Consider the following 59119-nt stretch of genomic DNA (forward strand, 5'->3'; position numbering starts at 1 on the left):
AAATCACAAACAAAAACAAACAAACTATACTTCGTTATGATGGCAATTCCTAATTATTAAAAGGTGAATCCCAAAACTTGTTCAACTCCCCCTCCCCCTCCCCCTCCCCCTCCAAGGCCCCTACATGACTCAAGACTGCAAGTGACACTAGCTGTCACGAGCAACATTCCAAACTATTCAATTAATAGTCATGTGACCTACGGTATATGTCATGTCCGTGCAACTTCCTGATCTTGAGATATTCAAAATCTGTAGTTTTGGTCGATGCAATTTGACTGATTTTGTACAACTCTATCAGGAATAACAGCTAACAAGTTTGATCAAACTGCACTGTTGGGTTTACAGACGAGGAAAATATGAACATAAACATGAACAAATAAAAAATCAGTTGTAAATAACATAAAAAACGTGATTGCCTATATGCTCTAACAGAATGTAAATCACCACTTAGGCCCACTGTGTAGGGCCACTGTGATATCTACCATATGTGTTTTTTGTTTTTGTTTTATTTATTTTCCGTATAAAAAACAACAGCAAAACAATAATCGTACAGTCAACAGAATGATTTTTAAAATACGGCTGGATTGCCCTACTCAGCTGTGCCTACACGACACAGCTGTTCTACCGAGGGGTCCAGGAACAGAGTAAATTATAAATGCAATAGAAAACATCGAATGCGAAAAACAAAAACCCCAAAACAAAAAACAAACATTACTATAACTTTAAAACAATATCTAAAAAGAAATGAGCAAGAATTTAGTAACACCCCACCCACCCACCATATTTTATAGACTTGATATTTACACGTGTATCTTAATATAAACATTATAAAAGAAGAATACAAATAACAAATACAATTCATTTTATGCCACATTTAAAGGGGAAGGCTAGTAACTGATCAGTGGGAATCAGTGGAAATGCTGGGAGATGATTGTTCCAATCCTTGATGGGATTCATTCAAGAGTTCATTGTATGTCTATTGTTGTGTGAAAATGATTTGCTTCAGAACGGTCTCATATTCAAGTAATGTGCAGATTAATGCTCCGTCACTGACCAGGGACGCTAACCTGGAAGCATTAAACTGCACATTACTTGAATATGAGACCATTCTGAAGCTAATCATTTTCACACAACAATAGATATACAATGAACTCTTGAATGAATCCCATAAGGATTGGAACAATCATCTCCCAGCATTTCCACTGATTCCCACTGATCAGTTACTAGCCTTCCCCTTTAAATCAAAGGTATTTCAAAATAACATCATTAATCATTTTATTAAAACTGGTTACACTTGAACAGCACTTGGGCTCTGAAGGTAATTCATTATAACTGGAAGCACCTCTGTACGAAAACATTCTTCGACAATATTCGGTCTTGGGTTTTGGCAGTGAAAGGGTACCATTTGAGCGGAGAGAGTAATTTCAGGACATGAAATTAAATGATTCTTTAAGATATGGGGCACTGTAGTCATGGAGACATTTGAAAACCATGGAATTGAAATGCTTTTTGCGCCTTACATTTAAAGAATCCCAGTTTAGAATTTGATGAATTTCATGATTTGATGTGTCCGTGCAATTGTATCAATGCAATGGATCCAAGAATCCACTTATCAAGTACACATGTGTTATACAATGTGTATCATATATATATATATATATATATATATATATATATATATATATATATATATATATATATATATATATATATATATATATTTATTATTATTATTTTTTTTATGGTGCTCTTGGGAAGATATCCACCAATATACTTTAATAATTATGCATACCCATTACCGGAATACTTTTGTAGTATACATTATACAGGTGGATCATACACATCCATTCAATTGTTTACAATCCATTTAATCATTTATGGATTAAATTGATTGAAAACTCAGGCCCCTTTTGATTCCATCAATCATTAATATATACCGTACACCGTCATGTGCACGTACACGGTCATGCACACACACACACAACTTTATAATTCCCAGTCATTTATCCATGTTCAGTGTTACCGGAAGGTTCGATGTATCCAGACCCTTCTATCATGTTCATGTATATCTATACATGTACTTGATCATTAAAACCTATGGGTTTCAGGTAGAAGTCCACAGGCAGTCTATACCAGGCTATCATGGTGTAAAGGTGTGTTCTGTCCTGCCAGCCTCTTTAACATGTAAATGTACCTCGCCTTACAGAGTCACCCTACAAATGTAAAGTTTATGACAATATTATGTACGGCAAAAATATGTATGACAATAATAAGTATGGCAAAAATATGTATGACGACAGTGGAGGAATCAGGCAACCATAAATAACATTCACACAACAAATTTATGTAAGCAAGCCAAGTGGAGGGATTTTTGGATATCAAATAAAATTATGCATTTTTCTTGTTGTTTATGCATCCAGCTCATGATTGTAGGACACAAGAGTCATAGATAACAAGAAAAGACCAGTGGAGCCATTGCTGAGATATAAAGTGCAGCTTTATTGATTTTTATGTACATCATTTATAAGCTATGGTCAAATCTGAATTACTTGCAGTTGCATAATTTACATTTCTGCCTAAGTCAAAGTAACTTATCAGACCCAAATATAAAAAATGTTCTGTGTTCTTTATGTCATGTAAGTCGAAGCTCATTCAATTCTCAATGCCAGTAGATTCAAGTAATGCAGAGTTGGCAATGCATTAATTAAATGCATTTGCATTGCATGTGTACATTTTATTTTCTCAGTTGACACAGGGGCACACACACTGCTTTTACCACAAACGACAGGTGCAAGTAAAAGGTCATTCATTAACCAGGGCTGCCAACATGGGATGATAGTTCAGAGTGAGAGATGTAATCGAGCATATGACCGAGATGGAAGAGGGTGCGCCCCCCCCCCCCCCCCCCCTCCTCAGGATAGAGAGTTATGGTGCAATCTGGTGCATACTGTATCAAGAATTTCATTCATACTTGGAAGCAGCTTTCATGTGTCATCAGGGCTGTGCAATTTTTCAGTTCTGTGCAACTGAAGTTTCAGTTTCTCGCGGTCACACTGGCAAAAGATCGAGAAGTTTGGAGGGGGTGGGGGAAAAATCCCTAGTTGATGTGGGAAGATTCCCGAGAAGTTTTGCTGGAAGTTTTGCGGTCACACTGGCAAACCTTCGAGATCTTAAAGATCGCGATCTTAAACTTCTTGATCTTTTGCCAGTCTGACTGCGCCTATTGTGAAATGGGTACCCATTACGCATCTTAAATGTCTACAGTACTGCTGGAAGACATACTAGGGCATGATTTTTGTGGGAAAAATAGCACATCTTGTAAAGCATACCAGGTCCTACTATACACAGAGTAGAGACAGCTCTGAAAATCATGACAGGTATGCACAAAATGATGGTGGAAGAACATGAAAAGTATCACAAAAGACCACACATAGACATGAGTAGACATATATTTGCAGGCACTTTCACACATTTTGGTCTCATGGCATGTCAAACTCTTGACCGAGAAGATCCATGTTTACACTTAATTTCTGATTGGAAGAACCAGTCAGATCAGGAAGACCACATCTTTAGCTTTTATTTACAAAAGGCAAGCAAAAGGTTGAGATCAATGTCAGCCTAGCGGTACTTAGGATGGTACGGTGTAACATCACCATTCAATTACCAGGACTGCTGGTACCATATATGTGAACTCTCACCTAATCAAGAACTATAAATAATTATGTACTTATCCAAATTGACAATGCCCCCGCAAAAATAAAAAAGACAATAATGAAGTTTTAATGATAGCGACGATGTTACAGCTTTACTTTTTAATAATCATTGCACATGCTTAAACTCTTGTTCACATGAATTAATCTACATTAAACCTCATGCTTGTCATATCACGGGACAAACCTCCAATCCCAACAAACTCCCATGAACCATTTACATCACACTGCCAACATCTCAAGTAAATTAGCATTAAAAAAAAAAAAATGTAAACATTCACAGGAATATAATTTTCTTGCTGATGTAAATACAGTGCACTCCCATTATAACTAAACACAGTTATAACAAAATACTCGGTACAACAAAGTAAAAATCCGCGTCGCAAAATCCATCATCTACACATCTGTATGTACTTTTCTGTTCAAATATAATGAAATTTCGATAGAACGAAAGAAAAGTGTCGGTCCCCAGGATTTTGCTATACTGGGAGTCGCACCAAAAGTCAGAACTAGAGTATACCAGTGTACGTTTAGATAGACGCATAGTCTTATTAAGAGAGGACTTCTATGCAGGAAATGATGAACGGTACAATATTGTGCGACTATACAACTGATGATGAATGCAACAGAGACTGAAGAAACTATTTCATTTCTATGAAAAGAAAAAAGAAATAGAAGCATATAAAACAAGCAGCATGGTTCATTCCTGCTGAACTCTAAAATGTCGATGCCAATCTACCTCCTTTCTGTCAGAGAGCTACAAAATGTATGCCAATGGTCTGAGGAGAGAATATATACGACATTTGAGGAAAGTCTTGACTGCAGAGAAATATTGAGCACAAGCCTTGTGCTCTGTCAGAGAATGATAGAAGTAATCTCCAGGAGGGCTGGTTCCCGGCAAGGAGTGACAGCGACAATCTCACTCCTCCAGGCGCTGCTCCAGCCGCTGTATTCTCATCGACGTCTCGTGGTTTGAGAGGGAGGACGTAGCAGCCACCAATTCTTGGCATCTAGTAGAGACAGACAGACAGACAGACAAAGGGAGAAAGAGAAAGGGAGATGGAAAGAATATGTTGGAGAATCGTAATCACGAGCAATAATGGTCAACTCTTATTTCACAAGGCTGGAGTCAGTGACCTATTGAATTGAGTGAGTGAAGGCCAATAATATCTGCTCTGATAATCATTATAACACATCCAGGAGTCAATGAATGTGGGTCATAGGTCATTTCCTTCATCGTTGATAAGGAAATGACCTCTGACCCGTGGGCTAAATGTTGCATCATATCCCCCCCCCCTTTTTTTGTTTGCATTTTCCATCAAGATCTAGGGCTCATTTACAGGAAAATCATACCATAACAATTTTTGACATTCAAAACAAGCAGAATTCATCTTCTAAGCTCAACATGGGAACTAGGTTGCCTGGAAATCTTCAATTTTATAGTAAAAGCCAAGTATTAGGTTTAAATAACAGGACAACATGCGAAACTAATTAGATGAGAATGCCAGTTAACAAAATACTGAATGAAAATTTTAAAAAAAGATATGGTTGGCTTCAATTCTGACACCATGCTTTGACAAGCCAGCAAACTTAAACTGGGAGAAACTCATCTCATTCAGTACAATGTTGCAAAACTTATTCCTCAAAAAATTTCATTTTTGACAGTAATAATAAAGTGAGTGAGAGAGTAGAAAAAAAAACCAAACATACATACATGTCTTGACCTGCTGTAAATTGCAAAACAAATGAAATTCAACTTTCTAGGACAATTGCCAAAAATCAAAGCAAAATATTTCCCTCTCTTTCCGTTACACAGTGAGGTATCCTCGTAAGGTTTTCATGGCAAGAGGCATAGCCTCGGTGATTTCTGGTCCACCATGCAGCCAACTCTTTTTGGAGTGAGCTCACAAATGTTGACTGAGTTGGACTTTTTTCAGGGCTATCCCTCACTCCATGAAAGAATTCGGTGCATGGTGGACCGAATATCACTATGGTTAAGGTGAGGTACGTGATGTATTAAAGCTTCCTGGATTACTGCACTCCCAAACAACCAACCTGAGGAGCGCTGCACTCTCTTGGGCCACACTTGTCTCCAGCATGCTGATGGCCCGGGACAGGGCCTCCACTTTGGGCTGCTTGGTCCTCGTCACGGCCGCTATCTCACCCAGCAGGGCCTCACTCTCCGCCAGCTCCCTCTCCAGACGATCTGTGTGATACAAAATACACAGACCAGAATCCACAGAGGTGGTGTTATTCAAGTCGATGGTCTCTGTTTGATCCATGGGCTAATGCAGTCACAAAATAGGTGCATCTTTACACATGCCCATGTCCGTTTGTGTTCATTACTGGATGTCTGCTGATGTATGTGATGTGTCAAATGCATTTCCCATCTTCTCAGGACATTAAAAGATATCTCAGTTTTCAGACATCCTCCCGCTGCATCAGAAGATTTGATAGCTCAAACGTGCAAATGGCATTTTACCAGTAATTTGCATGCTGCAACCTCCAGACTTTCAGATTAATATTGTGGACACAGGTGCGATGTGAGCGGTGCTCAGAAGCACATCTACCAAGCAGTTTGCAACGACTGCTACTCGCTTGTCTTAATTAGATTCAAAAATATATCTTGAAGATGATTGTCACACATTATCTCTGCTTTTCACAGCCATACGCCTCCTTGTCTCATCTAGTTTGCATATATGTGACTCTTACCAATATATCTGTTTACTATCAGTGGAAACCCATGAAACTTTCGAAATTCATACCCCCCCTTTTTTTGTTAAATCTTAATGAATGTTTCAACATCTCGTGTTATTTTACACTTTAGAAAATCAGCTCAATCAACTTTGACATAATCTGGAGTTTTTCTTCCTTGATGATGGCACTCACCATTGAATTCATCCTGGTCGTCTGGGACCAGGATGTCAGTCAACTCCACCTGGTGTCTGGTGGTGTCCAGGGCGTGTGCCAGGGTGCTGTACTCCTGTTTGAACTGGGCAAGGTGGGACGTCAGTGGCCCAAGACCCTGCTCCTGTATACCACCATATCGATTGAGAGAGAAAAGACTTGTGACCACCCAGAAAGCACAGAGTCTCCACTGCACTCATCATGGCATACTGTAAAAGTGGATATTTCCATGCAACTAATTTTTTTTTTTTTTTTTTTTTTTTTTGTGCTTGGCGAGAAAAGAAGAGTTTCGCATTTTTTAATTCAGCGGAATCAAAACATCAACTACTGGAACACATTGGAAGCAAAAATATTTGCGTGCTTTAATTTTTATGTTAGTTTTTGTTTGCGTGAAATGCGTGAAAATTTCCACTTTTACAGTATTGCATTTTCCCCTGGGTGGTGTTGGTTTATAGCCTCCTTGATAACTTCTTCAAACTGCTCATGAAAATTCCAAGAAAATATTGAGTAACTCTTGGTTTCATTTGGTTTGAATCACGTAACTAGTCTGTCCAATGAGAGATGAATCTGTGCTAGTCTCTTATCAGATTTTTGTCTGAAACTTTATCTGTGGCATCCATTCCTAACTTGAATTTCTGTTGAGTGAATTTCACAAAAAACTTCAAGGCAATGCTATGAAGTTTGGGACTATTCAAAGACTGGATGCATCTGAATCAAAGACATCAGAAATCTAAGACAGACAGATTGCCATGGGTCATTTCAATCTCTGAATCTTGATGAATATATTCATTCATAATTTAATCAATGAGTTACAAAGTCTCAACAAACATACATAAGTAGGAAAAAGCACGAAAATGTATTCACACAAACCACTGAGTTTTAGATTACATTCACTATGAATGCAACATCTCACCACCTCTAAAACTAAGATCCTGATTCCAAATCTCACCAACCCTACAAATCCATCCTGAGAATGAAATCTGATAGGTTGGACTAAAAAACAAACAAACAAACAAACAAACAAACAACAAAAAACAAAAACAAAACAAAGCACAAGATTCAAAGAGAAGAGCAGCATTTTGAGCAATAAAAAGAACAAAAGAAGGATAAGAATAATAAGAAAAACATCAATATTAAACTCTCCACTGAGCAGACGTTTTCTGCATATGTGACCCGCGACAACGGTTTCAGGCAAAAGTCGCAATACCAAATTTCCTCCTAGGCGGGTTACAAAGATCTTTACCATTATTTTTGGTGATTTGGGTTTTTTGCAGAAATCGAATCTTTGATACGTTTTCTACATCTACACTAAATTTCGTAGCATAAGACTACGTTTTTCATATCGAAAATGGAATTTTAAGCACCCTATGTTGGATCGCACTCGTCAGTTTCGAGCTTCTTTCGAACGCCGCGCCAATATCCCCAGCGTTGCTACGGCGCAAGGTCTCGCATGCGATTGGCTGGTGCGTCACACACATTTACATAATTCGGCTTACGGAGACACCAGTTGCAGCGTTTGGGGAATGCTTTGTCCACGCGTGCACGATACGATTACATGCTCCATTGTTCTTGCTATAGTGGTTTATACGCTGTAGTAGTGCGTGCTCTTCGTTTGGCTTTCTATCCAAACTATTCTACCGCAATGTTCGACAACGGAAGTGAAACAAATATCATGTACATAGCACGACATAATCGTGTGAAAAGAAAAAGAAAACAATAGTCTACTTGTACATGTAGTAAAAATTATGACAGCAGATTGACTCAAGGGAGGGTAGATGAGAGGAAAGGAGAGGTGACATGAAACCAGTTATATTCAAATACTACACATCAAGATCGCACCAAACTAACGAGTCGTGTTTTTGTTTGTTTGCTTTAATATTATTAACACCACTGAACAAGGCAACATATGCACGGCTTGTAAAAGCAAAACAAACAGGAAGCGTGACCTTTGCCAGCACTGGCATTTTTCTGCCTTCAAAAGGGTCGGCAATGATAAAGTCAAATCAACAATGAAAACGCGATTTGTAAATGTGTGGATTCGCCACCCGCTCCTGTTTATGCACATGGACATGGCGTGTGGATGTCATTGCGTAATGCGTGCACCATACACATGTACACCATACGTGCAATTATCGTATCCGCCATCTTGAAAGACGTAATGGTAAAACAAACCCGGGCGAACCGCATTGTTTTTCGGCTCCATACGCTGAGCTCCTAGGAAGGGTGCCCGGGAAATTTGACTCTCTCAGTGAGCCAATCAGAAGGCGATGTGGTTGCTAGAGGCGGAGCTTAACATCGATTGGCACCATCGTATGGATGGGTGATTCTCACCTCGTATCGCCGCTCGGATCAAGTCTTAAAGAAAGAGGTGAATCTTCAAAGCCCGTTTTCTCACAATTTTGTCAGGCTAACAACTTAAAAAGTGCATTTTATTTCACTTTCCATGCCCACTTATGGTGCCGAAGAATGCAAGTGTTTTATATCAATGCAAAGCTTAGGAAATGGGCAATGTGATTCAGTGAAAAAATGAATTTTCAAAATGCCCGACTTTTGCCTGAAACCGTTGTCGCCGGTCACATATGGTTAAGACTTACCTGCACCAAGAGCTGCTGATCCAATTCATTGGCGTGCTTCAGTCTGGCTAGCCTCAGCTCCAGCTGTGTCCTCTTTTTTGCCACCTCCTCATTCTCCTTCCACAGCGCAAACATTTGATTCTGTCGGTGTGTGAAGGAAACAGAACATTAAACATTCCTGTTATGCCTACGTCATTCTGTCCACAGTGAAATTTGTGAACTCATTAGTGTTGGTGTTAAAAAGTAATTTACAAACAAGAAATAGCCTGGTAATGCATTTTGGTGCACATGAAGATGAATTTAAGTACTGGCAATAGAATTTCTGCAGAACAAAATCCCTCCCTTGTTATCATCAATCAGGTAAACCTACTGATTCTTAAATGCCCCACTAAAATAGTTATTTTTCAAGTCTTGCTGAATGCACTGAACATTGATGCTACCATAAATCTTCAGCAGAAATGAAAAGGACAAATTTACTTCTTCTTCTTTTTTTTTGTGGAGAAAGTGATACATAGATAAAATCCTAACTTGAATGTGGAGCATTATCTTACTGAAATCAGAAATACCGGTACACACACTCCATCGAGACAGGACAGACGTCTTATGGTGCCTAGGGAATGCCAGGTTAGCAGACTTTCAGGCTTTCAAACTGTTATAATGTGGGTAGTTGCTTTAATGTGCCAATATTTGTAACTGAATCATATGCATTGTGCAAACCACACCCATCGTCTTTGTTCCATAAAAGAGGCAGACTGGGTATACTTACCTTGACCTCCTTTTCTTTGTCAGTAATCACCTTCCTCATCTGTGAACAAAAGGACAAGAATATTGAACATGTCAGCAGGCATGTTCACTACTCAGTAGAATGGACACATGATTTGGACATGCAGAAATTTACACAACATGCCCTCTAACCTATAACAGCAATAATACTGGAAAAGTGGAAATTTTCGCAGCATGGACATTTTTGCAAATTTTGCACAACCAGATGCTAGCACAAAAATATGAGCACACAAATATTTTGCATGCCATAAGTTCCAGTAGTTAATGTCCTGACTCCATGGAATTAGAAACATGCAAAATTCATCTTACCCGGCCAGGCATGAAAAATAACTTGTGAGAAAATATCCACTTTTACAGTATCATCAGGTCTTCCACTTTCCTTTATTTTGTCTTTGTTTTTTGTTTGTTTGGTTTTTTTTTTTGTTGGGGGGGGGGGGGCTGGGTGGAAGGGTCTTTGGTGCATAATTTTTGTATTTACCTTGCAGATATCACACAAACATGAAATAAGTTGCAAGAACATTGTAACAGAGTGATCAGCTAGAGCCAAACTGGTGAGCACCTGACACAAAATTAAGTCGCCTACATTGTACATCGGCAAATCATCAAATGTCATTAAAGCTAATTTGAATGACATGACATCACACTTCACCTTTGTGTCGAGGAACGCAGCCTGAACGTATCTGGCATACATGACACTGAGGTCTTCTTGGGTTGGCTCATTGATAGGCTGCTCGCACAAGAAAGCATAAGACACAACATTAGTCTAGAGTAGCATATCAAAGCGAGGAAAAATTACACAAACTTTCACACCTTGCATTTGGTGTGTTGTACATAGCCAAACAGTAATCTGTAAACAGTTTAAAGAAATCTCAACTTTGACTGGCTTTAGTTGACAAGTACAGCTCTAATCCCTGAACTGCTCAAGGCAGCCCCTCTTCACACACACACACACAAACTAACTGAAGCATCAACTGCTGCCCTTCAGCATGCATGTGAATGGGGTGTTGTGTGTGAAAATAAGTGTAGTTCTGCGCCATGCTTGAATTATCTCCATTTCACTCTTTTCTGCAATTTAGCCTCTATAAATTCATGGATCAATTTGTTTAAAACCCTTACGAAATTGTGTTTTAATGCATCATCAGTGAGTAAAGGCTGACATTGGAAGAATCTTCTGGGAACTATGCAGTCAAAAATCATCCACTAAAGAAGCTCAAATCTACTGAAGATGATGAAGTACCATACATTGTATGGGTCTAAATTAATAACACTTTTTGTAAAGTTAACAGGAAACATCCTAGACTATATGACCCTGCAATGCCTAAATACCACATGAGAATACAGTGAACACACACACACACACATGTATAAAGTACTTCCACAATGGTTAAAAAAAAGCTTTGTATCAGATATTTAGAAATAATGATAAAAAATGAACAACCACAAAGAAACAAGCAAACATTTAAAGTGAATTAAATGATATTTCAAACAACACAACTAGAAGCAATGACAGTATCTTACCTTGTTGCCCAGTGAGCTGTAAGCTGAATCATGAGTGGGTGACAATGACACAGATGAGTGAGGTCCACCTAGCTCAGACACAGCTGAAGAAACACAACAAAGCAACACAAAACAAAGCAAGACATGATGTAGAACATATCCCTAAATCAACAGTATTCACAGAAACTCTGAACTCTCAATCCTGGAAAACAAATTACTGCACATCTATCATGACGAATTCACTGAATGTAATCATGCATAAAATTTCTCTGTTTATCACAAACATGCCAATCTAATTTCTGTCGAATCCATTTTCAGGATTATGACCAGGAAAAATGGTGATCAAAACAAGACTTTTGTTGAAGGTTTCCTTCATGGGTTGTTCTAAGCCAATTTCTGTATCTCATTTGGACACACCTGTATATAGAATATTCTGCTGTTTATTGTGCTAAAAATTCATGATTGTACATGTGTATTATTAGAATATGTAATGATTTTCTGCAACTGACTGCTCTGCATGATATTTGAACCTCTTTGCATTGGAAGCAGAATAGCGCCATCTGTTGTCTGGGCTTGAGTTTAGGAGCACTTCTCAAAACGTAGCCCATGGGGTGCACACTAACTCTGGAAAAGATATGCACATCTTTGGTACAGTGCTTAGCCAGGAGAAACTAGACAAATGTGATGAAGGGGGCATCAGATGTCAAACAAGAAGCACAAAAGCGTTGATTATTTAATAGGAACAAAATCTGACCCTCAAGGTACTCCTGAGAATGTGATTATTATAGATTCAGGTCAACTCACTTCTTGGCTGTGAAAAGCATGAAAGGAACTTCGGTAGGAAGTTATGCAAGCCGGATTGAGTGGGATTTGAGCCCTTAATTGACCACTTTATTGTATATGAACCTAAATCCTTTCATTTTTAACTCTTTCTATGCAAGTGACTGAGTGTTCAATGCTATGAGATTTTCTGTGACAATCGGTACGCAAAGCATACAAAAGGTGCAAGCTCATGTCGTGTCCAAGTTGATATCAAAGAAATTTAGAATAATTTGACAAAGTGAAGTTGGAGAAGTCTCACTGAACTCAGACTTAAGTAGGAAAATTAAGAAATTAAAAGTGCAACACTTTTTCTAACAGACTTGCGATATTGGTCACAGCCCAATGTGATGACATCATCGACTCACAGTTAACGTTGTCCCATTGGTTTGTGCACAAATATTTCATTAAAAAAAAAATCAATGTTTTTAGAAGATAATTCAGCAACTAGAATCCTTTCCTTCATGAAATCATCATTGTATTATTACTGAGTAAAACAAAAGTTTCATGGGAAGAATGACCATCATTATCATTTCTTTCATAACTACAAGGGAAATGCACTGAATATTCATGGTTAGGCCAGTGGGACGCTTGTGAAGTCATGACAACATCTGTTACATCATCAATTTTTGTGATTAATACAAACGTTTTCAAAAAAACATATCAAATTTTTATGTCCCACAATTTCTTAATATTCTATGTCTGATTTTGAAGAAACCTCCATCAACACTGTGCTCGATATCACTCTTTTTATTACAGCTAACTTGAACATGACTGGTGTAGACTTGCTTTGCAATATTTTGCACACACAGTATTAAGAAGAAGACATTCTCAGTGCTGCCAATATTCACATATAAAAAATCAGGGAGTTTTCATGGAAAAATGGGGGAGATCTTTGTGTGTAATATGTAATTCAATAGGCAAAAAGACCAATTCTCAATTCATAGAGACTTTCATGTTTCCTCATCAGAACATGATGATGATGAAACTTTGAAGTTTTTAAGAAGCCCCCTGCAGAACCAGGGAGGCCCGGAAGCTCTGCATTCTGATCCCCATCTCACCTGCCGGAGCTATGGCTGACATATCACCACCGGTCATCATAGAGGTGCTGGCAGCGATGGCCGAGGCGTTGATGCTGGGCGCGTTGGGTAGCACCGAGGTGTTGGCGGCTGGTGTGGAGGCGAAGCGCTTGCCCCTCTTGGCCACTGGAGTGTAGTTGAAGTGGCTGGCACCACTGCCGGTGGCGGTGGCGCTTGCAGGTGGCCGGGAGTGCGAGGATGACCTGGCCTTGGGGTGGGCAGAGCTGGAGGCGATGCTGGCCTGGGAGAAGGATGCTGTGGCTCGTATCGGGGCAGGTTTTGTTGAAGTCTGGGGGCACAGAACACCGGAGAATTAACATGCTCAACATTAAGCACCTCTTGAGAAAATATGCATTCTGCTTGCAGCAACACATTTCTTCTCGAAGTTAAGACAAATTCTGTTTTGCATGAGAGCACAGTGAAAGGTACACAGCTATATTTAATTACCAAACAATTTATCCTTCATGATCATGATGTTATACCAAACGTGAAAAAATCAATGACTAGCAAACATGGTAATTCACTCAAAATCAATGTTTCATACACGGAACATGAGGGAGCATAAGAATCTTAACTGAAGTTGTTTCTTTTATGAAGAAGTGAGTACAAATGATTATCCTTCTTACACTCTAAAATATCCATATGCCATCACTTGAATAAAAACATCACAGGAAACAAAACGACCCTCATTGGATATTAGTTTCCACCTCTTCCCTTCTCACCTTTTCTCCCACTTTGCCTGCCAACATTTGTGTATCTCAAAAAGTGCGGACAAGCAAACCTTTCTCTAGAAAGTAAATAAGTATATTATAAGGCTTCTCAGGCAATTGTGTGGTAAAAGAATAGCTCCCCACCATAATTTCATGAAATGTCCTATCCTGAGGCACACTACAGGGGCTGTGTCTTTTGACGAGAGCCCTGGAACTTTTTCATACCTTTTTCCTGTCTGTCCGTGACACTGCTGTGCTGCTGGTTGGTCTGCTAACGCTCCTGTTGGTGCGGCTGGTGGTGCTGATGTTCGAGGCCTGCGTTGGGGCGGGCTTGGACAGGCTCTGCATGTACCTGGACTGCACAAACTTGCCTGAAGAGTTAAATCAATAATAAAAGCAAAAAAAAAAAATATATATCAGTAAAATTACAAGAGGCAGGTCATGCCATAGAGGCATGCACATGTGGTTGGGGGGGGGGGGGGGGGGGGGGGGGGGGTGTAAGGAAGATGGGATGAACAGTATATAGCGAAAGAAGGCATGTCAAATGTAGAAGGCTTGGCGGCCGGATGTGGAGGGCAATTGGAGGAGGGAAGGTGGGCATAGGAGATTAAAGGAGGTGGACGGAGCAGGATCATGGAATTGGGCAAAAGGGTAGGATAGAAAAAGGCATGTCAAATGAAGGTGGGGGGGGGGAGGAGGAGGAGAAGGTTGGTCGGAGTAGTGGAAGTGGGTATAAGAAAGGAATTAAAGAAGGCGGAGGAGGGGGGCGAGGACAGAGGGATCAAGGTAAATTTAGTAGTAGGTCTGGATGCAGGCAGACCAATCACAAATCTAAAGTGCATTCAACACATTACCTTTCACTTTCTTCTTCTTCTTTGTTGATCCTGGCCTGCTGTCATCTGCCACACTGCAAGATCGATTAACAACAAGAACACTAACATTAACAAAAACAACACCAAAAAATGAATACAAAGCACTGTTAGGCATTCAATGTCCAAGAACTTATTTCTCTTAAAATTCCAAAATAATCAAGTACAGCTTTGTCTAAGGGCAATGTTTGAGGTTGCCCCTAAGCAAATACATTGAAAAGTGCAGCAAACATTCCTGTGTATCTCCAGTAAAATTACATCACTCGGCATAAGATATCCAGACAAAATATGAATTTTGTTTTTCAAAGCAGCTTCCACTCTTTCCCTTTCTACTTGATGTGCATATTAGAAGCTCATCAGCACATAAAATAATGAATATAGTTGCAGGCATGATAACTACTGTGCAAGCCATATATTTAGCGAGTCTAATATTTTGTGAATGGGGACTTCCCCACAACGTTGTGAGTGGTTAGATTTGAAATCGTGGGGTAGAGTAACTAACAGAGAAATGTACATGTGTACGTGGCATCATGTCCGGATCATATTTGATATTTGTGCTGGTTGTTGAATTAGAACAAAGATCTGACTAACAAAATTTGCAAAAAGAGAAACCCCATAAAATATATAGCATATACAGCATACATGTACGGGTAGCCCCGGAGACCGCGCCGCAATGCGCGGTCCTGGCGGCTACCTCGCAGCTGAGCGGGAGCAAAAATCACGAAGCCACATTCACGGCGACTTCACAAATAAAGCACAGCTAAATTTCTATCATAAACACAGTGACAATAAAAAATGAAATATACATTACCTTTTCGATTTGGTTTTTCTCACCCATTTATCTAGAAACTGCAAAATTTTCTACATTTTTTAGGAGTAATAAGCGGCCTGCCCTAGTGCAACAGTGGAGAGACTTGCTGCTATATCCATTAGGGGTTACGCATTACGCATGCTGTCAATGCACTGCACTGCATGCATGCTGTGCGCCTGTGCAAGTGATTGTGAGTTTCAGTGAGCATCGGTGAGCTGAAGATATTCGCGTTATAAGACAACATTTTCTGCATCATAAGCAATGAAATGCATCAAACAGTCGCTGAAATTAATCATTTAGGTTTAATCGACCCATGTAAGTATTCCTAGTAGTTTTTGTTGAAAAATTAAGGATATACAGCCCCGAAACGGCACCGTTTGGTACAACTCCTCGATCTGAATGCGAAAACGGCACAGCCCCAACGCTGCACGTTGGAGCTGGTCGCAGTTAATGTCCGGGATGCATTTTCACATGGATTTAAAGAAAAGAATTCAACTAGTGTGCAAGAGTATGACAAAGATGTCACCACCAGAAATATTTAATGCAGCTGCATCAAATGCTTCCTTCCAGCTACTTGTAGTTGTAGCATAAATGCCCAAACTGTACACAATTTGTAATTGTCACCTATACTGATTGAGACACTGCCCCGAAAATACAGAAACTCATTACAAGCTATCAGTTTTAGAAATAATTGTTTGTGTGTAGGGAGTGGGTTCATGTAGTTTATGTGATTCTATCATGAAACTTTAGTGAATCGCCACTGGCATTCCATGCCTTATGTAGACAAACACTTTCAAGTTTCATCCTTGTGAAATTTCTGATTTTATAGGATACTGTGCCATATAGGTCCTACTGTTTTGGTCAACAGGCCTATTCATATGATGCTAGTAAATGTTTGGTGAGGATTTAGGATCACTTGAAGGTCTGACCTGAGAGAGGAGCTGGGACGCTCTGATTCCAGGCTGGCATTGCCTTCGTGCCCCGCATCACTTGGTCCTTGCTGTGGGGATGTCTCGTTTGCTTTCAGAGTGCCTGTCAGGGTGGATTCAGTGTTTGATGATAATCTAGCTGCAAGAGTTAAACAAGGATGGGGGGGGGGGGGGGGGGAAGAGTGAAAGCAAAGTTGGTTGCAGTTTTCCACCTTGAAGATGATGTATGCATGGCATGTGTTGTGTAAACAGGAGACATCATATTGGCATGTTGCAAATTTATCAAAATCAGTTGACGCACAAACTTCACAGCAAAGGACATGGTGTGTTAAGTATTCAAATCTTGGTGTGACCTTGTGGTTGGCACAAGGAAAAACTCTTTGTTGCTACAGACAATGATGATGAGATCATAAGGGGGGGGAGGGAGGATTGTTGACCAATCACTGGAATCATGCAGTTAAAGGGTGTGTACAGTTCTGGTTGAGGTGAGGATTTAGCTTTTAACGTTTTGCGACATATTCAGAAACCACTCTATGAGATGTCAAAAAGCATGCAATTCTAAGGGGTATCAAAAGTTTATTTGAGGAATATCGGTTTTGAAATGGCTGAGATATCCAAAAACAAGGTGAAACAAAGAGATCCTAATAAAAGGCGTGGCCTGTCGCCTTTTATCATTATCACTTTTTTTTTTTGGATATCTCAGCCATTTGAAAACCAATTTTCATCAAACACAAATAAACATTGAATCCTTCTAAAATTACATGCTCTTTCATATTTCATTACAGGTTTCTCATAATCTCATCTAGGAATGTTCAAAACATGAATCCCCACCTCAACCAGTACTGTACAGTCCCTTTAACAGGCCAAGAGATGGGGAGGTGCAAATTTTAATTCATAGAGAACGTCTGTTGAAAGAGACAGCTCAATGAGAACAGACACGGAAGAGAGATAGAGAATGAAAGAGGGAAGGAGGAAAAGGGAACTAAAGAAACATAAAAGAGTAGGGGGGGGGGGAGAACGACTGCTAGAGAAGGGAAGAGAAGAAAAGATTGGATGGATGCTTTGGGTGTGGATTACCTCTGATCTGGAAGTTCTCCATTAGGTCATGGGAAGAAATTAATGAAACAACCTACACACATCACTGCAGCATGGTGCCATGTCAAGAAAACAGCAACATCCCTCATTACTCTGAAGACTCTCATTAATGAGGGACGGCCCCCGAGCGAGGATTACGCCGCAAATCTTTAGACCCCCACCCCCATCATCATCCTCCTTCCTAGATCTCTGCTAACACAAAACAAACTAAAAATCTGTCCTCATTTACATCTGACACGATAAATCTGTTCATACCAGTCATGGGGGAAAACAACAAGTTAATCGCAAACCCCTCTTTTCTCCCTTATATCTCGGTAACAAGTTAATGGAGACTCATCAGTGCAGGAGGGGCGTGTCTCTGGTGACATAGCCAATGGTTAAGGGGGGGGGGGGGGTTGTCAGGGGGTTGAGATGAGCACCAACGCTGCACTGATGAGGATATTGAGAAGTCTGGCATTGGCGTCAGTGATTGGGGAGATTAGCTACACAGTCACAACGATCAATAATCATTCTGAACACTATCATCAGAAAATGGATGGAAGGGGGAGGAGGGGGACGAGGAAAATTGACCCCATCTTCCTTATCTTGCACAAAAATCTTTTGAGGTAAACTGTTGTTGGTGCATTGATAGCTGATGTCCTAATTCCAGACACTATGACTAGAAAATGGGTGAGGTGTCATAAAAAAGGCCCACTTTCACCACACAAGGGCAACTAGTAGTAGATGCATCATGTAACACTTCAGTCAAGGACATATGACTTGAAAATGTTTTCATTTCATCTTAAGGCATCTGGAAGATTTGCATTTGACAGGGAAGAAAATGATGGTAGAACCACAGAATATTTAAATTCTTATTTCACAGAGTGGGAGGCATTCTACCTTCCATCCATTCCTCTGATGCCCTCCACATTTGTACACATGCACACAAAGCACTATAGATACTGTAAAACACGATATATTCGCGGCATTAAATTTTCGCGAATTGGAGCCGCTGGTCTTTTTCGTGGCATTAAATTTTCGCGAATTGCCAATGGGCGTTCAATGCATACAGTGTAGACAAGAACTTTCGCGTGCATTTTAATTTTGTGAATTTTGGCACTTGCGAAATCCGCGAAATTAAAATGCACGCGAACATCACTTGTTTTACAGTAGACATGATAGGCCACAGTAAGAGCTATTAGTTGTATCTACATGCTCTAAGAAGCAGAGGGCACCATAAAGAAAGAATTTTAAAATGCCCTATACACTATCTAACATTGCTGATGAATTCTCTGTGACAAAGGGGGGGGGGGTGCAAAACTTGATTTTTCTTCACGCTGGTATAAGAATCTGTGCAGAAACGTAGGAATGCAAAACAGTGTCAAGGAAAAAGAAAAGTTTAATTTGACAATTAACCCATTGAAGACTACTCCTGAGTATACTAAGGCAGGTGTCTATGGGAAATGCATGTTACAGCAGAATCAGCTCGTCCTCAACAGAGCAATACAATTTAAGGAATCGGTTTGATAAAATTCTTGAGGTCAACAGCATGAGGAAAATGATTTGTTAGGTGATCCGAGTATCCTCTCGGATCACCTTCTGTATCTGTACGGATTCTTTCGTCTTCTTTCTTTGTTTCTTTCTTTATTTCTCCTCAAAAGTTGTGCAGAGGTTAGCTCAGAAAGTCCTCTTCCTATCAATGTCAAAATTATACCATATATGTATCGTGTCCCAAAGACGACAGATCAAGTAAAATCATTGTGATTAGTCGACCGTGACATCACTATGACGTCATTATATGAAAACACATTCTCAATCATATCTCATTAAAGGACAAGTTCACCTTCATAAAGATAAGGATTGAGAGAATGTAGCAATATTAGTAGAACACATCATTGAAAGTTTGAGGAAAATCAGACAATCCGTTCAAAAGTTATGAATTTTTGAAGTTTTTGTGCAGTACCCGCTGGATGAGAAGACTACTGCAGTGTATGAATAACTTAGATGTCACATGCGTACAACAATAAAGGAAAATATAAAGAGAATTTCACAAAATTCCATCTTTTGAAAAAAGTACACATTCCCCTGACTTGTTACCGACAAATGTTATGGGTAATATTATTCCCCCTGCCTTTAGAAAGAGGCAAGTCAAGTGCTCTTTTATTATGCGAAAAAAGTGAAAATATGTTGAATTTTCTTTTACATTTTCTTTATACTGTTGTACGCATATGACTCACAAGCTGTAGTAGTCTCCTCATCCAGCGGTTCCAACACAAAAATTTTAAAAATTCATAACTTTTGCATCGATTGTCCGATTTTCCTCAAACTTTCACTGATGTGTTCTACTAATATTGTTGCATTTTCTCAATCCTTATGTTTATGAAGGTGAACTTGTCCTTTAATGGAATGGAATTTTTCAATGAAATTTACGTCACATACATTTCAAGTTATGCGCATTCTACTCATGTTCTCAAAATTAATATTTTCTCTTAAAACGTGCGCGTATGCGCGCGTTGAAATATTTGTATGCTCCAATCGAGCTCAAATTTTTTTTTTGCACACGTTTCAGACCATTTGGAGCATTTTTTGAACAAGAGACCCGCGGGTCTAGCGCTCACCTGAGTATCGCAAGTTCACCTTTTACGCAGTCACTAATCTAAATTATTCACAGCTCTACCAAAATTTGACGAGGCATTCTCAAGTGGAAGATGAAAATGTACAATAAGGGCCCAATTTTTTCAAGATTCCTTAATTTGGGGGAATTGGGGCCCCCTGGGGCCCTCTGGGTGGGGCATGGTGCCCAGTTTGATAAATTGAGATCCTGACCACCTAGGGATGCTACCTGCCAAGTTTGACAAAAATCCATCATGAGGTTTTCAGGAAGAAGATGAAAATGTACAATTCAGGCCCCCATTTGGACCCTTCCAACCACCCCCCCCCCCTACCCCCAAGAGGGGCACCCCTGGATCTCCTATGAACAAACTTGAAACTACAGTCATTAATGTACTCACTCATAGTATTATCTCAGCTCTATAACTTCTGATTCTAGAGAAGATTCTTAAAGATTCCTTCATTTGGGGGGTTTGGGCCCCCTGGGGGCCCCCTGGGTGGGGCATGGTGCCCATTTTAACAAATTGAGATCCTAACCCCCTAGGGATGCTACCTGCCAAGTTTGGTGAAAATGGGTCATGGGGTTCTCAAGAAGAAGATAAAAATGTACAATTTAGGCCCCATTAGGACCCCTCCTCACCCCCCCCCCCCCCCCCTGGGTCCCAAGGGGGGCACCCCTGATTCTGCCATGAACAAACTTGAAACTACAGTCATCAATGTGCTAACTCATAGTATTAACCTAGCTCTATCACTTCTGGTTCTAGAGAAGAAGATTTTTGCGGATTCCTTAATTTTGGGGGGTTTGGGCCCCCTGGGGGCCCCCTGGGTGGGTCATGGTGCCCATTTTAACAAATGGAGTTCCTAACCCCCTAGGGATGCTACCTGCCAAGTTTGGTGAAAATGGGTCATGGAGTTCTCAAGAAGAAGATGAAAATGTACAATTTAGGCCCCATTAGAACCCTTCCCCACCCCCCTCCCCTGGGTCCCAAGGGGGGCACCCCTGATTCTGCCATGAACAAACTTGAAACTACAGTCATCAATGTACTAACTCATAGTATTAACTTAGCTCTATCACTTCTGGTTCTAGAGAAGAAGATTTTTACAGATTCCTTAATTTTGGGGGGTTTGGGCCCCCCTGGGGGCCCCCTGGGTGGGGCATGGTGCCCATTTTAACAAATTGAGTTCCTAACCCCCTAGGGATGCTACCTGCCAAGTTTGATGAAAATGGGTCATGGAGTTCTCAAGAAGAAGATGAAAATGTACAATTTAGGCCCCATTAGAACCCTTCCCCACCCCCCTCCCCTGGGTCCCAAGGGGGGCACCCCTGATTCTGCCATGAACAAACTTGAAACTACAGTCATCAATGTACTAACTCATAGTATTAACTTAGCTCTATCACTTCTGGTTCTAGAGAAGAAGATTTTTACAGATTCCTTAATTTTGGGGGGTTTGGGCCCCCCCTGGGGGCCCCCTGGGTGGGGCATGGTGCCCATTTTAACAAATTGAGATCCTAACCCCCTAGGGATGCTACCTGCCAAGTTTGGTGAAAATGGGTCATGGGGTTCTCAAGAAGAAGATAAAAATGTACAATTTAGGCCCCATTAGGACCCCTCCTCACCCCCCCCCCCCCCCCCCCCTGGGTCCCAAGGGGGGCACCCCTGATTCTGCCATGAACAAACTTGAAACTACAGTCATCAATGTGCTAACTCATAGTATTAACCTAGCTCTATCACTTCTGGTTCTAGAGAAGAAGATTTTTGCGGATTCCTTAATTTCGGGGGGTTTGGGCCCCCCTGGGGGCCCCCTGGGTGGGTCATGGTGCCCATTTTAACAAATGGAGTTCCTAACCCCCTAGGGATGCTACCTGCCAAGTTTGGTGAAAATGGGTCATGGAGTTCTCAAGAAGAAGATGAAAATGTACAATTTAGGCCCCATTAGAACCCTTCCCCACCCCCCTCCCCTGGGTCCCAAGGGGGGCACCCCTGATTCTGCCATGAACAAACTTGAAACTACAGTCATCAATGTACTAACTCATAGTATTAACTTAGCTCTATCACTTCTGGTTCTAGAGAAGAAGATTTTTACAGATTCCTTAATTTTGGGGGGTTTGGGCCCCCTGGGGGCCCCCTGGGTGGGGCATGGTGCCCATTTTAACAAATTGAGATCCTAACCCCCTAGGGATGCTACCTGCCAAGTTTGGTGAAAATGGGTCATGGGGTTCTCAAGAAGAAGATAAAAATGTACAATTTAGGCCCCATTAGGACCCCTCCTCACCCCCCCCCCCCCCCCTTGGGTCCCAAGGGGGGCACCCCTGATTCTGCCATGAACAAACTTGAAACTACAGTCATCAATGTACTAACTCATAGTATTAACCTAGCTCTATCACTTCTGGTTCTAGAGAAGAAGATTTTTGCGGATTCCTTAATTTTGGGGGGTTTGGGCCCCCTGGGGGCCCCCTGGGTGGGTCATGGTGCCCATTTTAACAAATGGAGTTCCTAACCCCCTAGGGATGCTACCTGCCAAGTTTGGTGAAAATGGGTCATGGGGTTCTCAAGAAGAAGATAAAAATGTACAATTTAGGCCCCATTAGGACCCCTCCTCACCCCTCCCCCCCCCCCTGGGTCCCAAGGGGGGCACCCCTGATTCTGCCATGAACAAACTTGAAACTACAGTCATCAATGTACTAACTCATAGTATTAACTTAGCTCTATCACTTCTGGTTCTAGAGAAGAAGATTTTTACAGATTCCTTAATTTCGGGGGGTTTGGGCCCCCCTGGGGGCCCCCTGGGTGGGGCATGGTGCCCATTTTAACAAATTGAGTTCCTAACCCCCTAGGGATGCTACCTGCCAAGTTTGATGAAAATCGGTCATGGGGTTTTCAAGAAGAAGATGAAAATGTAAAAAGTTTACGCACGACGCACGACGGACGACGCACGACGGACGACGGACGACGGACGACGGACGACGGACGACGCACGACGCACGACGCACGACGCACGACGGACGCCGGACGAAGGGCGATCGCAATAGCTCACTTGAGCCTTTGGCTCAGGTGAGCTAAAAATTGAAAAAATTGGACGGACGCGTACGCGCGCACACATATACGCACGCACAGCTCATATGCAATAGAAATTTCCCGTTTTTTTACACTTATCGGATGCATGAAATGTCAAGAAATATTTCTACCAAGTTTCAAGTCAATCCAACTCAATATGACGTCATACGGGCCCGTCAAAGTTGAAATTCCGCGCGCGCGCGTCAATGGCGATATACAGTGCAACAATGCCAAAAAAAACGCCAATTTTAAATCCGAATTTACTCGCCAGGATGGACGGTGACCCCCCATTTTCTTTACATATTTTGAAAGCTGATGAGTTGTACATGTCATTCCATGGGTTGGCGATGCTGGAAAAATGATGAAAAGATATCAAATTTCTTAGTAGAATTAAAAAAGTAAATTTTCAAAATGACGTCATCAAATTTCAAGTTTACTCGAGCGTATCTCACTTATCCTTGGCCAATTTTCACCCAGATTTCAGTATGTTGTAGCTTACTTAATGCTCTTTCATTAATGTAATAATACAATTTTGATTGAATGACAGCATGACCTCGTAAAAATGGATTGAAAGTAACCTTGTCGAATTTGACCAGTTTACGTGTTATCTCTATGGGAGTGCAGTTTTTCTGGATATGAAAATTGACATGACTATTTCTATCGAGCACTAGCTCACTTATGCTTCGGTGAATTTCTCCCAGATTTTAATATGTTGTAGCTGAGACTTTGGGCTATCGTAAGTGAGCCTTTTGTTTTTTCATACGATGTCGGGATCAAGTGAAAAAACTTGGTTGAAATTAAAGCTTATCTTCGATGTATTGAAATATTTCTTTCTTTCTGCAACTTTCTGTGCAATAACTCAAGAAAAACATACCCTATCACCACCATATTTTGCATATGTTTAGTTCATGTCACGAACATTATTTCACAAAATAACAACTACTTGATCAGACGCCATCTTGGGTATGTAAATTAGGGTCAAAGGTCATAAATGTTTCATCCTGTATCTTGGTAAATATATGTCCTATCTTTCTCATATTTTGCACACGTAAAGACCATGTTACAAGGATCATTTCACAAAATAACCACTAATTGCTCAGATGCCATCTTGGGTGTGCAAAGTGGGGTCAAAGGTCATATGTACTTCTTTCTCAATCTTCGCTATTACGTGTTATCTCTATGGGAGGGAGTTTTTCTAGATGTGAAAATTGACATCCTATCTTTATCAAGCACTATCTCACTTATGCTTCAGTGAATTTCTCCTAGATTTTAATATGTTGTAGCTGAGACTTTGTGCTATCATATAAGTGCCCTTTCTTTTTTCACACGATGTCGGTATCACGTCAAAATACTTGGTTGAAATTAAAGCTCATCAACTATGTATTGAAATATTTCTTTCTTTGCGCAACTTTCTTTGCAAAAACTCAAGAAAAACATGCTCTATCACCACCACATTTTGCACATGTTTAGTTCATGTCACCTACATTATTTCATATAATAATGACTTCTTGATCAGACGCCATCTTGGGTATGTAAATAAGGGTCAAAGGTCATATATGTTTCATCCTGTATCTTGGTGAATACCTGTACTATCTTTCCCATATTTTGCATACGTATAGACGATGTCACAAGAATCATGGATTCACAAAATAACCACTATTTCCTCAGATGCCATCTTGGGAGTGTAAATGTGGGTCAATGGTCATATGTACTTCTTTCTGTATCTTCGCTATAGTGTATACGGAATTTGGTACCAAAGAAGGCAGATATGACTCAATTTTCTAAATGAGAATCCAAACATCACACGGCCAATGTCTCTAAACGCAGATGAAACCTGTATGGAAATGCCTATTGCGATCAGGACTCAAATAATTGATTAAAAAAAAAGTCGGATCACCTTAATTTGTCAGTGATTACAAATTACAATCTCTAGTTTAATAATGGTTCAGTCAAGTTCATTTCACTGATACGTCTAGGTCATTGGCCTGAGCCATCTTAAGCACAGATTTAAAGCATCATAATAATGCCACATACGTACATAGGAACACATAATTTAGCTACCGCCTTTAAATTGCAGAAACTATGACATTACCATCTGTGGAGCAAATCGGAGAGAGAAAGAAAACTGTCAAGGAAGAATATGGATTGGAGTAATGAGAGAATCTTACAAAACAGACTCTGGGGAGAGACAAAGAGAAGACCAAGCTATAAATAAAAGCCCACGAATGAGAAAAGGAAACCAGAGATGTGTTGTCAGACAAGGGTCCCCTACAACCTGGGGCCCCATGGTCTCAAACATCACAACCTTGGACTTCCTTGACCTCTCCACATAATTAGGGCAACATTGAAGAAGTGCAGCTGTATATATGCACTGTGTACTGTTGCACACACACACACACACACACACACGCACACACACGCACACACACACACACACACACACACACACACACACACACACACACACACACACACACACACAAAATGTCTACAGTGGTTACTCTTTTTTTCAGCTGTTCACGACTACAAAAAAGAAAGATTGTGACCCACAAGATTATCAAGGTGTTAATCTTTTTACTGACAAGTGAGGAAAGTGAGGGGACATTGCAAAGTGGAATATAACATATTTGCAAAGACTTCTTCTTCTCTTCTTTTCTTTTTAAAAACAGGGGTCAGTGTTGAACAAGTCTTTCAGGAAGTTAATGTAGACCTACTCCTCCTACCCTGTCGAGCAAGGTCAATGGGATTATAATCCATAATGCAGTGTTGAAATAGAAGAGGGTGTGACTTGTTTTTTGTCGAACCGATGCCAATATCTGGGTGAGTAAAATACCTGCCACCAAGTGATTGGATGAAGATGATGACATTATAGTGAGGCATATTTAATATTCCCCAATGGGCAGAACATTTTGCGGTGTTCTCCCATGGAATGACAATCATATAAAAAAAAAATTACGGATTATATAATCAGCTGGCAGAACAATGTATTTAAACGTGATGGCATAGGTTTTTTTGCTCTATGATGCTAAAACCCTGAAAATTTGATAATTTGGAATGCAAACAGAAGTATGACTTACTGAAGCAGCACAAACTATAACTGCGCCAGTATTAGAAAGGAAAAGCCGGACGACCTCAGATACGATGTGGAGAGACTTTATTCACCGAGCCCGAGAGGACTCTAACTTGTTAACAACAGAGGGCGTTAATCATGTGTACATACAAATGTACATCGTACATGTATTCAACATAACCATAACATATGGTGCAGAGTGCACCCTTTACACATAATGGGCACAGGCTGTGCTCTGTATGCGTTGTGTTTGCTGGAGAAGTTGCAAACAGGTATTGCAAATTCAAGTTGAAAGTATGCATTGCTCTCAAAGTACTTCACTGACCAATGCCATAACACAGGCAACAATTTTTGACGCAGGAGTTGTTGGAAAGTTCTAATTTTGGGGTGAGAAATGCTGTTTTACGAAGGATATAAGATCAGCATATAATCATATAATCATATCTTACATAAATATTTGGCTACAAGTAATGGCAGACTTTTCAGTATGAGGTGTCATCATTTTTTAATCTATATGTAAAGTGAATCTTTGATTTGAATTGACATGGCTTGCTTAATATGGCAGCCAAGCAAGCACTGAATGTTTGAAAGCACAGCAACCATTACATGAATACCCTTAAGTCTCCACCAAAGGAAGGTAATGAGAATAAAGTGCCTTGCCTCGGGGCACAACCGTTGCAGCCAGGGGACTTGGATCCAGGACCCTGTGATTGATAGTCTGTGGTCAGATCCACTGAGCCACAACACCTCCCAAGTCTTTGGACAATTCAGTCGTTAAAACTTTCGCCTCTGTTGACATATTATGTATGGGGGATAAAATAATGTAAAATGATTGCAATAGAATTTAAAGAAACTGATCAAAAGTGCAGAGGATCAATTTCTGTTGCCAGTGTCACATGATACTTTGCATACGAGTGCTTCTACCTATCACCGGAGGCTGCACCTTACACAATTAAGAATGACATCACATGAAATATGCTACGTGCAAAAGAGCAAATGTTGCACACCAGTGAAATCTGGGCAAAATTTGACAAATGTCGAGACATGATGACTGTTTGAATGTCAGTAAAGTCATCAAAAGGTCACTGAGTGGGAATCTTAAAATGATTAACCTGGTCATGGTCTTATGACTGTGAAATATCACTTATGTGCGATTATATTCCTCCCTTGTTTCATCTGACAGGGCTGCCGATTTCGATTTTTCAGGGGAGCACCTTCTTTGTATTAAAGTAAGTTCAACATGTGTCAAGGTTATTGAGCTGAGTAGGAACAATGTTTTCTGTTCATGAAGTCTGAGCTGTATGACTCTACATGATAACAAGTTCTACAGTATGATCTTATGTAAAGATGAATCTCAATAAAATGAACTTCCAATAAACCAATCATCAAACGCTTCAAAAAGTTCAACTCTGTGAGGTGACCAGAATAAATTGTACGATCAAAGTTATCCACAGACAGCCTTGGAAGCACAAATGATTGCTGAAATAAACTGCGATATGTGCATTTATCTACACTCACAGAGACAGCTTAATTTTGGAAATTTTCATGTAATGCTTTAAAGTGTTTCTTCATTGTACACATCATTGCGCAGCTAGTTCTGACAGCAAAGTCAGACTTTTTTTGTTGTTGCTCAGATTGAGTTAGCACGAAAAGCTTTCTGATAGTGTTGATGATATTTACAAAGGGAAGAACAATTTTACATGGCTTGTCCAAAAATTGATCCAAGTATTTATGAAGATTAAAATTGAAGGGGAGTTACATCAAGAGATGATATAGCCCAGGCAAACAGACACACAAATCTGAACGCATCGCACCCACACACATATGACACACACATACCCACATACAAACACACACACACACACACACACATACACACTCAGGTACACCCACAGCATGCCAAGGGCAGTTGTTGATGGATCAAAAATGATTGGGATAAACAGCACAGGGTAGATCCAGGGTTGATTTCAAAGGGTTTTGATTGAATAGAATGTCACGTGAACTTCCTTAACCCTCTATGCGCCTTTAAGCTTTTAGCCTTAAAACTCGCTAAACATTTTCATCAGCACAGTTAGTAATCCATCCAAACTTGATCTAGTTACAAAGTTAGCAAACCCCGTCAAGTGTAGCAATGGACACAGTCTAATCGGAAAGCCATGGCGATACAATAGGGATTAGGGGGATTATGTTATCTCTATTCCTCAACAATCAGTTTCCAGACATCTGTGCCAATTGGCAAAAAGAAAGCACTCCAGCCTATGTGCCATTTAGTGAACAAACCATATTAAAGGTGATATCCAGTCCAAATATAAGTTAGTCTGATAAAAAGAGTAAAATATTATGAGTTCAACAGTATAATTTTGATCGAAATCAGATGAAAAATAAGGAAGTTATGGCATTTTGAAGTTTCGCTATTTTTGGGGAAACAGTTCTTGAACAGTCAATATGAATATGCAAATGGCAAAGTGAGCATGTCATCCCCTCACAACTTACCATACAGTTTGTACATACAATGTTGAAATTTCCAGTTTTTCATTCAAATGCAATTATGCCAGAGGTTCAAATCCTCGTACATGTATACCTAACTGATCACTATTCTGAAGTTATTCAACAGGAATAAAGTCATGTTTCAGATTTCAATAACAGAAACATTGAATTTTTGTCATTTTTTGTACAAAATCAATGGAAAATTGTGAGGGCATACATAACATGGTTAGCTCACTCATTTGCATATTCATATCCACTGTACAAGAACTATTTTGCAGAAATTAGCAAAACTTCAAAATGTCATAACTTTTTCAGTCAAATTTTTACCATTAAACTCATAAGATTTTACTCATTTTTATCAGATTAACTTATATTTGGACTGAATTTCCCCTTTAAGGGTCAAACAGCCTTTGGCATGTTGGAAAGTGATACCTAGATAAAACTTTTTGGGGGGACAAATTCAATGCACACTTTCCATTAAAAAAAAAAGGGGGTAATTTCCAGGCTTACAAGTAACACTGTGCTCATGTGATCAAGGTAACTACAATTCAACATCATTTTCAGTTTTGACTTTAATCAAGAGAATTCAGATAAACAGAATGGCACTTTGTTTATTCAAAATTGGAGTATAAAAGAAAGTTATGAAATTCCATTCATGTTTTCACCAAACAGTAATATTGCTCACAGTCACACACACAAATAAAAATGGATGACGACATCATTAACTCTCAACTCTCCCATTGGTTAGTACAACAAAACATGAATATTCAAAAGTTTTGTTGATAATTGACCTACTACACACCCTTTCCCCTGAAAGTCACTGTTGCTAGGTAGCACTAATAACAGGACAACCAAAACTGAATTAAATTTAAAATGAATGGAATCCACAGGATTCAATTTATTCTTTTTGATTGCAGATCAAAAACAAGGAAATTGAGTGAAGATTTATGGAGCGGTACATGCAGATGACAGTGATGAGGTGATTATGTTGTTGTTTAATGAGTTCCCCGTAAATGTTCTGTGAATTTCCCTTTGACGGAAATAATTCCAATAGAAGAATTTGATGTATTCCGGATGCATTACTATTACAGCTGCAATGATTTAGTGATATTTTCAGCTATGCACAGTTATACTGCACAAAACTATGAGTAGTAAAGCGAGAAGTGAAAAACCTCCCAGGTGCATGCAGGGAAATTTACCGAAAGTTTCGCTGGTAACTTCTCGAGAAGTTTGCAGTCACACTACGACTGCCCTTACTATATGTATGCAAATACTGGGTAGTGTAACTATGTGTAGTGTCGTGTAGTGTGACCGAACGTGCCTAACGAGTTGACCAACAATTATTGTCAAAACATCCAACTCCACAGATCTACATTGAGTATTGTTGGGTATACTGATCTCTTCTGTATTTGCATGTCATCATTGCCCATATCATTGCTATAATGAAAATATGAGAACAACTTTTAAACATCTACTCCTTTCATAAATTTATTCTAATCGACAAATCTTTCACAATGGAGTCGGACTCTGCTAATTTGTATGAACTTAAATGCAGAGGAGAAGACCTCCATTTTAAATGCATTATCAAAGTAAGCACTGCACACTCTAATTTGAGGAACCCACGGGTATAAGAACACAGTTTTCCTCAAGTTGTGATAGCTGAGTACCCCCCAATCAGTGGAAGTTGACAGATAATCATAAATCATGTCCAGGGATCAAGACACCTGTAGCAGTTGGTGACATGTGCTCCAATGTCAACCTGATATGCCACGACAACGGCATGAGGCCAGTCGTGCGAGTTTTGGGTGAAGATCACCAAATATTGTGATGAGGAGCAATGCCAGGGTGACTTTAATCATCGCAGCTGTCGCCCCGACTGAAGCTCTTACTCTTTCTTGCTGAAGGTGATTCTGAGTTGAAAAATGCTCATTGCATTCCAAAACAAGACCAAAATGGGGAAGAACATTTAGATTTAAAGATGCTCTAAAAACAAAACAAAACAGAAGAATGTGGCCAAAAATACAAGTTTACAAACTTCTGAAAAAGAAAAAAAAAATCATGCATGTGACATGATTATCAATGCCAAATCTACAATTTCCAAGTCATTACTTTCATCTCCTCATATGGAAACATTGCGGATTGCCAAAGTCATAAATGTCAAATGCTCTCCGCCATACATCCAATTTGTTTGCACCTCGTAGGAAGAGGAAATTTCTTCTGGCATCCGAACGATTTCCTCCAGAATACACTGAGGTGTCTGCAGACTTCCATCTCTAATAACTGCCAGCGTGTAAGGGATTTCATGTTCGGCTAGGTTATAATCTCAGCTTTCAACACAAACACAAATGCTGGGAATTGGAAAGAAGCAATATCTGTATTGCTTTCTCTCTGTCCTACCACATCTAATTCATGAAAAGCTGTAACCGCTCTCATTTTGAAGGTCAATATTTCTCTTTGTGGAAGCTTGCATGCTATCATTAGGCATTACAGCCGAAGTTGATTCGGCTGTAATGCAGGTTATTCCATATGAGTAAATGTAAGTCACAGAATTGTATAATCACCAGGCGACATCTTATGCAACAATTAAGTCTGATATAAGCCCATTTCACCTCATCTTCCGGAGGATCAATCAGAAAATTTAAAAGGAGAGTCACATGTTAGAACCACTGCACCAGGAGGACAAAAGTGGGCTAAGCCGTGATTAAATTCCTGGTTACGTGTCGTTCATGCTTTGATCGCGCCTTTCACAGCCTTTTGACGACGCTCAAACGCAGAACGTAAACTTGGCGGGGCTTGGATTCCCGCCAAGGCAGCCCTGAAAATAGTCTTCCAACTGCCCCGAGACAAAAGGCCGTGAAATTCTCAGGTCGACGATTACATCACAATGATGACTCAAGTGCTGTGTTACCGTTATCTGATGAACCATATTTTCAGATCTAAAATACATTTTTCTTATCCCAGGAATCTTGCAAATTTGTGTAACATACCATTGTTTGATGTTAGCATTTTAGAGCCACCTTGATAACCTGTTACATGAAACTCCCTCTCCCAAAAAACAGAAAAAACAAATACAAAAATAATAGAACCTTGAGAATCAACTGTAAAATTGTGCAATTCAAAATAAACAAAATACACACATTTAATACTGCTATTCTGTGTAAATGGTGATTTTCAAAATAATTGCAGACTCATCAAAATTTGTATCACTTTTAACAGAGGTCTAATTTCTAGCAGATTGAAAGAATAATCAGCTAGGTACTTAATTCTGAAGGAGAATTCTAAAGAAGAATTAACAACTGGCTCTTTTAGTGTGCTGTGCTCACTGACACTAAATTCACTTTTTTTAAACTGAAAATCGCAGTGAAATTAACACTTATTGCTACTAAATTCTGAAGGAGAATTCTGAAGAAGAATCAACGACAGGTTCTTTTAAAGGTGTGCTGTGCTTATTGACACTAAATTAATTTTTCTTTATACTAAAATTGACACTTATTGCTACTAAATTCTCAAGGAGAATTCTGAGAAATAAGTAATGACTGGTTCTTTTAAAGTTGTGCTTTGCTTATTGACACCACATGCTGTTCGCCGTCTGGGAACTAAATCGTTTCCTCTATGCGGTCACAGAAGATGCATGAGAATGAGATAAGTCACAAGCACACAGTTACAGCCCCTTTCCCCCATTTCATTATCACCGTTCAGTTTCAGGGTCGCGTTGCTCGGCAACTGAAAGTGTGACGTCACTTTCATTGCCACATAGTTAGTCACCTCTGCAGCTGATGACTCTTTCTGCCAGTCATGAGGTTTTGACTCCATACAACTTTTTTTTTTTTTAAACACAAATGTTATAGTTTGTAGTTGTGTGTGTGTGTGTGTGTGTGTGTGTGTTGCAAGCGTGTGTGTGTGTGTCAGACCTCTGAGCAACTTTCAGCCAGCCAAGCAGCAGTTCAGCAAAAAGTGTCCTTGTCACAGGTGAAGGACAGCTAGGCCCTACCCTCACATTGTAGTCTAATGGTAAAACAGCCTCCAGTACCTGATCGTATACCGCGGTAAGGTAACCACCACCTGCTTGATACATCTGCTGGAACCACACACGTATTCAAACTGGTTCCGGTACGATGGACCGACCGACGTAGAGCAGCAGACTTCGGAAACGGGGAGCAAATTTCAACAGGCCTGCTCTGCTCATGGTTCCGACCAGAAGATTATTAAAGCCAAAATGTGGACTTGAGATTTGAACATTTTTAAAACTGCTTCCTGTTGAATCATTAAATCAACCATTATAAACTGGGACCAGGAATGGGGGAGGGGTCAAAATCAAGGGTCACCCCTCCCCTCTCCCTTTAAACCAAAAACTATTCTCCATGTTCCTCATCACTTTTATTAGAGGAGAAAAATCAAACAAATGAGACAATGTTGTTATGCTCTCGTGCCATCTTCACAACTCCCAATCCTGTCCCATGCACATTAAATTAACCATTATCAACAGGGACCAGGAAAGGAGGGGGGGGGGGGGAATCAAGATCAAGGATAGCCCCTCCCCTCGCCCCTTAAAAGAAAAATATATACTCTATCGATGTTTCTCATCAAAAAAATCAAACAACGAGACATTGAGTGTAATTAAATTTGAGTACAGGATTCCGAAAATGTACGGTGGCGGGCATGTTTTCAAGAAACCCTGACAGGTGGTCATAGTGGCATATGTTTATGCAAATAATGCAATGATGTCATTGCAAAAGACAGGGGTAACATACATGACAAGGGGTACACATAATCTCATTAACACATGAGCAACAATACAGGCCGCACTAGCGTACATGTACCTGCCAACCCTGCAGCTTGACAAGTACATGCAAAGTGGAGTAAACTTTGCAATAATGGGAATTCTGTTCAAACTTCCCTACATCAATATTAACTAACAGATGGTCATTACAAACAGAAATACAACATTTGATAACGCTTCTCCCTTCCTGGTAAAAAATAATGGAATATTCTCATAAAATGGGAACAGTTGGCAGTACGTACTAGTGGAGATAGTGAGAGGGGGTGGGCTATACCACTTAGCTGGAGGTGTGGACAGACCTGTGAGGAACGTGTGGGGGGGGGGGGGAGGAGGCAGTTGAGGGATGAAATTATTGACATCACTAGCGAGCTCTGACCATTACTTGCATTTCAAAAAGGCAAGTGAGCCGAGTCCATGCAAACAGCACAGGCATAACTGACGTACCGCTAATAGGGGGCCAAACGCACCACACAGCTCCAGATTATCGCGCTGCATTACGTGATAATCGATACCTTCCTTTTGAGCGTGCGCCTCGCAGTCGTGGCAGGGCCCTAATTAGATTTGTTTCTCTCAGCTTCTGTCACAGTCGCGAGAACGTCTCGGACGAGCCTGGAATTCGAGGGAGATTGTCGCCACCTCACTTCTCACTCTCACTTCAGTCGCAGCAAAGTGACGTACATCCAGCGCGAGTGAGTCCAACTGCTTATATTACAATCGATCCCTGGAATCTCAGTTGGATCTACTGGTTGCCAGACCGTGGGACCACTTGTGTAACTGTGCACACAATCCCACAATCAATCGATACACCAAGCTTGTACCATATATGTCTGTGTTTTACCTGTCATTGACTTTTCTTGTGGATTCTTGCATTGCAAGCGGTACAGCTGGAACCCAACATTACCCAAGGTAGGATATTATATATCAGTGTATCTGAAAGGAGACAATATTTGCTCAAACTGCATACTGTAAAAGTGGATATTTTTTGCGTGAGTAATCTATCGCGTTCAGCCCGGTAAGATGAGCTTCGCGTGTACCTTTTTTCACACTAGTTTCTGGTTGCGCGAAATATGCGAAAATTTCAACACTGCCAAAATTTCCACTTTTACAGTATATTTGTGTGTGTGTGTGTGTGTGTGTGTGCGTGTGTGTGTATGCGTATCTGAGATGTTCTAATACATCATTTCTATTTCTAATGTGCAAACTTGTATAGAATATTTCTTGGACTCAAGAAAAAAAGGGCATTTACTTCAATTGATCTCAAGGACATTGCATTATCATAAAATGAAGTCTTTTTATTCTCATGGATTCAAGAAATTTTACACATTTTGGTCTTTTCCTGTTACAGTGAAATAATACAAGTATGCATACAATGTAATAACCTTATCAAGACACACATTTTTTCTCATTTAATCTGGAATGATTTGGAGGAACATATAAATCCAATTTAGAAAATGAATGTCACACATAAAATTGTTATAAGATGCCTGTTTCTGGATAATGGATGTTAACACCAACCAATAAAATGGCACTTTAATTGGAAGGCAAATACAGTAGTGCGAATGAAACACAGCAGCAGCATATGGATCATGCTTGTGTGTGGTATGTGTCTGTGTGTGTGGGGGGGGGGGGGGGGGTCTCTTCATTTACACAATAATACTTGATGTATCTGGTACTTATATACTTTGTCTGATTTTGCCCTGCTTCCAATAGTTACACTGAATCTAAGTGGCATGCTTGAAGCAGGGACAAAGTCAGTGGAATTACCAAGAAACATTCAGTTAGACCTCAATCCAGATAAAGCTGCATTATGAGTGATGATGCTACATGATCTGCCCTTAGATGACATTTCAATACGACCTACCAATGACTGTCACTTGGTAACTAACAATTCATTTTCTGTATAGCCACTACTGGTGCCTCAGCTCATCCCATGAACACCCTTGGAAGGCATAGAAGGAAATCACTTGGGAGGGGAGGGGTAGTGGGGAGCAGTACGTCAGAATGACGAGTGATCGATGCTAACTTAGTGTAAAGGAATTTTCCATGAAACGAGGGAAGCTCACACCCCTTAAGACCACATGTAGCTGGGCATCTCAATCAGTCTGTCCCATACCCACACTACGTATCCCCAACCCATGCAAGCTTCACCAGTTTCACTGGCTTTTAACATTTACAGGGACACAATTCTTCCAGATGAAATTTCATTAAATAAACAGGGTAAACTCAAACAAACAGAAAAGTGACAGTTGTAAAAGGATTAGAACAAAAGCAATATATCATAAATGATGTAGATATCAAAAGTTTCAAACATGTTCATAAAACTGAGGGTGGTCATAACCTCAAAAGAATATCAGCTGACGAGGTAAAGATGGCCGTAGAAAGAGGCTGGCATAAAATCAGCACTTGAAATACTGTCTCTTTTCTGAATATCGAGAAAAAAATTCTTCAGACTTTATTACTTGTATACATGATCATATCACAATGTAGATATCCATAAAGAAAATGAGAAACCCACAGGGATTCTATAAGTACAACTATGAGACAAATATAGCATAAAGTCAGAGAAAATTGGCATTCCCCATTGCAAATGAGACAGCAGATTAAAAACTAGGATTTCTTGAGTGCTTTTAAAGTGATGCAAAATGTCATTGGCTGAAAAAATATATATATACATAAAAAGAGCACAAAAGCCACAACAACCAAAAAGTAAAAAGCACATCCTGCTATAAAATGGTATTTTAAGGATGCCCCCAGCAAGTGCATACCTTTCAATTTTAGTCATACATAGATCTAGACACATCCTCTGGGCATTTTGATAGGAGGGGGTGGGGTCCCCTTGACGTAATGAGAGTTGAGGCAGTACCATAAAGAGGAGGGGAACTCAAAAACAGGAAATTGGGAAAGTTTCCTTTCCCAGTAAGTGGAAAACTGAGAATGGAGACTATACGAAAAAGACAACAAAGAAGGAAAAAAAAAAAGAGTCCTAAAATCAGTGTAAGGTCTTTGACATCACCTTCTATGCATGTGTGTGTGTGTGTGTGTGTGTGTGTGTGTGTGTGTGTGTGTGTGTGTGTGCGTGTGTGTGTGTACGAGTGTGTGACATGAACATGTGGAAGGTTGATTTGTCATGAATGAGTCACCTAGTGTGCGATAATCATTTAGAGAGCATGAATCAACATTTTCCTGGCAGCTTTTCAACCTCTCACAGACACTTTAATGGGGGTTGAGCTCTTTTTTTCCCCACTGTGGTATTCTCTACCTTTGTAACTGAGTTTTTGTGAGGGCAGGGCATTTGAGCAACTGTCCCATGTTTTCAAACCAGCCAGATGTTTTAGTGGCTGAGGGCTTGTGGACTTCTTGTGGATATGTAGGATCATGTAGGGTCACATGACCATATGTCTGGCTATAGTGGCCCATATAAAGCTATTTCTCTGTGGCATAGGAAGGCCCAGTCCCCTCACGCAGTATCATTTTGTGTACACACATCTTTTTTTTTTTTTTTTTTTTGGGGGGGGGGGAGGGGGCAGACAATTTTGTGTACAACAAACGGAGGTGAATAAGACACTGAATGGAATACTGGTTCACTAGGTGTTTGAGGGTAAACTAGTGTAAATTATTCATGGTAATCTGTGGGGGAATTTTCACCACAATCAAGGCAGTTTGAAGCTACCTTCATAGCTGAATTTTCAATCATAGTTTAAGAGTCAAAAGCAAAAAAAAAATAAGTACAAAATTTACAGTCTATCATTTCACAAAGATCAATAGACAAGGACTTCACATGCTTGAGATGTTCATTTGAGTGACACAATTTAGAAAGTTAGTGCTGCTCTGAAAAAAAAAAAACCTCCCCAAATGAAAATCAAATCTTGGGAGTGTACTGCCGTCATAACGTTTTGATAGTATGGCAGAGACTCATAGGAAAAGTCTCACGCTGACGATTTGTCTGAGATATGGCAAATCGCAGGATTATCCTACCATGGACCAGGACAGTAATAAAAGCAATTCAATGATGTTTGCTCTTCCCCGAGTTAGCTTTGAGGGAATCAAAAACCGGAGAAAACAAAGATGTTGGCAGTGGTGTCTACCTCTGGAGTCATTGCTACATGGCATGACTAATTGCACTTTACAGTTGCACCTGACTTGTCATCACGTAAATGAGTTTGTCGAGCGGTACATGGGATAATTCGTGTGCAAATTAGCGAGGCTGCCAATGTTCCCTTGTCAAAATCAGGGAGATTTCAAAGAGCAATAAGGGAGACTCTTGAGTGTCATTGTGTGACCGCCCAGCTCGAAACCCGCAGAAAGTCACAGATTAGGATTCTCTGTTATGGACCAAAATGCGTCGTTTGGATTGATAGATTCAAATTTGTAAAGTTTATCTTACCTTGGAGAGTAAGCTTTACTCTACCTACTGTCAAAATTGGTGGCTTAAAACAAAACCAAAACAAAATATGAGCAGTCTTTCTGGACCATGGTTTTGTTTTGTTTTGTTTTGTTTTGTTTTGTTTTTTTTAATAGACAGGCACGGCTTTCACTGTGAAATAGAACACAAATTTTCACTGATACTTCTGCACAGCACACCTAGGTGACCCTAGTCTTTAAACCTCTTTCCTCCCTTGTCTTTGAAATTGCACCACCTAACTCTTTCTTATTTCACTCACTTTCTGAGAGAGTTTGGACGGTCCAATTTTAACAAGTTTTATACCATATCAAAGCTTAGAGCTTCCTCTTTTAAACTATACAATGGAGAAAAGTAAAATTCATTTTTGCCTACTTTTTATAGGTTTTGAGCTGGGCGGCCACATTAATGCAAATCCATAGGCCAAAATAATGTCTAACTTTAGGGACGCTTTTGTATCCTATTGCTTAGGACATGAACAGAAATGTCCATATTTTTTGTTTGCTTTGTTTTGTTTGTTTGTTTGTTTGTATTTTACATGGAGCCTTTAGCAGAATCACAGAAACTTGACAACTCTGGTATCTGTGTGTGTGTGTGGGGGGGGGGGGGGAGGAGGAGAGGGTTCAAAAACATGACATCACTACGTGTTCCTCTCCTGCTCAGACTGAACATAATCTGCTCACATCCAGAGCAAGCTCATGATCTGGGGTATACTAATCCATCAAATCCTACAATGCTGGGGGTACTAATCAGTATCAATGTACAAGTCGCGACCACGGGAAGAGCAGAAGTGAGACCCTGTATAATTTCCAAAATCTATTCCACAAATTCTGAAATCAGCAATATATGTAGTACAGTTGCACTATGAGCATTGTTCTTAATGTATGTAAGACATAGCAGACTTACACATACAGTTGTAAGTAAACCACTCTACCAAAAAGGCATAATTTTCACTAGCTTGTGTATCTTAGGGCTGTTGTTTTATGAAGAAAGTATTGATTACTGCCTACATAAAGGCAGAAACATAAACTTAGGCAGGGTAACAAAACTGATATAGGTTCCATAATCAATTTCATGCTTACATCAATAATTCAAAGAGTGATCACAAAATACAGGCATGTATTCCACACAGTCCATATATTGCAGTAGACATGATGGGGTCTAAATCATTGCTGATTCTTCACTTTTTTCTGTTTAGAAGAATTAATGAAAGAGCTCTCAATAATTTTAGCAGGTAGTAACATAAAAAGCTACAAGAGTCTGTCAAAACAATTCTGCTACATATAATCACTGCAACTGCAAAAATACAGCAATGATAATTACGTCACATGCAAGATGATTAAGCTGTCTGATCAGATGTTGTCATTGCTAAAGCGTCACTACAAAAAGAGCAAAACAAACATGCACAAGTTGACAATGTGCGACACCTACAATCAAGTCTTTAATTTGTGTCAGCTCTGATGGCACAAATTCATTGCCAGCTTTTGACGCAAAAGGGCACAAATCTCTTGACAGCTTTGCAGATGAGCCCGTGGAGCTTCGAACGATTTACGAAAACCATACATTCCAACACGCAGGCAGCCCCTTGCCTAATCCAGCCGTTCACTTCACACCTTCCGGAATACTGAATCAATTAAGGGGCTGATTAACCAGGAAAGGCCTCTGTACAGAAGGCAGTGAGGGAATGGAAACAATTCAGGAAATGCCAATGGAGCTCTCTGAGATTCCCCAATCCCCCTCCCCCCAACCCCCTCCCCCAAATCCCATCCTCTCTTTGCCATGCAATTGGGGCCCTCATTACATAAGCTGATAATAAGCCTGACACATTCATTGCCAGGTATGTAGGCACCCAGGGACCAATCATGCTAACAGAAGCGATACTTCCCTTCATATCACACATGGGAGAACAGGTGGCTTCTTCAGTCCTTCCTCACCCTTCCTCAGCATACATCATAGTCTATATCAAAATTGTAACACCCCCTCCCCCCCCCAAAAAAAAAGACAACTACATGTCGTTGTAGCAGTTAATGTGTTTTCATTTTTTCCCTATAATCAAGGACATCAAAGCCATTACTTACTGTAATACAAGGAATGTTCACGTGCATTTTAATTTCGCTAATTTCGCGAGAGCCAAGATTCGCGAAATTAAAATGCAAGTGAAAGTTCTTGTCTACACTATATGCATTGGATGTTAGAGGGAACTCACAAAAAAATTCATGCCCGGAAAAAGGTCGTCGCCCCTAATTTGAGAAAATTTCATGCCATGAAAATATTGTGTTTTAAAGTAATCTAGCTCCTCCAGAAGGCATGGATATTTGCCTTGACATATATCCTAGTCAAAAGTTGAGGGAATTTGTGCTTTTGATAACAAATTCTAATTCATGAAATTCCTTACATTCTTTCTGTATACTGTTCTACTATTTGGTTCCCATATAGAAAGGGCAGAACATGAAATTTAACAAAACTTTAGGTGCTTATGCCTTTGGAATGGGTAGTCTCATTTTCATCAAACTTTAAATAGAGTTTGTTTGGTTTTTTTTTTTTTTACTAATCACTCTGTATTCACTGAATCCATAAACGAATATATGTTGGGGGAAACTTCCCTCGTAACGGCTGGAAAGTATACCCCACATGCAAACACTACTGCTATGGGGGCCACAGACCACCTCTCTGCATTTACCCCTTTCAATTCGCTGCTTCCAAATATCGGTCACATCTGCACGCATGACTGTCGCCCATGTTTGTGAAAGAGTTAGAGGGAACCTTACAATATCACAGCAAGCCCAGTGACTTCTAATGGTCAGAGAGAAAGATAGGGAGAGAGAGGGATCCTCTTCGGTTTCTGCCAAGAATTGCTGGCAGAGAACGGAAGCATCTGTCCTCTCGTCGGAGGGGTTCCGCCCACTCATCTCTCTGTCCCTTTTCACCAGACGCAGCACGCCTAAATCGCATCCCATTATTTTTGGCAGCTACAAGTCGGCCAGCGATCAAAATAGAAACATTGCAGGGAGGGGGGTTCATCTAAAATATCAAACCTTAAAGTCAAAATTCCTTCCTTTTTTTTTTCTAATCAAGAAATGAAGAGTAATCTGCTGTTTTACATGCACCTAGTGGATCATTGTCCAATGTTCTTGTGTTTATGCACATGCTTCCTTAATTCTATAGGGCAATGATTTTTTGCTTGATCAAATAATGGACTAGCTTGAACCAAAGTTATGACTTTGGATCATTCAACATCTCTGCTACATAAGATAGTGATGCGATCAATGCAACTGTTCCTAAACGCTCGATGAGGTGGTAATGTCCAGTAGAACCCACATTGCAAATGCTTCAGGCATTCCCCACAAGGGGCATCCACAATCGTAACTCTCAAATTTAAGATGACGTAATCGAGCAGATGTGCAGCCAACAGGCCACAAGAACAGTGCCCTGTCGATGCAGGCATGCACCACCAGAGTCGGCGCTCGAACGGTTGCCAAGCCACGTCACTCTTACTGGTCACCGTAAGGTCAGGCCGGATGAGATCATCACAATGACAACCTTTGAAAATAGGGCACTATCATCGGCACACACCTATTCTGTTCCACCAGTGATGGCAAATGCCTAGTCTTAGGATACGGGGAAGGACATATTAACAACCATGAAAAGAAAGTGCCACAACCTCAGAGACATCTTTGACTTCTTTCTCCTTAACTTGACCTTTCAAACTTCCTTTGCATGTGGTTGCTGACTACAATACCTGCATTTTATCATATATAATACCTGCACTTAAGCACATATCTAAACTATGAGGACAACAGATCTTCAGACTTCAGGTGGTAAACCATTTGGCAAAATTAAACACTTCAACTCCCCCATGCTTTTCTCCCAGTAGTTTAAAAGCTCAAACATTCTGGCAATCAATATTTTACCTTGAGTCACTTTCAGTAAAATTCGCTTCAGTATCACTAATTTCTCAGATTATACTCTCACGGTATTTTTGTTCACAGTTCAGGGTCTCACAGATTAGCTTTGGCAAACAATTTTCTTTTCAAGCACTCCAACCCCAAAGAGTTTATGTTTGATGATCGGTATCCATACCTCAAGACATTTGCTAATCTCTCTTGCAACCACAATGATCACAAAGGTATAAGAAACTTTGATTTTCACCCATTAAGGCATTAATGTTGGGAACTGCATTAAACTGTGACCATCATTGTGTTGGGTCTAGAGACATAAAAGTATGAATCAATTCAGACACTTTAAGATCCTCTTTCCAAATACTAGTAGATAAATCCTACTGGGTTTGGCTAAGAAAAGTCCATGACAAAGGCATGCATGTAAGTAAAATGCAAGTTAAACTCAGTAAATAAAATAGAAAAACAGAATATTGATGATTGCTTTGAAGTATTGTAAATATATAAGATTTCACTGTTTACATCATTCACTTTCATTAGACTACTGCCTACTTCAGGCTATGGCATGTTTACATTTTTTTTCTTTTAAATCCCACTGCTCCTCATGTGCCATATCAGTTCATTCTGCCATGTGACAGGCTATTTCCTCAACAGCAAGGGGCCAGGACTGGCTGCTTAAAGTATGTGTGTATGTGTGTGTGTGTGTGTGTGTGTGTGTGTGTGTGTGTGTGTGTGTGTGTGTGTGTGTGTGTGCATGATCATGTTATGAAAACTAGGTACCCTCGCACACATAAATATAAATAGCTGGGAATACAGGAAAACCCGATCGCATTGGGTCCTACTAAAAATTCTGAGACGTTTCCGATGCAAAGTTCAGTAATGGCTGCTTCCCAGAAAAACTGTGATGTGATTTTCTATTTTCTGGAGGTTTCTTCTTCTCTTTCTTTTCCCTCATCAAGTTTAAGACTACTCTATTTGAAACCTCACTTAAGCAGGACTGGGAGGTGAATTCTGGTATCAAACTCCTAACAAACTCTGAAATCAGAGGATTCTCCTGTACAACAAAACACAAGACTACAGCTGGTTTACATCCATAATTTTGAGAGCACTGATCCTGGCACCCCAAAACAGACTGGGGTTAAATATAGCCTAAGCTTCCGGCACAGAAAGCACATTGATAATGACGCCAAAGGCCATGGGGGGAAACTTGAGGGGAAAGTCGGCACGACGAAGACGGACAGCAACAACAGAGTGCTTCGAAGAATTGACACACAGAAAGATGGCAACAAATGATTAAACAGACATTCAAACAAACACACATCAAAGTGAATAAACATAAAAACAAGAACAATTCTAGCATGAACATACCTTTAAAGGCAGTTACACACTCAAGTTCATTACTTTGTTTCTAAGGTGCAAACAAAAGTGAACAATACGACAAAGTAAAAGAAATAAGGAAGGAAAGAAATAATCAGATGGATAAGAAAGTTACAAAAAACACACAGAATAAAGAAAAGAGAGAAGCATAATAGGACAGGGAAGAAAGGGAGCTGTGAAAAAAAAAAAAAGTAGAAAAATGATGAATCTAAGATAAAATACTGAAAGAGAAAAAAAAAAATAACCCAGGAAACAACTGTCAACAAAGGCTACGTATAGGCGAAAAAAAAAAATTGTCAGTGTGAACACAGAAAGTCTAAAAAAACTACCACTAACTAAATGATAATAAGCAAGAAAGGGCTGAGATCTGTAAAAGAAAAGATAGACTAAAACAATATGAGACTAAAAGACAAAGCAAGACATGACAAAAGGAAATGAGGGGCACATTTGTCTTTCCACTCGACTATCCTTCTCTCATTGATGGAAGGAGCAGGCCCATAAAGATAGAGCAGAGAGGGAAACAATGGGTAGTAACAGTGGAACGAATGGGATTAATACATTTATTTAAGGAAGCTTACATGACGCCGTCAATTCCTGTGGGACCACGGTCGATTCTCTGCCGGTATGCGTGGGGTCCCCGGTCTGTGGCGGCTCACTGCGATCAGCGGAAGTCCCTCTCCGCAGATCGACGTCACCGAGCACGGTTACCGAGGGAACGGAGTCTACACGCACCCTGGCTGCTTCCTCTGTGTAGCCCCTATTGCTAGCAAGATGGGGGGGTCAAATTGAATGCGACAGTACAGGACGCTGGAGTATGTATTTCAGTCCATACACACATGCACACACATGAACCAACCATGCACAGATATGCACACACACCCACATGCATGCACGAATAGATCGGGAGCACTTCTATCCACTGGCACAAACGCTCTGCATTGCAAAAACGTCCCCTCCGAGTTGAGAACATAACGCATACCAACGTGGACCTGGACTCAGACGACTTGGATTAGGTTTTGTGGGAACATGGTCAGAGTCGACACGTCTTGTGGTATTCTGACCTTGTGCCAGATTTAAGATTTGGATATTAGCTGGCTTAATTGGCAAAGCGTGCTCCTGACGTTTGGACAACAGGCTTGTTGGCAATTGATCTGCTGTGTTCACACATTCCTTGTTATCGTACAACAGAAAAGGGATTAATTGCCTGCTTCTTTAATGTACACCACAGCAGTTGAGAGGGTGCAAGCATTATCCGACAAAGCAAGCAGCAAAATATAAACACGACTGACGGGCATGCATACATTTCTTACGGTCTGGTAAGTACTCGGATAAAACAAAAAAATGGACAGCCTCAGGGGTTTTTTTCCCATCAAAAAATGTAAAACAGATATGGCTCGGATTTCCTATTCTTCAGCAATGTAATGACTGTTACTCAGTTTTTAATGATGCCAGATAAGATTAATACAAGAAAGAAGGAACCAATAAGCTAGTTTGGGTATCTTCCACCAAAGAAAGAGAAATATAAGGTCTAATCATATGGAGATTCCTGTTAGAGGAAAATCTAGCATGCAACATACAATTTATTGTGGCCTTGGTTGAGATCAATTACATGTAATGCTCACAAAGCCACAATTACTGGTATCATCATTTTTAGTGCAGTTGGTTTTTTAGTTTTCAGCATAATGCTGTGGTACGAGTGCTGTAAACAAATGAATGGTACAGTTTAAAGGGGAATTCCACCCAAATATATATGTGGATTGTGTGAATGCAGAAATATTAGAAATTTGAGAAGTCACAGTTGGAAAACAATATTATTCCCTATGCCTTCTGAAAAAGGAAAGTTTGTGTTATCTTATTATGCTAAAAACATGAAAATATGTTGACTTAGCATTTTCTTCCCTTTTATGGGTAAACTTGTGAGGTTATGATGTGATCTCTGCAGAGTTGTGTGTGTGGTTGCAACTGATGACTATCATTCTGTTCATCTCATTTCACTCTAGATCCATAATCTATAAACTATATCTTTAATCTTTGATCTATACAGCTAACTCAAGCATGGAGTAGAATTGTACTTGAAAGCTAAGATTGACCATCTTTGGACTCAACAGACTTGGTTGTTTCTGATCTGAAAAGATTGAACTTGCGAAGAGGCATCATAACAGTTGAATGAATAAAACAGCAAAATGCACAACTGGTGCTGCTGGGTGGACAATGCATGGCTCATGGCTAGAAGAAGGATAACTTCATTATAGAAAAGAATGGATGTGTTACTTTGAAATATTGAAAAGCTATGTTAAAGTCATTTCACAAAAGAGCTGCACGTTGCCTTGTCACAATTTTCATGGTGATGAATCTTTGAAAGTGCTGGTACCTCAGTTCATTGTCACAATTTTCATGGTGATGAATGTTTGAAAGTGCTGGTACCTCAGTTCATTGTCGACGACAGTTGGTGCATGGCACACAATCTTTGCGGGAGACTTCACACTTTTTGTCCTGACTTCAACCTCCGCTTGACCACTGTCCAAGTGCTGACCACTCGCATCAACGAGGAGGACAGGAGATCCTGTGGCTGCAGGAATGTGTCTGATTGGTGTCTAAAAAAAGGGGGAGAGAAAATAAAATTATATGTATGTCGTTTGAGGAGAAGAATAGCAAATAATGTTCTGTGATTATGCATCTATTCTCTGCCTTTTCAGCATTTCTACACACATTTTTCTTGAACGTGACTTGGAGTTCACTTGGGCATGTCCACAACCACATCCTGGGTTTTTCCTCCCAGGCAATGACACCATCAGATTTCGGCTTAGAGTGTGCCATGATTATTCAAAGGCCAATCCATGGTCCCACCCATATAAATATCCAACAAATCAATCAGGATATTCTTTTCTCCCCCACCCCACCCCCCCTTCTTCAACCCCCTAAGATCCAAGATGCTACATAAGCACTTGCCCAATTGTCTGGGGCAAGTGAAAATCAACATCGGGCAAGTGTTTTGGAACAGTAAGAAGAAGAAAATGCTTGCCCAAATTGGGCAAGCTAAAAATTTTAAAGCCACCTTTTCAACTCCCCCCCCCCCCCCCCGCCTACAAAGTCAACCATGCAAAAGCCCATAGATAATGATTGTTTAGTGATGCAACTCGACTTACTAACTTTATTTCAGCAAATTTTCAACACTTGCTTGCGAATCAAGGTGTGCTGTTTATTCAAATGATTGTGTTTTAATTACTTTACAAGTGAATTTCTAAATCAGTTTCTTTTATTTTATAACTTTATTTTGGGCAAGTAAAAAGTCATGTTTGGGTAAGTGTTTTGCAACAATTTAAAAATCTGCTTGCCAAACCGGGCAAGTGGTACAAAAAAAGTTTTGTAGCATCCCTGCGAGTACTCACCCTATGATGGCCGACATACTCCCTGTCTGAATCGGAGAGTTCCAGGATGTTGGTGGGTGACGGTTTCAAGGGAGAGTGTGGTGGGGAAGAATTCCTCTCAGCTAGGTACTGATGAGAGGGTGAGTCCCTGTCAGAACAAGTCAAGAAAAATATTTAAAAAGAGAAAGAGGTGGGAGAAAAAGAGATGAAGATGGGGGGGGGGGGGGTGAGAGTAAAAATGGGGTCGTGAAGAGAGTGGGGAGAAAAGAGGAAGAAAACAAGAGAGAGAGAGAGTGGTTACAGGAATTTATTTACAAATACTGCAGTTCGTGTTGCACTTATAGTAATTTTATGGGAAAACAGTGATGAAAAAACCAAACAAACAAAAAACAAACAAACAAACAAACAAAAAACATATTGATTACCATGTAATACAACATTGCAAGATATTGACCAACTTGCTACTGCATACAAAGTTGTTTCTAACCTGTTTATATATGCATTTAAGTAAAAGTGGGAACAAATGTGTAATTTCCACAGATTGTACAGTGTACATTTTGTGAGACATTGCTGGTCTGAAGAGCTCCCTTGTAAGTTCTCAGATCACACTCACACATACACAAAAATACTGCAATATAACAAATTGGAAACCCCAAATTTTATCTATTGCATCATCTCATATATACTGACTGAATTTTCTGTGCTGGTAAAGCTGTGCATGGGTGAAGCTATATTAAAAACTGAATTAAAAACAAAAACAAAAACAAAAACAAAACTTAGCAAGATACATGTATAATGGATAGATCTTTGATGGGGTTAAAGTAACCATCAAGTATTCAGGTCTACTGGAACAAAGTTTCCCTTTGAAAAGTTTCCAATTGACAGAGGGGATCCATCTCCCACTGCTGCATATACGGGCCCACCCATATCAGTGTAAGGTTACAACGATAACGCCCCTTCTCCCTCGACAGCGCCATTGTTTACGCCAGCCCCCCTGGATATCTTGCAATGCGATACAGAGAAGAATTGAGCAGGCATTGAGAGAGGTAAGGCGATATGTGATGGATGGCTCTCCGTATGTCATTGGGGAACATAGAATGAGATCTATTGTGGATTAGCACATGTATGATGTATCACATATCAAAGTACATTCAGCAAGTGCACAATAACTGTAACTACACAGACTTCAAGCAAATACAGTTTGCAGGAATTGAACAGATGATACGCATATGAATACATCTTATCTACATACAGTATTTCGCTGGGGATGTGTTATTAGCATGTCATTAAAGATATTTGGGTTTTGTTGTTGTTGTTTTTTAGTTCTTTATAGTGCTGTAAGAAAAATGCAAGCAAGAGTGTCTGGTATGACATCATGAGATAAGGACAGCAGTATGCTTCAGTTCACACTCATTTCTTACTGAACCCAAACACAGTTCAATGGACAGAAAAGAAATCAAACAATTATTATGTTTCCTTCTTTGTGCAAAATCATAATGAAAATAGTATTATATAGCTTACCTCCTTGGCAATGGAGAGGATAGGTCACTTGAAAGGGATGGTGTCTGGTGGCTGAGATTAAGACTAGCCAAGGACTGGCGAGCCGGGCTTAGGGATCCACTGTTGAACTGTGATGCACTATGTGATATGGTGGTCAGGGTATCTACACGTATGTTTTAGTGGAAGGAATAAAAACAGTGAGGCTATCGGAGTGTCACAAAGCTTTGCTGCATGGATTATACCAACTAAAACCCCGAGAATATCTTTTAATGAAAGCGTGTGTTGCATGGGTAGATATCTGTGCATTATTTTGGTGCTTGCACACATTTCATAATCACATTTCTTTTTTCATGTAATTAAAGTTGAGACTGTGCCCTAAACATAGGAATGCAGACAAAGATTTGTTTTCATTCAGTAAATATATGAAAGCAAACATAGACTATCTATCACATAATCTATCTGATAAATCTACCAAGATCAAAAATCATAAATTTGTCCCTTATTAAGATATACTAACTTGTCTCACGTGATATGATCACACCGATTTTCTTTCAAAAAAATTGTTTCCATTTTGTTGGTGTAGTCAGATCAATGGTAGAGAACTCGATTTCCATTTACATTACAACCATCCATTTTCAAGAGAAACAAAATTAGTAAGTTTGCCCATCCAAATTTATTACATCACAGTCTATATATATATATAGCATTGCCCTTGGTTATTCTTGTCCTGTAAAGCCAGATAAAGCTGAACTCACCGATACTGGTCGTCTCAACTGATGGTGGGACGGCATAAACAGTGAGACTGTCTGGAATGAAAGCATCGTTTACCAGGCGACCTTGTGCCAGGGATCTGTAAACATAGGAGCACTCACGGTCACGTATCAATAGAACACGGCCAATTACAAAGCACTGTCATTATAAGCATCAAGAAGGACTAGACAGTGAGACTGTCTGGAATGAAAGCATCGTTCAACAGGCGACCTTGTGCCAAGGATATGTAACCATAAATGTACATGAGCACTCACGGTCATGTATCAATAGAACACAGCAAATTACAAAGCATTGTCATTAAGCATCAAGAAGGACGAGTTGTTTTGTGAGCTATATACTTTACATTTTTGTAGTTGTTACAGTGGGAAGGAACTATAAAAAGATGAAACAGGGGGAGGGGCTTCATATTTGTCATGACTTTGAGTTAAATGTGATCTTGATGCAACTTCCTGGTCATGTGCCTTGAAGGTATTGCATCACCTAAATTATCAGGAGCACTGAAAAAAAAAATAGAAAAAAAAATAACGCTTTTTCTCTCTTACTCTAGTCTTAGTCAATGTGCACCTTTGTGCAAGTTCATTCACCGGCTGTGTTGGTCCGGCGGCTCTTCTTTATAAAGAGATCAATTTAGGTCAATATAAAGCAAGCAGCCCATAATTCGACCATAAATTTAACACCATCCAAAATTTGACCACTGGCTGTTATCATGCAATACCTATTGCTATGGATAATTTTCTGCACGCAGTCAAGTTTTGGCAAGGAGCCGAACCTTGGTGCTTTTTTTTTTCAGATCAATGTAGAAACTAGAATCTAGTGGTATGTACATTAGTAGTACCTAGAATTAGAATCTATAAGTTTATTGAATTAACAATTAGTCCTGTTAATATCATTTTGAGGTCTAAATTAATTCATCATCATGCCTTCATTTATGTCATGATGACTGAAAGTGATGATTGATGATGTATCATGTGATAACATGAGTCAATTTTTTTAATAGTCATGAATATGATCATGATCTATCAAAGAGATTTGTTTTCCTCTCCACCACTAGAGGGCGAACAATACAATGTGTCAATGCCATTGGTGTCAGTGATTTCATGGGGGCTGCCATTACCCACTTAGTAATGGGGAACTTTGCATACTGAAGTGGCATTTTTGCAGCGCATATACGCACTTCTGAGTTCTTACGAGATTGATACGATACGCACTAAGTCACTTCTTGATTTGGCTGCTAAAGCTGCTCCTCGTTTGCTAGCATGTTAACACTGTTACAAGTGTTAGCATGAGGGGTGAGCTGAGCCTAACGCTTCGTCGTCTTCAAAGTGCTCACAAAACAATAGTAAATTTACAGGGTGTATGCATACTGTCTAGTACTCCACACTCTCTAGATAGCAGTTACTATTGGGGAAAAGCTCTCTGTGATCTATCATCTTCTCCAGCATTTATCCAGTACAAAGTGTCAAATTAGAATTTTGGTCTAGACTCTATTCTACTTTATAGCAATGAGCTACTGTATACGCTATAATTTTCGCGTACATAATTTTTCGCGAATTGCTGATGTCACACATTTTCGCGAGTGGTTAAATTCGCGATTGAGGGACCAGAGAAAATATGAAGCGGCAAAGAAAGTGTGAATTTTCAACTTACTAGCAACGAATGCTACCACAGCTACTGGGCTGTGTATACTAGTAGTTAGACGTGGACATGCTATATGTACGTAAACAAGCTTTGTACGTAAACAAGCTTAGCCAGTATGGTCTGTTCGGTAAGCCGTAAAAATGTTGGTATCGTCAAGGCAAGGGATTCATTTTTGATGGTAATATTTTCGCGTGTTGTTAATTTCGCAAATAGCTCCCGACTCGCGAAATTCGCGAAAATAAAACCCACGCGAAATATATAGCGTATACAGTAGTATGATTGTTGTTCCAATGGTAAATGTGATCGTGTACAGCAGGACTAAATTTATATCTCTGCGTTAACCATTAACTAGATCTACAGTACAGTACAGTAATTCAGTTCGGGAAACCCACTCACAAGGGGGGCCCCTCCTTATAAGTAACCCGTCCCCCTTATAAGTAACCCCCGGGGCACCCCTTATAAGGAGTCTCCACGCTTTTTTGCAATGCAATGCGAAAATGAAAGGACTGCGGCAATTCACTTGATTATGTCCATAAAGCTTCACAAGTTTCCTAGTTACTCACGAAATTTGAGCAAAATCGGTTCGAGGCATCATATCTAAAATCATGGATTTAAATGCGATGTCAAACGACTTTCGTTCATTCAGGTGGCTTTAAATGAAGGAAAAATAACAAAAGTAACGAAATAGTCAACCACCTACCTTTGCAATTGGTATGCATATTATACAAAAGGATACGTTCCCATAGGGTTGTCCAGTTGAAGTTGTCCCTAAACAAAAATCTTAAGTTGAAACTTGCAAGTTTCGCCGATGAAGCTTGAAATTTCCAACAGCTCCCGCATTCAGCAAGTTGTTCGCTGAACAACCCTATGGGAACGTATCCTTTTGTATATATGCATACCAATTGCAAAGGTAGGTGGTTGACTATTTCGTTACTTTTGTTATTTTTCCTTCATTTAAAGCCACCTGAATGAACGAAAGTCTCCGTACTCAGTCGCCACGTCTGCACTCAAGCATTGCCGCGCCGCCGCGCCTGGCGACACTCACGCCAGTAATCGCTCGCATTTCAGCATTCGCATGGGTCGTTTGACATCGCATTTAAATCCATGATTTTAGATATGATGCCTCGAACCGATTTTGCTCAAATTTCGTGAGTAACTAGGAAACTTGTGAAGCTTTATGGACATAATCAAGCGAATTGCCGCAGTCCTTTCATTTTCGCGTTGCATTGCAAAAAAAGCATGGAGACTCCTTATAAGGGGTGCCCCGGGGGTTACTTAAGGGGGACGGGGTTACTTATAATAGGGTGTCTGGTAGATTTTTGCAACTGGAGAAATACAAGTCATTTCACACTAAAACATACATATCCATAATGTCCATAGTTTACATAATACATGTGCAAAATTTCTCACCATAATCATGAATAATAGTGAAGTTATGAGCAAATAAAAACAGGGTATTTTTCATCCTCACGCTGTCAAAACCTTGGCGAAAAAGTGGGTCGCGAGCGTAATGAAATTCACTGTCAAGCGCACTCCAGTGGGCGGTGCTATTCACTGCGTTCATCACATTCAAAGCGCGCGTGTTTCTAAGGCTAAGCGCGCATCCTTGTCAGCTAGCACACACCTACCCAGCCAGCTGTGTTACGTGCGAGGCCCGCTTCGATCCCGCGGCACGCACTTGTACTTGCACTCGCACGCGATTTGTACACACGGGTTTACGTACGAGACCGATGACCCATCATACATACAAACGTAGGTCTAACAGCGCGGCGGAGTAAAAGCGCACACAGTAGTAGTGCATGTGCGATATGTAGTACAGTGTACATGGAGACGCGCACATGTACCGGTACTCACGTTACGTACCGGCGGTGCGCTATAGCAGCTAGGTGCGGAGGCTGAACATCGTACCTATGCATGCAAAACCGACTCGACTGTATGGAGCTTTGCGTAAGTGCGCGCCGTAACCACGAGTCATGGCGTGTAACTACGTGTCTAGACTTGTAGGCCCCGCCTCGCTTAGTTCGCTGATGCTGTTACTATGCTGACAAGGGTATCTTAATCGCTATTTCGCGGGTTTATCCTGGGGAATAAGCGAAAAACCAATGCTATTTTTGGATTCAGCACCATTGAATCCTCCTACACTGGTATGGCCAGTTTCACAGTCGGACGGAACAGCCGAGTTATAGCGATGTTTAGGCTTAAATCTGAATTTAGGTAGCAATACGTCTTGATATCTAAACTCGGCGTAGGACAAGAAGAATGAGACCACCACAAGCTTTCATATGATACCAAATTTATGGAGATTTGTTCCCGGGATAAACCCGCGAAAATGCCCGAAAGGTGATTTTAAGCCAAAATTGTGGGTCCACTTTTTGACCGAACGCGCGCCCTACGTTTGCCCATTGCCCAACACGCACTGAACGCATCTGGTAGTCGTAAGTTTATTTGAAAATGCTAGCGCTTTTGCATTCAAAATGTGACTTTCTAGATATCATTTAGTATCGAAGATAATATGATAGATTTCTCTTATTGTAAAAAATGTTTTGAAGTAGTTTTATGTTCTGTAGATGCATATAGACCTAGAAAATCTAGTTCAAAGATGACTTGTGAACTCGCGACTTTTGCGTGAATTTCGAAGGGGATGACAAAGCGCATCGCGCTACCGACGCCCTACTTATAAGGGGGACGGGTTACTTATAAGGAGGGGCCCCCCTTGTGAGTGGGTTTCCCGAACTGAATTACAGTGATATGGAAAAGGAACTTCAAGAAATCGAAGGAAGCCACCTCGATTCTTGACGTGAAATGCCTACACAATCACATTTACTATTTAGACTACGATTTCAGTAATTCATGTTCATTTCACCACAACATGAAATTACATGAATGGGACTGCACGACAGAGTAGACGAACCTGGAACATACAAAGCTTGCATTGCTACAAGATTGGGGAAGATATTTGGCATGGGTGACTGATGAACAAACGAAAGGGTGGTTCCAAACCTGTTTTGCTTGGCTCCGACATTTTCTATTGGTGCTGGCTTGTACAGCGCTCGTTTAGAGGAGTCCATTCTTCTTGATCCGACCCTCGCTCCTCTCAGTATGTGCACCGCGGCATATCAAGTTCGGTCGTTCGTCTCGTTGTTTTCGTACACATTTTATATCCCCATGATATATGCCTTTACCAAAGAGCGTACCTTTGTTATTTGGCGCCCGCCGCGCCGACGAGCTACTTCTCCGAATGAGGGCGCTAGCGCTAGCTAGCACTGCCGTGCTTGTTCGATTTTCCAAATTTTCAAAGTGAAGTTTGACTACAGCATAGGACCCCCAGATAATTATTCGTAATTTTACACCAAATTAATAAATAGGCCTATTCAAGAAAATTATCAGTCTAAATTACATCTGAACAGAAAATATAGACACATTCTAAACCTAGTAATTAGAGAAGTAAGTAATGCAGACTACTGTTCAATAATGACGCTAATGCATGGTTTATTGTTATAACATTTTATAAATATGTAATATTGCGAAGTCAAAGTAACTTTTACTCTTTGAGGATGTCGAAGCCCCCAAGTATAGGTAAGGCAGAGAGGTAATTTCAAAGAGAGACCACTATAATATTGCGTAAAACTGGGGCGAGAAAACAAAATGCGGAGAAAAGGTAATAAGTTTGTATAGAAGATTAGGTGCTCGATGAAAAGACAGGTGTTGTGACGTTAAAGAAAGAAAAAGACCCTAATAATATTGCGTCGAGAGCATGTCATCGCTCATGGGATATAGATTACAATATGATAACCTGTTTCCGCAGAGGCTGTGGAACCGGGGAGCTGCTGCGAGTGCAGCCACCCCTCCCCATATTCGCATTTTCGGTAGTAACAAAACAAACATAATGAACAAACTCGTACAAAGACATGAAACAAGACTAAAGAACAAACAGAACTTTAACAGCAATCGAATTGTTCCATTTTGCTGACCGAAAACTCTAACTTGATTTTAAAGCTATCCACCTGTAAAGAAACAATTTCCACAGATGTCTCTCACAAGTCATTATTTCACAATGAAATTACGTATATTTTTTAATAACCCGGGTTGTCGAAATGGTCGAATTTGACAAACCAACACTCAGTGTAGAAGTTCATTAATTGAGATGAGACTATGAAATTGATAAATCCCGGCAGTATTGATACAGGAACAATCAACAAAAAAGAAAGTAAAGCCATATCACAATATTACTGTATTTAACGTTGTCTATGATACAACACGCGATGGATCGTCATCTGAATCAATACTATTTTAACTATTATGATTATGCTTGTCATCAATTTTGCCACATGCTTAAGTGTTGAATGTATTAACTTTTGTAAATGCAATATAGTAAGAATTGTATAAATTCATATTAGTTTTAATAAAGTAGTAATAAAAGTCCTTTACACTATAACATAGCAGTTACATGCAGAGAAAAGGTATTCATACTCATCTTGAATACAACTGGAAACCGATGGGCCACAAAATATCATTCAAGTGTCTTTGAGCAGGGAGGTGAGACCTCCCTGGTCTGCGTAATACAATTCCTGCTAAATCATGATCAGTTTGTTGGTTTTTTGTTATCTTATGAATAAAGTCTTGTAGTTATGTTCGAGTTAGCCCATATTTGGATGAAGTGATGGTCACCGAAAACCAGCAATCTGCTGGATATTGTTATAATTCAATAGTTATCATTGCTATACTTCTGCTAATGCGACGTACTGATAACTGATAATGACGTAAGTGATGATTATCATTATCATACAGAATTATAGTTAGTCGTTTATCGTTATTATTATCATCTTTTCGAGCGTGCATTACGGTGGCGTTGCATTGTGTGTGTGTGTGTGTGTGTGTGTGTGTTGTTGTTTTTTTTGCGCAATAAGTTAAGAGGAATATTATAGGTCATGCTGATTTACTGAACCAAAATGACGAGCTATAAGTACACAACTTTTTGCTCCTATGAAGTGCCCTCATAATACGGATGTGGCTTGTTGAATTATCTTTACATGCATAATGGGATGAAATAAGAGAAGACGTGAAGGAGTTAAAGGGACAGTTCAAGACAAAAATACTTGAAGGGTTTAAGCACGACAGCGGACGAAACGCGTTTATTTCCATAGCATGTTTTTTCTTTTTTCGAATGTCATAATACTTCATTTCAGCCGTGACCTCAACAGCATAATCAAAGCAGTAAACTGTGATTAAGACGTCACTTTGGCTTGCGTATAAAGCAATATATACCATGGCAAGAAAATGTGGCATAAAAATGGACAATGATGATGACTTTAATCGTAATTGTAATAACAATAATTGAGGGGCGGATCCAGGAATTCCGCAAAGGGGGGGGGGGCGTCCTTACAAAATTGAAAAGGGGGAGAGGGCGCATGCGCCCCCATTTGTCTTTTTCTTTTTATTTCTTTCTGTTTTAACAAAAAATGATAATAAAGAGGGGGTGCGTCATTGCTAACAATAGTAACAAAAATGCTATTACTATTCTATTTTCATTGATCATTAGTACCACTATTAGTGAAAAATATGTCGATTTTTAAATATATTTTCCCAATATTGCCTTTCATGTTACGTCAAGAACTACAATAATCTTCTTCATATCCAGTAAAGGCTGAACCACAACAATTCATAACTTTTGAAAGGATTGTCCAGTTTTCCTCAAACTTTTGCTGATGTGTTCTATAGTCACTCACTCCAAATGCTATATTTGGGTGGTATTTCCCTTTATAAGATGTTGCAAAGATGATTTTCCTGGAAGTGGAAGTCATATTTTGTTACCCCTTATACAGGATATAGATTTTTCTTTCTTTGCTACATTGTCATGGGGCGACGGCAGCTGAACTAATTGACCTAATCTATAATTTGCACGCTACTCTTTTGTGGCAATGAAATATTGCTTTTCTCTTTAACTGTTTGTCTGACTTTGAAAAGAATATAATTTGTTCTGTTTGTTTGTCTCCTTGATTTCAAAGTTGGCATTTGAACTTGGAGTCGAGTGAACTATCTCGATTGAAATGAGGATCTCAAGAAGACGCATAGGCCTACTGGACACTATAAACAACAACACTGTGAATGCTATTTAGGCTATTGATAGGCCTAGAAGTGGCTCAAACGATACCGACAGACAGCTTCAGAAACAAGCAAGCAAGCAAGCAAGCAAGCAAACAAACAAACAAACAACGACGATACAACAACAATAATCAAGCACTCATTAAATTTTGTTTACATTCTGTGTTCGTTAATTCATATTTCCCCACAATGTTAAGCCGCGATGAGTTGCATAAAGGGAGAGCAAATTGTGCAGTGCAGATCTCACAATATAGTTTATGTTGTGATACATTTCATGATTTATGCAAATCCAGTTATTCTAAACTGCTATAAGTCCACCTTTTTGTCCGAGTTTCGAAGCCCTATCACATCAGCACCCTATATACATCCGATGTTTTGAAAATTATGATCTTTAAGCGTAATCGTCAGGGATGTAAGGATGCACTAAATTCGGAAGTTCGTAATCCACAATGGAAGGTCATTCACATCGTAATGGCATCCTACTGCATGTATAAGCACTGCCTTGTGAGAGACCCTAATGGCCCTAAGATAATCAACTCATAGTGGCGGATCTAGAGGGGGCGCACCGGGCGCGCGCCCCCTCTTAGTGTTCAAAAGAAAAAAAATGAGATGAAACCACGGAAACCCGGAAGTAGCACCAGAAATATTGTTTGCGCCCCCTTTACGGAATTCCTGGATCCACCCCTGAATCATCAACTCCTAGATGTTTGTTGGCATTCTTCAAGTCATTTCAGGGGATCGTGACTCGAGTGATGATGATGATGATGATGATAAGGCAACCATGATGATGATGGTGATGGTGGTGGTGATGATGATGACGATGTTGATGTTGATGGTCGGTAATGGTGGTGACAATGATATTGGACGGAATTTATAGTTTCAAGAAAGAAGAGAAGCCTGGTGAGAGAGGGAGAGAGAGAGGAAAGAGAGGGAAAGACAGAAAAGAGACGAAAAAGAATAAGGCCCTAGATAATGAAGAGCAGGAAGGAAGGAAGGAAGGAAGGAAGGAAGGTATAGGAGGAGGAGGAGGAGGAAGAGGAGGAGGAGGAAGATACCATCGAACACATAGGCCCTATGTTTTATTACATGATCATCTTAGCGTGGATCTAATAAAAGAAAGTCATAATACTCGATTCTAATTCACATGATCTGAGACTGATCTTATTGTAGTTTGAAGATCACGATATGTTTCCCCCTTGAATGGTGGTATGTAGCTTCCATCAAGATACGCTTGGTGGTGGTATCCCTTGCCGCCGATCCCCACTGGGCCCATGCCTACGTGTATAGTAAGCTAGATGCTGCGCCTGTACAGTACAGTACACGAGAGGCTGAATGCGACAAGGTGCATGCACGTCTTCTAAAAGTTGTCGTAAGTTCTGATACGTATTCGGTATTTGATTTCACGTGTAAGTGAAAGTAATTACTTTGTCGGACAGTAACCTAGTAGCTTTGCCTGAAACCTCTGTTATGACAGTTTCGTAGTTCCGATTTTTCAAGCAAAGGCGGGGTTCTTTATGCTCTGCTTTTTCACCTGTTTCACGTATTGAGGTCCGGTATGCGGACCTTGTACCCGCTGTACCTGCCGCAGCATCCCCGGTGGCAAGTGGTGTCTCATTGTTAAGTTGCGTGGCTAAACAGGGGACTACCTACCGGTACATGCTTCGCAAATTTATGCACATAAATGGCTTGAGAATTCACCTCGCTTTGAGCTACACCCTGCAAGCCAAGGCTCACCCGTAGGCCCACCCATGCCCCTTCTCATCATCCTAGCTCTCTCAGCTTTGTTTCTTTATATCAAAAACTTTTTCAAGTTCATTTTGTTCTTCCACTCATTCTCTTCAATTTTCCATCTTCTTGTTCATTGACCATTTCTGTTAACTTAAAGGGATGGGTATAGTATTTGGTGGAGATGAGGATTGGGCTCTAATTAACTTTTTGCGAGATACCAAGAAACCACTTATGAAATAATACAGAGCATGACATTCGAGGAGAAATTCAAAGTTTTTTCGATAAAAATTGGTTTTGGAATGGCTGAGACATCCAAAACAAAGTAAAACAAAGCGATCCTAATAAAAGGTGGGTCCCACCAAGCTTTTGTATTAAGGACTGCTCTGTTTTGGATATCTCGGCCGTTTCAAAACCAATTTTCATCTAATAAACCCTGAATCCCTCTTGAAGTTACATGCTCTTTCATATTTCGTAAAAGGTTTCTCATTACCAGGTACCTCACCAAAAATGTTAGAAACTTTAAAGTTAGGTCTCAACCAAAACTATATATTGTGATAACTTTAAGTTGAGATGGAG

General features: G+C 40.1%; 2 protein-coding genes and 1 long non-coding RNA gene across 3 annotated transcripts; all 3 read right to left on the reverse strand.

The window, feature by feature from the left end:
* Positions 1–4541: 4541 nt before the first annotated feature.
* LOC139708728 (HAUS augmin-like complex subunit 8) lies at positions 4542–9916 on the reverse strand. Its single transcript, XM_071620661.1, has 5 exons — positions 9908–9916; positions 9212–9331; positions 6600–6741; positions 5766–5916; positions 4542–4720 (listed from the first exon to the last, which is right to left on the reverse strand). The coding sequence occupies exons 1-5, from the start codon at positions 9914–9916 to the stop codon at positions 4630–4632; spliced, it is 513 nt and encodes a 170-aa protein (XP_071476762.1). The 3' UTR covers positions 4542–4629.
* A 45-nt stretch (positions 9917–9961) lies between these two features.
* LOC139708753 (uncharacterized) lies at positions 9962–11566 on the reverse strand. The gene is made up of 3 exons (XR_011709384.1): positions 11492–11566; positions 10623–10700; positions 9962–9995 (listed from the first exon to the last, which is right to left on the reverse strand). It is a non-coding gene; the product is annotated as an uncharacterized lncRNA (long non-coding RNA).
* A 32434-nt stretch (positions 11567–44000) lies between these two features.
* LOC139708729 (uncharacterized) lies at positions 44001–53812 on the reverse strand. Its single transcript, XM_071620662.1, has 6 exons — positions 53714–53812; positions 49060–49154; positions 48326–48467; positions 46826–46952; positions 45861–46030; positions 44001–44193 (listed from the first exon to the last, which is right to left on the reverse strand). Exons 1-6 carry the CDS (start codon positions 53779–53781, stop codon positions 44001–44003), a joined length of 795 nt encoding a protein of 264 aa, XP_071476763.1. The 5' UTR covers positions 53782–53812.
* Positions 53813–59119: the final 5307 nt, after the last annotated feature.

Source organism: Diadema antillarum, unplaced genomic scaffold, assembly GCF_040938485.1.
Source record: "Diadema antillarum isolate AM-2024a unplaced genomic scaffold, OU_Dant_1.0 seq00001370_RagTag, whole genome shotgun sequence".
Taxonomy (NCBI): domain Eukaryota; kingdom Metazoa; phylum Echinodermata; class Echinoidea; order Diadematoida; family Diadematidae; genus Diadema; species Diadema antillarum.

What these genes read in the sequence shown, in the direction of transcription:
- LOC139708728 (XM_071620661.1), bottom strand. An exon ending in ATCAGCAGCTCTTGGTGCAG is followed by an intron (nt 6,742 to 9,211) that starts GTAAGTCTTAAC and finishes GGTGGTATACAG; the next exon opens with GAGCAGGGTCTTGGGCCACT. An exon ending in GAGAGTGCAGCGCTCCTCAG is followed by an intron (nt 4,721 to 5,765) that starts GTTGGTTGTTTG and finishes TGTCTCTACTAG; the next exon opens with ATGCCAAGAATTGGTGGCTG.
- LOC139708729 (XM_071620662.1), bottom strand. Translation starts at nt 53,781, where the DNA reads ATGGACTCCTCTAAACGAGCGCTGTACAAGCCAGCACCAATAGAAAAT. An exon ending in GTCGGAGCCAAGCAAAACAG is followed by an intron (nt 49,155 to 53,713) that starts GTTTGGAACCAC and finishes CTATGTTTACAG; the next exon opens with ATCCCTGGCACAAGGTCGCC. An exon ending in GTCGTCGACAATGAACTGAG is followed by an intron (nt 44,194 to 45,860) that starts GTACCAGCACTT and finishes TGCTAGCAATAG; the next exon opens with GGGCTACACAGAGGAAGCAG.